This window comes from Myotis myotis, unplaced genomic scaffold (genome assembly GCF_014108235.1).
Source record: "Myotis myotis isolate mMyoMyo1 unplaced genomic scaffold, mMyoMyo1.p scaffold_m19_p_83, whole genome shotgun sequence".
NCBI lineage: Eukaryota > Metazoa > Chordata > Mammalia > Chiroptera > Vespertilionidae > Myotis > Myotis myotis.
This window is the reverse complement of record NW_023416394.1, coordinates 11,853-83,941: the sequence shown is the minus strand read 5'-3', so window position 1 is coordinate 83,941 and position 72,089 is coordinate 11,853. Positions and strand designations below refer to the sequence as shown.

Here is a 72,089-nt window from a genome sequence, read left to right as displayed (position 1 = left end):
GATAAACCCACAGCCAACATCATACTCAATGGAAAAAACTAACACCATTTCCCCTAAGAACAGGAACAAGACAGGGATGCCCGCTCTCACCACTTCTGTTCAACATAGTACTGGAATTATTAGCCATTGCAATTAGACAAGAAGAAGAAATAAAAGGCATCCAAATTGGAAAAGAGGAAGTAAAACTGTCCTTATTTGCAGACAACATGATATTATACATACAAAACCCTAAAGACTTCATCAAAAAATGACTAGACTTAATACATGAATTTGGCAATTAGCAGGATACAAAATTAACGCCAATAAATCTATGGCATTTCTATACACCAATAGTAAACTTTCAGAAAGAGAGACTAAAAAAACTATTCCCTTTACCATTGCACCAAATTAATTAAGCTACCTAGGAATAAACTTAACTAAAGAGGTAAACGACCTCTACTCAGAAAACTACAGGACGTTGAAAAAAGAGATAGAGGAAGACATAAACAGATGGAAGAATATACCGTGTTCATAAATTGATAGTATCAACATCCTTAAAATGTCCATACTACCCAAAGCAATCTATAAATTCAACGCACTTCCCATTAAAGTACCAATGGCATACTTCACAGATCTAGAATGAACTCTCCAAAAATTCATCTGGAATAAAAAAAGACCCCGAATAGCTGCAGCAATGTTGAGAAAGAACAAAGTAGGTGGTATTGCAATACCAGATATCCAGCTGTATTACCAAGCCACTGTTCTCAAAACTGCCTGGTACTGGCACAAGAACAGACATATAGATCAATGGAATAGAATAGAGAGCCCAGAAATCGGCCTGAACCAATATGCTCAATTAATATTTGACAAAGGAGGCAAGAACATACTATGGAGTCAAGATAGTCTCTTCAATAAAAGGTGTTGGGAAAATTGGTCAGATACATGCAAGAAAATGAAATTAGACCACCAACTTACACCATACACAAAAATAAACTCAAAATGGATAAAGGACTTAAATGTACGATGAGAAACCATAAAAATTCTAGAGGAAGCCAAAGGCAACAAAATCTCAGACATATCCCGAAGCAATTTCTTCACTGATACAGGTCCTAGGGCACTTGAAACTAAAGAGAAAATGAACAAATGGAACTACATCAAAATAAAAAGCTTCTGCACAGCAAAAGAAACCATCAACAAAACAACAAGAAAGCCCACTGTGTGGGAAAACATATTTGCCAATGTCATCCTATCTAATAAAAGAGAAACATGGTAATTGGCGTATGACCACTACCCTTCCCATTGGCTAATCAGGGCGATTTCCAAATTTACTGCCGACTAAGATGGCAGTTAACCGCTAACAAATATGGCGGCTAATTTGCATACTGAAGGCAGGGTAGGACAGCGCAAGCCTCCATCCAGGCCCCTGTGTGCCATGGGGGGTGGGGGGCTGGGGCTAAGGCAAGCGGTGCTGATCACTACACAGGAGCCCTTCCCCGCCCACCGGAGACATGGGCCCACTCCCGTGTGCGATCTGCAGGCTGGCGGGGGCTAGGGCCAAGGCAAGTGGTGCCGATTACTTCGCCAGCCTACCAGAGACAGGGGGCCCACTCCCATGTGCAATCTGGGGGCGGGTGGGGGCTGGGGCCAAGGCAAGCAGTGCGGATCGCTTCCCCCGCCTGCCAGAGACACGGGGCCCATTCCTGTGTGCGACCCAGCGGTGGGCGGAGGATCTGCGGTGGCAGCATTGCTTGCCTTAGCATGAGCCTCGCCTGCCTTCCGGGAGCCATCCAGCCCAGGGCCAGGAAGGCAGGAGGCGACCCTGGAGCGCTGGAGCCACCTGGCTCTCCCAGCTGTCTGCACTTCATGAATCCCAATTTTCCTCGGAGTTGACGGCTGCAGGACCCAGAACAGGAGACAGGGCAGTGGGCCAAGCGTGGCTCTGGCTCAGGCTTGATGGAGGGCACCGGCGCCTGCGGAGGAGATCTCCCCAGGGGGCAGCGACTCCCCCTGCTGCAGGGGAGATCTCCTCTGTCCCAGTGCCCTCTGTCCAGCCCGAGCCGCACTCAGCCTGCTCCCCTGTCTCCTGCTCTGCATCCTGCAGCTGCTGCCTCTGGGGAAACTTGCGATTCATGAAGCGAGGGCAGTGGGGAGGAGAAGTGCCGGGAGCCGGTCCATGCTTGCTGTTTCAAGGGACCTGCCATATATGGCATACTGTTCTTAATATGTTTGCTCACCTTCTTGGCACTATGTGTTTTAACCAAGGTCTCTGAGAAAGGTTGTTTCCCCAGGTAGGGATTTTCCCCTGAAGTTAGGGAGGGAATAAAACCTCTTAACTAGTGCCAGGTGGGTAATTAATCACTTTAACTAGGAACAATCATGCTTAAGCTACATAATCTTTACTCCCTGGAATGGAGATAAGAAATGCCCTAACCTTTGTAATAGAGATTGATAGGATTGAATCAACTGGTATAAATACAGATGCAATAAGACAGCAAGAGACAGAACTTAGAATACGGAACCAAGAGAGACAGAACCAGGAGGCACAGAACCTACACAGAACGTTCTCTAGAGACAGAAGAACTTCGCTGGAGAACATGGCAAAAGTTCCTGGACAGAAACTGGCCTCCGAACCTAGAGACAGAACCTAGCGAGAGAACATGGCAAAAGATCCTGGACTGAACCTGACTACAGAAATTGGCAAGAGAACCTGACTAGAACCTGGTGACTGAACCTGGCTGGAGAACCTGGACAGAACCTGGCTGGAGAACCTAGCGAGGGAACATGGCTACAGAACCTGGCTGGAGAACCTGGAGAACCTAGCAAGACAACATGGACACAGAACCTGGCTGGAGATCCTAAGCAGAACTTCGCTGGAGATCCAGACCAGAACTTGGCTGGAGATCCTGGCTAGGCTGCTGATCAACTGAACACTGTCTCCGTGTCCTTCCTTCTTGGCCGACTCCGTCTACACCTTTGGGGACCCCTGGACCTGCTGGGGTTGGACCCCGGCAGAGAAGGCACCTAAGAAGTCCCCAGCCGCTGGCTCTGGGAGCTGGGAACTTTGTGCCGGGCGCTCCCTGCGGGGCCATGGCAGAGGGGAGCTGGGACTCTGGCCACCACTGCCGCCGCCCCCTAGCTGGCTACTGCTGCTGCTTTGGCTGCTGGAAGCTCCGCTGCTGCTTGGGGTCCAGGCGCAGGAGGCTGGCCAGGGGCCTGGGCCAGGTCAGCAGCCCCCGCCGCCACCTCAGCAGCAACAGAGCGGGCAGCAATACAATGGTGAGTGGGGCCTGAGCCCCGCCCGCCCGCCCGGATACTGGGCAGAGAGAGAGAGAGAGAGAGAGAGAGAGAGAGAGATGGAATTTGGCACCCCGCATCCCTCCCTGATCAACCACTGTGATTCAGGCCAGCGAGGGCTGCCTTCAGGCCGCAGCACCAGGTCCCTCATCCCCACCCCAGGCCCGAGAGCACAGTGCTGGGCAGAGGCACCCAGTGGTTCGGGAATGCAGCGCAGTGAGGGGCCGGCATGGGGGGGGCGGGGGGTTGTGTTTACACCACCAAGTTCCCCACTTCTGCCCTGGCCCACATCCCTCCTCCTTCCCCTCAGAGGCCCAGCTCCTGCCTACATGCTTGCTGGGCAGGCCCAACTGCACCGGAGGGTGAGCTATGGCAATCAGGATGGCCACTTCCTGGGATGGGATGTCCAGACCACAGGGATTCATGAGGGCAATGAGGCCCATGGGGCATGCACAGCCCTCCGGCAGTGGGGGTGGCCGGCCAAGCCGAGTCTGGCTACAGTGGGGCCAGTGGGAGCCCAAGGCTACCACAAGCCCCACAGGTCCTGGGCAGACAGTGGCTCAGTGGAGAGTGGTATCTCCATGCATGGTGCCCAGGGGCAGCTGTGAGCTGCTGCAACCCCACCCCACGCTTCAGGGATGGGGAGAAGGCTCACAGCCACCAGCACCCTAGGCTGCACCGCCTGTGCCTCAGTCTGCCAGGTTGGCAGGGTCCAGAAAAGGTGAGCTGTTCCCTTCCCCCAGTGGTAGAACAGGGAGGAGAGCACTGGGTGCAGGGAGGAGACCTCAGCTGGTATCCTCCTGGTGTGGGCCCTGGCAGGGGCCGGTGCAGAAGTACCAGGGCAAAGTTGCTTCGGTGTCTCGGTGAAGTTTGCAACTGACCCAAGGAGGAAACCCGAGAGGGGAAAGGCCGGGAGGCATGAATTGCCAGCACTGTAGCCACTTGAAAACAGCTCCACTTGGAATGTGAGGTGGTTGTATGTTCAGCTGAGAAGTGAGGGGGCTGAACTCCACCATCGCTGGGCTCCTGTCAGTCCAAGGCCCAAGCGTCCACCACAACAAGGGGAGAACAGAGCGAGGGGCCCGGGGGAAGGGAGGACAATTGAAGAAAACCATGTCTAGACTTTCCCCAGCCCTCTCCTTTCTGCTGCCTACAAGAGCCCCAGGCCCAGCCACAGTTCTGTGTCCACCTTTTAGTCCCCTATTCCCCAACCGCAGAGGAAAGAAATAAGGAAGGAGTCTGTGCTGCCTTCAGAAAGTATCTATATACCTGATTGGCCAGTTGCCTTCCACAGAGGGAGGCCAGACTTCTGCTTAGGCCCGCTCCTCACAGGGAAATCAGTAGGACATCCTGTGAGGGCTCCCAGACTATTAGAGGGGGCAGGCTGGGCTGAGGGATGCCCCCCGAGTTCACAAATTTTTGTGCACCGGGCCACTAGTATGTGATAAGGGCCTAATCTCAAAAAGTTATAGGGAACTCATAAAACTTAACAAAAGGAAGATAAACAATCCAATCAAAAAATGGGCAAAGGACCTAAATAGATACCTTTCAAAAGAGGACATTCAGTAAGCCAAGAGACATATGAAAACATGCTCAAAGTCACTAATCATCCGAGAAATGCAAAATAAAACAACAATGAGGTACCATCTCACACCTGTCAGACTGGCTATCATCAACAAATCAACAAACGACAAGTGCTGGAGAGGATGTGGAGAAAAAGGAGCATTCGTGCACTGCTGGTGGGAATGCAGACTGGTGCAGCCACTATGGAAGACAGTATGGAGCTTCCTCAAAAAACTAAAAGTGGAACTCCCATTTGACTCTGTGATCCCACTTCTAGGAATATATCCCAAGAAACTAGAAACACCAATCAGAAAGGATATATACACCCATATGTTCATAGCAGCACAATTCACCATAGCTAAGATCTAGAAACAGCCTAAGTGCCAATCAGCAGATGAATGGATTAGAAAACTGTGGTACATCTACACGATGGAATACTATGCTGCTGTAAAAATGAAGGAATTCTTTTTTTTATTCCTTTTTTTAATTTTTTTTAATTAAATCTTTATTGTTCAGATTATTACATTTGTTCCTCTCTTTTCCCCCCATAACTCCCCTCCTCCCAGTTCCCACCCCACCCTCTGCCCTCACTCCCCACCCACTGTCCTCATCCATAGGTGCACGATTTTTGTCCAGTCTCTTCCCGCATCTCCCACATCCTTTTCCCCCAAAAAAATAGTCAGTCCATTCCCTTTCTATGTCCCTGATTCTATTATAATCAACAGTTTATTCTGTTCATCAGATTATTTATTCACTTGATTCTTAGATTCACTTGTTGATAGATGCGTATTTCTTGTTCATAATTTGTATCTTTACCTTTTTCTTCTTCTTCCTCTTCTTAAAGGATACCTTTCAGCATTTCATATAATACTGGTTTGGTGGTGATGAACTCCTTTAGCTGTTCCTTATCTGTGAAGCTCTTTATCTGACCTTCAATTCTGAATGATAGCTTTGCTGGATAAAGTAATCTTGGTTGTAGGTTCTTAGTATTCATCACTTTTACTTGCCACTCCTTTCTGGCCTGCATAGTTTCTGTTGAGAAATCAGCTGACAGTCGTATGGGAACTCCCTTGTAGGTAACTGACTTTCATTCTCTTGCTGCTTTTAAGATTCTCTCTTTCTCTTTTACTCTTGGCATTTTAATGATGATGTGTCTTGGTGTGGTCCTCTTTGGATTCCTTTTGTTTGGGGTTCTCTGTGCTTCCTGGACTTGTAAGTCTATTTCTTTCACCAGGTAGGAGAAGTTTTCTGTCATTATTTCTTCAAATAGGTTTTCAATATCTTGTTCTCTCTCTTGTTCTGGCACCCCTATAATTTGGATGTTGGTACGCTTGAAGCTGTCCCAGAGGCTCCTTACACTATCTTCATATTTTCGGATTCTTTTTTCATTTTGCTTTTCTGATTGGGTGTTTTTTGCTTCTTTGCATTTCACATCTTTGACTGGATTCTTGCGCTCCTCTGGTCTGCTGTTGGGAGTCTGTATAATATCCTTTATTTCAGTCAGGGTATGCTTAATTTCTAGTTGGTTCTTTTTCACATCGAGGGTCTCATTAGATTTCTTGAGGATCTCACTATATTTATCAGCGGTCTCACCAGTCTTTTTGAGGGCCTTACTAAGTTTATTGGCGGCTTCTAGACAGTTCTTGAGAGATCTTAAAAGTGTGGTTTTGAACTCTATATCCTCCATTTCTGTCATTTGTGTCCTGTTTCTTTGTGTGCGGTCTTGTTGTAGTTAAGCCTTGATTGTTGTAGGTAACACCGGGGGGGATTTGACCTCCAGGCCAACTGGCTGTGAGAATCAGCTGTGTCTTCAGTGGGAGAACTTCTGTCCTCTAGGGAGGTGCTAATCTAGCCTTTGCCTAGGGCTATCCCACAAATGCCTCTGTGCAAGGCTTGGGCAGGGCGGGTCCCAGCGGATCAAAAGGGTGGGCGGAGCGAGCAGTTATGGCTGCTCTCAGTCCCATCCCTAGAGGCTCTGCCTCTCAGAGTCCCAGCAACTGCTGCAAACCTCGGAGAGAAAGCTGCCCTCGAGCTCCGACTGATGCCAGACAGTCCTGCTTCTCCCGTTGAGTCTGGGTCCCCAGAGACTCACCTGGAACTGGAGCTCAGAGCCTGAGACTCCCTCTGGATTGAAACCAACAACCGTACCCTCAGCCGCCATCCTGCTCCGCACACACCTCCGCGCCTTTGTATTTTCCGCACTGTGCCTCCTCTGAGTCTCGGTATGCTTTTCTCTTTCCTTCTAGTTGTAGAATTTCCCCTCAGCCAGCCTTCCTGTGGTTCTGTGTGATGTCTGTTCCATCTTTTAGTTGTATTTTTGAAGTGGTTGTGCGAGGCCGCAATCTCCGGTGTTTACCTATGCTGCCATCTTGGTTTCTCCTAAAAATAAAGGAACTCTTGCCTTTTGCAACAGCATGGATGGAACTGGAGAGCATTATGCTAAGTGAAATAAGCCAGTCAGAGAAAGATAAATACATGATCTGACTCATTTGTGGAATACAGAGAACAATGTATACTGATGAACAGGGACAGATCCAAAGACCAAGAAACAGTGATCAGACTATGAATCCCTAGAAGGAAAGTAGGGTAGGGATGGTGTAAGGACTTGTATGCATGCATAGAAGCCAAACCAATGGACATGGACAACAGGGGGATGAGAGCATGAATGTGTGTGTGGGGGTGGTGGGGAATGGGGGCTAATGGGGGAATGAGGATACATTTTTAATACGTTAACTAATAAAGAATTTAAAAAGAAAGAAAGAAAGAAAGAAAGAAAGAAAGAAAGAAAGAAAGAAAGAAAGAAGGAAGGAAGGAAGGAAGGAAGGAAGAAAGAAAGAAAGGAAGGAAGGAAGGAAGGAAGGAAGGAAGGAAGGAAGGAAGGAAGAAAATTAGGAAGAAAGGCAATAAAGTATCTAAGTCTACAATTTAAAGAATTAGTAATAGAGCAACAAGAAAATCCCAGAGTGAGCAGAAGGGAGGAAATAATAAAGATCATAGTGGAAATAAATGACATAGTTACCAATAAAACAATACAAAAGATCAATGAAACCAACAGCTGGTTCTTTGTAAGGATAAACAAGATTGATGAACCACTAGACAGACTCACCAAGAAGCAAAGAGAGGACCCAAAAAAAGAAAATCAGAAATGAAAGAGGTGAAGTAACAATCGACCCCACAGACATACAAAGAATTGAAAAATATATACTATGAACAACTCCACTCCAACAAACTGGACAACCGTGATGAAATGGACATATTCCTAGAAAAATACAAACTTCCAAAACTCAATCAGGAAGAATAAAATAATCTGAATTGGCCAGACTGCTTCACAGGGAACTTTTAACAAGCATTCAGAGAAGAACTAAAACCTATCCTCCTCAGACTATTCCAAAAAATTCAAGAGGAAGGCACATTTCCAAGCTCTTTCTCTGAAGCCAGCATTACCCTAATTCCAAAACAAGATAAAGACACTACAAAGAAAGAGAATTATAGGAAAATATCTCTGATGAACATAGATGCTGAAATCCTCAACAAAATTGTAGCAAATCAGATCCAGCGTTACATTAGAAAGATCATACACCATGACCAAATGGGATTTATTCCAGGAATGCAAGGCTGGTACAATATCCACAAATCAATAAGCATCATACATCACATAAACAAATTGAGAGGCAAAAAAATCAGTCATATTAATTGATTCAGAAAAAGCATTTGACAAAATCCAACTTCCTTTCTTGATTAAAAACCCTCAGCAAAGTAGGACTAGAGCAGTGATGGCGATCCTTTTGAGCTCGGCGTATCAGCATTTTGAAAAACCTTAACTTAACTCTGGTGCTGTGTCACATATAGAAATTTTTTGATATTTCCACCATAGTAAAACAAAGACTTATATTTTTGATATTTATTTTATATATTTAAATGCCATTTAACAAAGAAAAATCAACTTTAAAAAATGAGTTCTTGTGTCACCTCTGACACGCGTGTCATAGGTTCTCCATCACTAGACTAGAGGGATCATACCTCAACATAATAAAAGCCTTATATGACAAACCTACAGCCAACATCATACCCAATGGGAGAAAACTAAAACCATTTTCCCTAAGAACAGGAAGAGGACAGGGATGCCCACTCTCACCACTCCTGTTTGACATAGTACTGGAAGTGCTAGCCATAGCGATAAGACAAGAAGAAATAAAAGGCATCCAAATTGGAAAAGAAGAAGTAAAACTATCATTATTTGCAGATGACATGATATTGTACATAGGAAACCCTAAAGACTCCATCAGAAAAACTATTAGACTTAATAAAGGAATTTAGCATGTAACAGGATACAAAATTAACACCCAGAAATCTATGGGTTTTTTTTTCACACCAACTAGAGGCCCAGTTTATGAAATCCATGCACGGGGAAGGGTTGAGTCCCTCAGCTTGGTTTGCACCCTCTCGCAATTGGGGACGCTGGCTCCTAACCACTCGCCTGCCTGTCTGATTGCCCCTAGCTACTATTCTTTCCTACCTCATTGCCCCTAACCACTTGCCTGCCTTCCTGATCACCCCTAACCCTTCTGCCTGCCTGCCTGATCACCCCTAACCCCTCTGCCTCAGCCCCCATCGCTGTGGATTCATCAGGAAGGATTCTGGAATGACGTCCAGAAGGTCATTCAGCTGTCTGATTTAATTAGCATGTTATGCTTTTATTATTATAGAGTAGGGGCCCAGTGCAGGAATTCATGCACCCTGAAAGGATCTGTGGGCCGAAAGGCTGTGGTGGACACAGGTGCGAGTCTAGGCCCATCCTCCATGCCCCCACTTGACCCCTCCTGCTGCAGCCCCTGATCCCCTGTCAGCCGGCAGTCCCACTCCCACCGCCGCTGCCACTTCCACATGCTGACAGCACGAGCCCTGCTCACACCCACTGACAGTGCAGAGTGATTTGGGCCAGGGGCGCTGGCAGCAGATGCAAGCAGCGGCTCCAGCACCAGCAGCACGGGCAAGTGGGGCTATCACCGACAGCAAGTGCAAGAGGCGGCTTCCAGCCCTGATCACCCCTCAGGAGCAGGGGGAGGTAGAGAAGCCCTGAGGGGCGATCGGGGATGGCAGGTGGCGCTCGCACCCACTGATAGAACCGAGCGATCGGTGCAAGAGGTGGCGCTGGCAGCAGGTGTGAGCAGGGATGGCACCAGCAGCAGGTGTGAATGCCTGGCAGGACTGCAGTGTGTGGGAGCAAAGAATTTTCAGTAACTACCAGAGGCTCGCCCCGATGACAGCGATTGGTGCCCCACCTTGGTCTGGTGCCCCCGCCACCTGCTCCACCATCCCATCATGGTTGATGCCCACCATGTTCCATGCTCTGCCATCTGCTGCCGATGCCCCCTGGTGGTCAGTGCACATCATAGCAACCAGTTGTTCTACCAATTGGTCTATTTGCATATTAGGGTTTTATACATATAGATAATGAACTTATAGAAAAAGAAATTTTAAAAATCATGCCATTTACCATTGCACAATAAATATTAAGATACCTAGGAATAAACTTAACTAAGGAGTTAAAAGACCTGTACTCAGAAAACTACAGGACATTGAAAACAAGAGATAGAAGAAGACATAAACAAATCTAAGAATATTCCGGGTTCATAGATTAATAGAATAAACATCATTAAAATGTCGATACTACCCAAAGCAACCTATAGATTCAATGCAATCCCAATTAAAATACCAACGGGATATTTCACAGACCTAGAACAAACACTCCAAAAATTCATACGAAATTTTTAAAAGACCCCAAATAGCCACAGTAATCCTGAGAAAGAAGAACAAAGTAGGAGGGATCTCAATACCAGATATCAAGCTGTATTACAAAGCCACTGTCCTGAAAACTGCCTGGTTCTGGCACAAGAACAGGCATATAGACCAATGGAATGGAACAGAGAACCCAGACATCAACCAAAGCATTTGACAAAGGAGGCAAGAGCATACAATGGAGTTGAAACAGTCTCTTGAATAAATGGTGTTGGGAAAATTGGACAGACACATGCATAAAAAATGAAACTAGACCACCAACACAAAAATATACCATGCACAAAAATAAAATCAAAATGGATACAGGACTTAAACATAAGATGGGAAACCATAAAAATCTTAGAGGAAACTATGGGTAGGCAAATATCAGACATATTTCATAGCAATATCTTTACCAATACAGCTCCCAGTACAATGGAAATAAAGGAGAAAATAAACAAATGGGGTACATCAAAATAAAATGCTTCTGCACAGCAAAAGAAACCATCAACAAAACAAGTAAGCCCACTACATGGGATAACATATTTGTCAATGTTATCTCTGATAAGGGTTTATCTCCAATATTTACAGGCAACTCATAGAACTTAACAAAAGGAAGATAATCCAATCAGGAAATGGACAAAAGACCTACAGTAAATAGGACCTAAAGAGGACATACAGAAGGCTGAGAAACATGAAAACATGCTCTAAGTCCCTAATCATCAGAGAGATCCATATCAAAATGACAATGAGGCACCATCTCACACCTTTGAATAGCTAAAATAAAAAAATCAACAAATGACAAGTGCTGGTGAGGATGCAGAGAAAAAGGAACCCTAGTGCATTCCTGGTGGGAATGCAGACTGGTGCAGCCACTGTGGAAAACAGTATGGAGTTTCCTGAAAAAATTAAAAATGGAAATCCCATTTGACCCAGGTATCCCACTTCTAGGAATATATCCCAAGAAATCAGAAACACCTATCAGAAAGGATATATGCACCCCTATGTTCATATCAGCACAATTTACAATATCTAAGATTTGGAAACAGCCTAAGTGCCCATCAGCAGACGAGTAGATAAAAAAACCATGGTACATCTACACAAGGCAATACTGTGCTGCTGAAAAAAAGAAGGAACTCTTACCATTTGCAACAGTATGGATGGACCTGGAGAGCATTATGCTAAGCAAAATAAGCCAGTCAGAGAAAGATAAATACCATATGATCTCACTCATTTGTGGAATATAATGAACACCATAAACTGATGAACAAAAATAGATACAGAGACAGAAACTCATCGAACTAACTGTCAAACCTCAGAGGGAAAGCAGGGGAGGCATGTGGGAAGAGATCAAGCAAAAAATTTGTATGCATGCATATAAGCATGAGCAATGGACACAGACACTAGGGAGTGAGGGCATGTGCTGGGGGTGGTGGGAGTGGCCGGGGAGAAGTCAATGGGGGAAAGGGGACATATGTAATACTTTAATCAATAAAGAATATTAAAAAAGAGAAAAACCAAGATGGCAGCATAGGTTAACACCGGAAATTGCCGCCTCCCACAACAACTTCAAAAATACAGCTAAAAGACAAAACAGACATCATCCAGTACCACAGGAAGGCTAGCTGAGTGGAAATTCCACAACTAGAAGGAAAGAGATAAGCACTGAGACTCAGAGGAGTTGCGGAAGGAAAGTGTAGAGGTACAGAGGCGCACGCGGCAAGGGCTGGCAACTGAGGACACAGCTGTCTTTTTGAGAGTCTCAAGCCCCTAACTGCTCTGAACTCCAGTTCAGGGAAGTCTCTGGAGACCCAGACTCATATGGGAAGAAACTGGACTGTCTTGCAGCGGGCAGGACTCAGAACTTGAGGGCAGCCTTCTCTCAGCAGTGCTTGCATCGATTACCATGGGACACTGAGTCACGTGGCCTCTTAGGGCAGGGCTGAGGATCAGCCATAGCTGTTTGATCCGCCCTATTTATCCCCTGAGACCCCACCCTACCCAAGCTGCAGAATCTAAAAATTACCTAACAAACTGCAGCTGGGCCAGACAGACCCAGAACTTCCAAGGGAAGGCATAGACCCCACAGCAGCTTGCATTGCTTCACAGCTGGGCCTCATCTGGGCACCTCCAAACCCCAAACAAGGAAGGGGAATCTGCAGATCTCTTTGTAGCTCCTCTGGGCAGCCTCAGGCAGAGGCTAAATTAGCACCTCCTTAGATCCAAAAGCCAGATTACAACTCCTCAGATCCATAAGGGACACACTCAGGGGGCAGATTCAGTGAGCACCAAAGCCCCACTGAAGCAAGTCTTGCCCTATAAGGGTGTCTCCAGCAAAAAAGTTCTCCCACCATAACCACAGCTGATTCTCACAGCCAATTGGCTTGGAGGTCAATTCCTTCCAATGATACCTACAACAATCAAGGCTTAACTACAACAAGACTGTGCACAAAGCCCACAAAGGGGTGCACCAAGAGTGTCCAGCTCAGGTAATTAGGGAGGCTGAGCCACTGGGCCCTATAGGACACCTAGCACAGAAAGCCACTCTATCAACACAGGGAAGCATCAAAAATGTGGAGAAAAAGAAACAGGACACAAATGACAGAAATGGAGGAAAGCAAAATACTGGATATAGAGTTCAAAACCACACTTTTAACGTTTTTCAAGAACTTTCTAGAAATCGCTGATAAATTTAGTAAGACCCTCAAAAAGTCTGGTGAGACCGCTGATAAATGTAGTGAGACCCTCAAGAAATCTAGTGAGACCCTTGAGGTTATGAAAAGGACCAACTAGAAATTAAGCATACCCTGACTGAAATAAAGGATATTATGCAGAGTTCCAACAGCAGACTAGAGGATCACAAGAATCAAGTCAAAGATTTGAAATGCAAAGAAGCAAAAAACACCCAACCGGAAAAGCAAAATGAAAAAAGAATCCAAAAATACAAAGATAGCATAAGGAGCCTCTGGGACAGCTTCAAGCCTACCAACATCCGAATTATAGGGATGCCAGAAGATGAGAGAGAGCAAGATATTGAAAACCTATTTTAAGAAATAATGACAGAAAACTTCCCCTACCTGGTGAAAGAAATAGACTTACAAGTCCAGGAAGTGCAGAGAACCCCAAACAAAAGGAATCCAAAGAGGACCACACCAAGACACATCATAATTAAAATGCCAAGAGCAAAAGACAAAGAGAGAATCTTAAAAACAGCAAGAGAAAAACACTCAGTTACCTACAAGAGAGTACCCATGCGACTGTCAGCTGATTTCTCAACAGAAACTTTGCAGGCCAGAAGGGAGTGGCAAGAAATATTCAAAGTGATGAATGCCAAGAACCTAAAACCAAGATTGCTTTACCCAGCAAAGCTATCATTCAGAATTGAAGGTCAGATAAAGAGCTTCACAGATAAGGAAAAGCTAAAGGAGTTCATTGCCGGGGTCCAACCCTAGCGGGTCCAGGGGTTCCCAAAGGCGTAGATGGAGTCGGCGAAGAAGGATGGACACGGAGACAGTGTTCAGTTGATCAGCAGCTTAGCCAGGATCTCCAGCCAGGATCTCTAGCCAAGTTCTGGTCTGGATCTCCAGCGAAGTTCTGGTTTGGATCTCCAGCCAGGTTCTGTGTCCATGTTGTCTTGCTAGGTTCTCCAGGTTCTCCAGCCAGGTTCTGTAGCCATGTTCCCTCCCTAGGTTCTCCAGCCAGGTTCTGTCCAGGTTCTCCAGCCAGGTTCAGTTACCAGGTTCTAGTCAGGTTCTCTTGCCAATTTCTGTAGTCAGGTTCAGTCCAGGATCTTTTGCCATGTTCTCTCCCTAGGTTCTGTCTCTAGGTTCTGAGGCCAGTTTCTGTCCAGGATCTTTTGCCATGTTCTCTCCAGCGAAGTTCTTCTGTCTCTAGAGAATGTTCTGTGTAGGTTCTGTGCCTAGGTTCTGTCTCTCTTGGTTCTGTCTTCCTACATCTGTATTTATACCAGTTGATTCCAATCCTATCAATCTCTATTTCAAAGGTTAGGGCGTTTCTTATCTCCATTCCAGGGAGTAAAGATTATGTAGCTTAAGCATGATTGTTCATAGTTAAAGTGATTAATTACCCACCTGGCACTTAATTAAGAGGTTTTATTCCCTCCCTAACTTCAGGGGAAAATCCCTACCTGGGGAAACAACCTTTCTCAGAGAGGAGACCTTGGCTAAAACACATAGTGCCAAGGTGAGCAAACATATTAAGAACAGTATGCCATATATGCCAGGTCCTTTGAAACAGCAAGGATGGACCGGCTCCCGGCAGTTCATCACCACCAAACCAGTATTATATGAAACTAGAGGTCCAGTGCACAAAAATTTGTGCACTGGTGGTTGGGGGGTGTCCCTCAACCCCACTTGTGCCCTCTCACAGTCTGGGACCCCTCGTGAGATAACCACCTGCTGGCTTAGGCCCACTCTCCTGGTGGCAGATGGCAGGCCTGATCCCTAGGTGCCTGCCCCACCTCCACAGGTCGTGCACAGGGCAGGGCCTGATTGGGGAGTTGGGGTGCTGCCCCTGGTCACGCACAGGGTAGGGCCAATCAGGGGGTTGTGGTGCCATCCCGGGTCACGCACTCAGCAGGGCCGATCGGGGGGTTGGGGCTCTGCCCCGGTTGCACACAGGGCTGGGCCGATCCTGGGGTTGGGGTGCCGCCCCTGGTGGTGCACAGGGCAGGGCCAATCTTGGAGTTGAGACGCCACCCCAGGTCGCCCACGGGATGCCCAGGCAGGCCAGCAGATTGCTGCTGCCCCACCCAACCACCTGGGGTTGGGTCGCACACCTGGAGTCCCGCCGCCTCAGGTTGCAGATAGCAAGACCAGATGGCAGCAGGGCAGGCGGGATGGCGCTGTCCCGCCTTGCCTGCAGTATGCAAATTAGCTGCCATCTTTGTTGGTGGTTAATTTGCATATCGTGCTAGATTAGCCAATGGGAGGCATAGCAAAGGTACAGTCAATTACCATGTTTGTCTATTATTAGATAGGATGCTGAAAGGTATCCTTTAAGAAAAGGAAGAAGAAGAAAAATGTAAAGATACAAATTATGAACAACAAATACACATCTATCAACAAGAGAATCTAAAAATCAAGTGAATAGATAATCTGATGAACAGAATATACTGGTGATTATAATAGAATCAGGGGCATAGAGAGGGAGTGGACTGACTATTCTTGGGGGAGAAAAGGGTGTGGGCGATGCAGAAAGAGACTGGACAAAAATTGTGCACCAATGGATGAGGACAGTGGGGGCGGGTGAGGGTAGAGGGTGGGGTGGGAACTGGGTGGAGGGGAGCTATGGGGGGAAAAAAGAGGAACAACTGTAATAATCTGAACAATAAAGATTTAATTAAAAATAAATAAATTATTTTTTAAAAAAGAATATTTAAAAAAGAAAGAAAGAAAAATAAGGGTGATGTGAACACAAGCACCACGATACCACAACAGTTGACCTGGTAACTTGGATGGCTACTGAGTGACTAATGTGTCCAGAGCATAGACAGCATGGACACACTGGACAGTCAGGTGGGCCAGAGGGTTTGAAATTTTATCCCGCTCCTTAGAACGGTATGCAATTTTAAATTATGAGTTATTTATTTCTGCATTTTTTTCACTTACTATTTTCAGACCATGGTGGACCACTGGTAACTGAAAGTACAAAAGCGAAACCTCAGATGGGCAGGACTACTGTACAGTCTAAGTCCGGTGTCAATGAAATTGACCGCTCTCAAGTTCCGAAAGCATCAAATCCTGGTGTTCTAGACCTTTCATCACGTGTAATGAATTCCCTTGTCACTTATGCAGTACTAGAGTCTCGGTGCCGTGCACTGGTGGGGTCCCTCGGCCTGGCCTGCTGGGATAGGGCCCAAACTGGTAGTCTATCACTGCCTGCCACTCCTGTTCATCCTAGCTCCTCCGCGCCTACCGCTTGGTACGCTTGCTGCAGCTCATCTGGCACCCATCAGTAAGCTGAGTGGCGCTCCCACTGTGGGAGTGCAGTGACCACCAGGGGGCAGCTCCTCCTGGTGGTCAGGGCACATCATAGTGACCAGTCGACCAGTCGAACAGTCACTTAGGCTTTTATATCTATACTAATAAAAGGGTAATATGCTAATTAGACCAGGTCAACTGGCCATCTTCCTGATGTCCGACTTCCTTCCGGACAAAGCCATGGTGGTGGGGGCTGAGGCAGAGGCTGTTGGGGGTGAGATCAGGCTGGAAGGGGAGGGCAGTTGGAGGCGAGATCAGGCCGGCAGGGGAGGGCAGTTGGAGGTGACCAGGATGGCAGGGGAGGGCTATTGGGGGCATTAGGCAGGCAGACAGGTGAGTGATTAGGAGCCAGTGGTCCTGGATTGTGAGAGGGATGTCTGACTGCCGGTTTAGGCCCGATCCCTCAGGGACATCCCCGGAAGGGTCCCAGATTAGAGAGGGTGCAAGCCAGGCTGAATTTTGTGCACTGGGCCTCTAGTATATAGATACTTAGATCCATGTACCATCCTGAGGTACATAGTGTATACCCTAGTGACTTCAGAAAAATTGTCAAATCATTTTTGGCTTAATTCTTACATAGGACCACTGTTGATAAACACCATTTGGTTGTGCTATATAATGTCTAGTAGAGACATATACAACTTTATTGTTGAAAATATATTTTTTATTGCTTAAAGTATTACAAAGGGTATTACATATGTGTCCTTTCCCCCCCCCCCACCCTTGACAGTCCCCTAGCCTCCCCTATCCCCCAGTGTCTTATGTCCATTGGTTATGCTTATATGCATGCATACAAGTCCTTTGGTTGATCTCTTACACCCCTCCCTCCTGCCCCCCAACCCTCCCCGGCCTTCCTGCTGCAGTTTGACAATCTGTTTGAGGCAGCTCTGCCTCTGTAACTATTATTGTTCAAAAGTTTATAATGGTCTCTATTATCCATGAATGAGTGAGATCAAGTGGTATTTTTACTTCATTGACTGGCTTATTTCACTTAGCATAATGCTCTCCAGTTCCATCCATGCTGTTGCAAATGGTAAGAGTTCCTTCTTTTTTACAACAGCATAGTATTCCATCGTGAAAATGTACCACAGTTTTCTAATCCATTCATCTACTGATGGGCACTTAGGCTGTTTCCAGATCTTAGCTATGGTGAATTGTGCTGCTATGAACATAGGGGTGCATATATCCTTTCTGATTAGTGTTTCTGGTTTCTTAGGATATATTCCTAGAAGTGGGATCACAGGGTCAAATGGGAGTTCCATTTTCAGTTTTTTGAGGAAACTCCATACTGTCTTCCATAGTGGCTACACGAGTCTGAATTCCCACCAGGAGTGCACAAGTGTTCCTATTTCTCCACATCCTCTCCAGCACTTGTCGTTTGTTGATTTGTTGATGATAGCCAGTCTGACAGGTGTGAGATGGTACCTCATTGTTGTTTTGATTTGCATCTCTCGGATGATTAGTGACTTTGAGCATGTTTTCATATGTCTCTTGGCTTTCTGAATGTCCTCTTTTGAAAGGTGTCTATCTAGGTCCTTTGCCCATTTTTTGAATGGATTGTTGAACTTCCTTTTGTTAAGTTGTATGAGTTCCCTATAAATTTTGGAGATTAGGCCCTTATCAGATATGACATTGGCAAATATGTTTTCCCACACAGTGGGTTTTCTCGTTGTTTTGTTGATGGTTTCTTTTGCTGTGCAGAAGCTTTTTCTTTTGATGTAGTCCCATTTGTTCATTTTCTCTTTCGTTTCAAGTGCCCTAGGAGCTGTATCAGTGAAGAAATTGCTTCGGCATATGTCAGAGATATTGTTGCCTTTGGATTCTTCTAGAATTTTTATGGTTTCCTGTCGTACATTTAAGTCCTTTATCCATTTTGAGTTTATTTTTGTGTATGGTGTAAGTTGGTGGTCTAGTTTCATTTTCTTGCATATATCTGTCCAATTTTCCCAACACCATTTATTGAAGAGACTATCTTGGCTCCATTGTATATTCTTGCCTCCTTTGTCAAATATTAATTGAGCATATTGGTTTGGGCCGATTTCTGGGTTCTCTATTCTATTCCATTGATCTATATGCCTGTTCTTGTGCCAGTACCAGGCAGTTTTGAGCACATTGGCTTTGTAACACAGCTTGATATCTGGTATTGAGATCCCACCTACTTTGTTCTTTCTCAGGATCACTGCAGCTATTCGGGGTCTTTTTTTATTCCAGATTAATTTTTGGAGAGTTCGTTCTAAATCTCTGAAGTATGCCGTTGGTATTTTAATGGGAAGTGCGTTGAATTTATAGATTGCTTTGGGTAGTATGGACATTTTAATGATGTTGATCCTACCAATCCATGAACGCGGTATGTTCTTCCATCTGTTTATGTCTTCCTCTATATCTTTTTTCAACGTTCTGTAGTTTTCTGAGTAGAGGTCTTTTACCTCTTTAGTTAAGTTTATTCCTAGGTAGCTTAATTTTTTTGGTGCGATGGTAAATGGGATTGTTTTTATAATCTCTCTTTCTGAAAGTTTACTATTGGTGTATAGAAATGCCTCAGATTTCTTGGGGTTAATTTTGTATCCTGCTACATTGCCAAATTCATGTATTAAGTCTAGTAGCTTTTTGATGGAGTCTCGAGGGTTTTGTATGTATAATATCATTTCGTCTGCAAATAAGGACAGTTTTACTTCCTCTTTTCCAATTTGGATGCCTTTTATTTCTTCTTCTTGCCGAATTGCAATGGCTAACACTTCCAGTACTATGTTGAATAGGAGTGGTGAGAGGGGGCATCCCAGTCTTTTTCCTGTTCTTAGGGGAAATGGTGTTAGTTTTTGTCCATTGAGTGTGATGTTGGCTGTGAGCCTGTCATATATGGCTTTTATTATGTTGAGGTATGATCCTTCTACTCCTGCCTTGCTGAGAGTTTTTATCAAAAATGGGTGTTGAATTTTGTCAAATGCTTTTTCTGCATCAATTGATATGACCATGTGGTTTTTTTCTTTCAATTTGTTTATGTGATGTATCACGTTTATTGATTTGCGGATATTGTACCATCCTTGCATCCCTGGGATAAATCCTACTTGGTCATGGTGTATGATCTTTCTGATGTACTGCTGGATCCGATTTGCTAAGATTTTGTTGAGGATTTTGGCATCTATGTTCATGAGGGATATTGGCCTGTAATTCTCTTTCATTGTGTTGTCTTTACCTGGTTTTGGTATTAGGGTGATGCTGGCTTCATAGAGTGAGCTTGGAAGTGTTCCTTCCTCTTGAATTTTTTGTAGTAGTCTGTGGAGGATAGGTTTTAGTTCTTCCTTGAATGTTTGGTAAAACTCCCCTGTGAAGCCGTCTGGTCCTGGGCTTTTGTTTGCTGGAAGATTTTTGATGACAGCTTCAATTTCTTCCATAGTTATTGGCCTGTTGAGATTTTTAGATTCTTCCTGATTGAGTTTTGGAATGTTGTATTTTTCTAGGAATTTTTCCATTTCCTCCAGGTTGTCTAGTTTGTTGGAGTAGAGCTGTCCATAGTATTTTTTAACAAGCATTTGTATTTCTGTGGGGTCTGTTGTTATTTCGCCTCTATCGTTTCTGATTTTGTTTATTTGGGTCCTCTCTCTTTGCTTCTTGGTGAGTCTGGCTAGAGGTTTGTCAATCTTGTTTATCCTTTCAAAGAACCAGCTCTTGGTTTCATTGATTTTCTGTATTGTTTTTTTGGTCTCTGTGTCATTTATTTCTGCTCTAATTTTTATTATCTCCTTCCTTCTGCTCACTCTGGGGTTTTCTTGTTGCTCTGTTTCTTGTTCTTTGAGATGTACAGTTAGATGATTTACTACCATTTTTTCTTGTGTTTTGAGATAGGCTTGTAGAGCTATAAACTTCCCTCTCAGGACTGCTTTCATTGTGTCCCATAGGCTTTGGATTGTTGTGTTTTCATTGTCATTAGTTTCCAGGATGTTTTTAATTTCTTCTTTGATCTCATTGTTAACCCAATCAGTATTTAATAATATGCTATTCAGCTTCCAGGTGTTTGAGTATTTGGGGTTGTTTTTTTTGTAGTTTATTTCTAATATTATGCCATCGTGGTCTGCGAAGATGCTTTTTATGATTGCAATCTTCTTGAATTTGGGGATACTTTGCTTGTGACCCAATATATGGTCTGTTTGTGAATATGTCATATGAGCACTTGAGTAGAATGTATATTCCATGGCTTTGGGGTGAAGTGTTCTGAAGATGTCTATTAAGTCCATCTGATCTAGTGAGTCATTTAGGATTGCTGTATCTTTGCTGATTGTTTGTCTAGAGGACTTATCCAGTGCTGTCAGTGGTGTATTAAAGTCCCCTACTATGATTGTATTGTTGTCGATCTCTCCTTTGATATCTTCCAGGAGTTTTTTATGAATTTGGGTGCTCCTGCATTGGGTGCATAGATATTTACCAGGGTTATATCTTCTTGTTGTATTGATCCCTTTAGTATTATGAAGTGGCCTTCCTTATCTCTTGCTATGGCCTTCACTTTCAGGTCTATTTTGTCCGATATAAGTATTGCTACGCCAGCTTTCTTTTCCTTTCCATTTGCCTGAAAGATATTTTTCCATCCATTCACTTTCAGTCTGTGTGAGTCCCTTCTACTGAGGTGGGTCTCTTGTAGACAGCAGATGTACGGGTCATTTTTTTTTATCCATTCAGCTACTTGATGTCTTTTGGTTGGAGGATTTATTCCGTTTACATTTAAAGTTATTATTGAAAGGTACTTGTTTGTAGCCATTTTTGTGTGTGTGTGGCTGTTTTCTTTCTGAGCTTTTTATTTCTTCTTTTTACACCAGTCCCTTTAGCATTCCTTGCATTGCTGGCTTGGTGGTGATAAACTCCCTTAGCCTTTTTTTTGTCTGTGAAGCTTCTTATTTCCCCTTCAATTTTGAATGATAGCCTTGCTGGATAGAGTATTGTTGGATTCAGTCCTTTGCTTTGCATCACTTTGTAAATTTGCATCCATTCTTTTCTGGCCTGATGTGTTTCTGTTGAGAAATCATTTGACAATCTAATGGGAGATCCCTTGTATGTAACTTTCCGTCTCTCTTTTGCAGCCTGTAGGATTCTCATTTTGTCCTGAACATTTGCCATGGTAATTATGATGTGTCTTGGTGTGGGTCTTTTCGGGTTCACCTTATTTGGGACTCTCTGTGCTTGTGTGACTTTTTTCTTCCCCGCCTCAGGGAAGTTTTCTGATATTATTTCTTCGAGTAGGTTTTCTAATCTTTGTTCATCTTTCTGTTGTTCTGGCACCCCTATTATTCGTATGTTGTTTCGTTTTATGTTGTCCCAAAGCTCCCTTAGGCTCTCCTCTTGTCTTTTAATTTTTTTCTCCAATTGCAGTACATTTTGGGTGTGTTTTGATTCCTTGTCTTCTAATTCACTAATTCGGTCCTCTGCTCCTCCTAGTCTACTGTTGATACTTTCAATGGTGTTTTTTATTGCAGCTATATCACTCTTCATTTCTTCTTGGGTCTTACTTAAGTTGTTGATTTTTTCACCTGTTTCTTCTAGCTTCTTCCATATGTTATTGATTTTTTCATCTGTTTCTTCTTACTTCTTGCATAGGTAGTTGACTTTTTCATCTGTTTCTTCTAGCTTCTTGCAGATGTTGTTGATTTTTTCTTCCATCCGGTTTATGCACTCTAGGACCCTTATTCTGAATTCTTTTTCTGTCGTGTTGCATGCCTCTGTATTACTTACCTGCTTTTCTGTAGAGTCCTCCTTCTCTTTCCTTTGGTGGTGTCTTTGTCTACCCATGTTTGATCTCACTGACATATCTAGATGTTGAGTCATTCAGTGGCTGCTCCCTGGGTGGCAGTGGCTCCTTGGGCTGTGGTTGCTCTTCAGGCGGTTGTGGTAGCAGCTGCTCCTCAGTTAGCAGCAGCTCCTCTGGTGGGTCCTGTTCACAGCTTTGGTGGCTCTTCTGGCTTGTGGGGGGAGGCTTCACGTACAGCTGCTGTTCCTCAGCAGAGGGTGTGGTGCTCAGGAGGCTGCTGTTGCTTGGGTCTGCTGCCTTGATTTAAAGGCACAAAATACAACACAACAAGGCACCACGTACCAGGCACTAAACACAAATATATTCACGATATTAATAACCCCAAATAAAGGTGACCACCCGAATTAAGAGAATTAGGGGACAAGGAAGAAGGAAGATAAAAAGATAAAAGAGAAAAAAGAAAAGAAAAGAAAAGTAGGGAAGTAGAAAAAAAAGTAGTGCAAAAAAGAAATTGGGAAAAAGGAGGGGCAAAGAAAAGAGAAAAAAAGAGAGAGAGAGGAAAAAAAAAGAGCGAAAAGAGAGAATGAAGTAGAAGAGGGGAAGAGGCTATGTATATGAGGACAAAACTCTTATAGAACCGCCACTAATCCCAACAAACTCCAGCAACAGCTCCCTGGAGATGAATGCAAACTAGAAACAACCAATAATATCCAGAGAGGCAAGGGAAAACAGAAGCACAAAAATAACCGGAGGAGGGGGGTGGAGGCAGGGGAAAAACCAGCAGAAAAAAAAAAGAAAAAGCAAAACAGCCTCACAACCAGTCCTCAAAACACACACACACACACACACACACACACACACACACACAAAATAAATAAATAAACAACAACAAAAAAAACCAATATACTCAACAATCAAGCAAACAGCAACAAAACAATAGAAAGATAAAAGAAGAAAAAAAATTGGACAGTGAAGAAAGATAAGGGATATGTGTATAAGGATTTATAGCAGTGGATTAGAAATAGGATATATAAGTAGGGTGAAATTTTGACAGGAGGTAAACAGAAGGAATAGGGAAAATCTAAAGCAGGAATAGGGTAAGAGAAACAGGACAACAAAGGGGGAAAGTGAGGGAGAGGGTTTTAGCATAGAGGTAAAATTGAGGTAGGGAAAATTGATGCTAAAGGAATGATGAAAATAGAATGGAGAACACTAATACCAAAATAAAATAAAGAGAAAATAAAATGGCACTTTAAAAAAAAATGGTAAAATGGTAGCAGTAATAATACTGGTTAAAAATAAAAATGTAGTAATTAAAAGGGTAAAATCAGGTGATGGAAAAAAAAGAAAAAAATGGTTTCTTAGTTAAAAGGTGAAAAAAGAAAAAAGAAGAAAAAAAAAATTGCAGTAGTGAAGGTCCTTCGGTTCTTCTACTGGTCAGTCTGTCTCGCCTTAGTCCTGTCAGGTATTCAGGAGAATGTTGAATTTCCCTGCGATACACTGTTCCTCCGTGTTGTAAACCACAGTCCTGATTTTAAAGCAGGCCGTATTTGTTTCCCAGACTGCCTTAATTTGTATTTAGCTAAGAGTCAGTTTGTGGCTCAGTCTCTGGGTGGCAGTGCTTTTGGGTTGGCCTCTGAGGCTATATGGCCTCTCTGTCCAGTAGCTTGGGTTTATCGTCTCTATTGCACTTAAAACTGGTGTGGGGAAGTCCACTGCCCAGAGCTGGTTCCTTAATAGTTACCTGCTCTGTGTTGTTGCTGGGATTGAAAATCCCTCTATAGGCCAGACCCTGTTAACTCCCAGGGACTGATCAGATTATTTTAATCCTTGATCTCGTTCAGGGTGGAATCTGGGTGTGGCTGTGCTCCTTGCCTGGGGGTTAGGTGGAGGAGACCCACCCTCCGGAGAGAATGGCTGCCTGGATCCTGGGCCCAGGGGTGTCTCAGCACTCAATTTGCTGCCTCCTCTCCCGCCCCCCCTCTCTCCTCAGTCTCTCCCCAGATTCCACTCGTCCGCACCTTCTCCCTCTCTTCAGCACAGGTGAGTGTCTGTATCCGAAATGTCTTATGAACAGGATTCAGTGAAAACAAACAAACAAACGCCAGCCGCGGAAATGGGGAAGGCTTAGTTTCTGTAAGCTCTTGTCTTCCCGGCACTGCATGGTCTGGACAGCTCTTCAGGCTGCCCCCTTTAGGCTCAGTCCTCCGTGATCACAGAACCCAGGTCTCAAATCCCCTGGCGCCAGGAATCCCACAGATCTCCTTTCCCCAGTCAGGGGCTGTGCCTGTCCCAATGGAGGCGGCTGTCTGCCACGTGGTCTCCCTCCGACTCTCTGGGCTCAGAGGTCTGGCAAACTTTCCTGCCCAAATCCCTGGGTTTTTTTGTTTTACCTTTCCAGGGGAGTTCTGCCCTTCCTGGCTGCAAACCGTCTCACCAGCTGAGTAATTTTGCCAATTCGGGGTGGGTGTTATTAGTTTCAGCTGCTCACTCCATTTGCTCCAGGACACGACCTGGGATGCGTCTGCCTATATCGCTGCCATCTTCCGTCTCCTGTCACCAATGAATTTCATGTATAAATACGGATGTAACCCTGCCATTCTCCGGAGCATTATCTCGATTCCTTGAGGTTCTGCTTCCTGGCATATGTCGACAGTTTGGCTCAAATAAACTCACAAAAATTCTTTACAGGTTTCAATGGTTTTTTACGTTAACAGCTGCCTCCTGCACACCCCCCACTGGTGATTGAGCCTGCAACCTGTGTATGTGCCTACAACTTTATTGTTATGGGTTGAATGTTTGTTCCCCTCCCCATTCATCCATTGGTATTTGGAGATGGGATTTTGGGAGGTACTTAGGTTTGGTTGAGGTCATAGGGGTAGAGCCCCCACGATGGTGTTGGTGCTTTTATAAGGGAAGGAAAAGCCCAGAGCATGTGTGAATATTCTTGTTCTCACTCTCTGTCAGGTGAATAGAAAGGTCAGCAGCTGAATTCTCCCCGAGTTTGTGGTGGAAGCTCCCAATGTTCCTATGTTCTGACTTCAAATGTCTACAACATCACTTCTGCTGCTTCTATTGGCCAAGCAAGTCACTAAGACAACTCAGATTCAAGGAGAGGGAACTATACTCTACTTTTCAATGGAAGAGCAAAAAATTTGTAACCATCTTTTACCTAATGAAAGCCCCTTTCGTGCAAATAATTTGACTTTTTTAAGTTTAAATTTCATATTTATTATATTGCTTTTTACTAGGAATGTATAATGTTTTTTCAAAATATGCTAGTATCCTATCTAATAATAGATAAACATGGTAATTGACTGTACCTTCACTATGCCTCCCATTGTCTAATCAGCACAATATGTAAATTAACTGCCAACAAAGATGGTGGCTAATTTGCATACTGCAGGCAGGGCGGGACAGTGCAGCCACCAGTGCCAGCCACCATCCTGAGCCACAGGCTGGCCCCAGAAGCTGCCCAGAAGCTGGTGATAGGGGAGAGATGGGGGTCCCCTGCCCAGGCCTGACACCTCTGGTGGAGGCGTCAGGCCTGGGCAAGGAAACAATCTGGCGATTGGAGGGTGATGGGAGTTGATGCCTCTGGCAAGGGCTAGAGGCATGAGGCCTGAGGGGGGCCCTAAGCCAGCGATTGGTGTGAACTACAGAGGAAACACCTTTTCTGACCGCTCATTGGTTAAGCTCCCTGTATGCCACTGGTAATATTCTTAGTAACTTGGGTAATAAGAATCCAAAAAGGTGATCTAGGGTTTTTCAGCATACTCCTGGCAAAAAAAAAACGAAGATCCGCTGCTGGAGGGCTAAAAAATGTCATATCCTGCCCTAGCCAGTTTGGCTCAGTGGATAATGCCTTGGCCTGCTGATGGCAGGGTCTGAGTTCAATTCTGACCAAGGGCATGTACCTAGGTTGCAGTCTTCTCCCTGGCTGGAGCCCAGGTCAGAGCTCATGCAGGAGGCAACCAATCAAAGTGTTCCTCTCACTTTGATGTTTCTCTCTGTCTTTCCCTTTCTCTTCCACATTCTCTAAAAATCAATGGAAACATATCCTCAGGTGAGGATAAAAAAATAATAAAGAAATTATTATTATGTGAATGTCACATCTTGAAAATGCCTAAAGAAAGTTGTCATTTTTTCATAGTGCAGGGACTGGAGTCCGTGTTGATGAAAAAACCTTGCTGGCTGTGGTGACTGGCAGTGGCTGCAGCAGTGGAGTGATGGGGCTGGTGCCTTCCCCTGATCGGCCCAGTCACCTCCCACAAAGGGAGGCCAGACTTCGGCTTAGGCCCTATCCCCAAGGGGAGCAGGGAGTGGACCTAAGCCGTCACTAGGACATCTCCTGAGGGCTCCCAGTATGTGAGAGGGGGCAGGCTGGGCTGAGGGACACCCCCTCCCCCACCCGGCCCAGTGCACAAATTTCGTGCACCAGGCCCCTAGTATTCATTATAAAAAATGAATGAACAGGTGAATTTTATGTTGTTTACAAAAAGAATTGGAAAGACTGTGGAGATGATTCTGATGAAGTCATATGTAATTTTGATTATTTCTCTGAAATGATGAACAGAATGGGTGGTGATGAGGATGTAGTTTTACCAGAAGTAGATGGAGCAGATGGTGATTCACAAGACAGTGATGATGAAAAAAAAAATGCAAGATCTGGAGTAAGGAATGTTGTCATCACTGAATTTTGAGACCAAAAAATAACTTCCCTGCAAGATTTCAAAATTGAGGAAATCATGAGTTTATATAATCCAAATGGAGATGCTGCATTTGCCTCCTTAAACCCATTTTTCAACCTCTTTTTTGTTAATGCTTCATTTTATGGGGCAATTTTAAGTCAAATAAGTCAATAACATTATGCATGAACATTTCACAGACTTCCATGACACTGTTGAGGTCCTGGCAATTGATACAGCACTTGTGATAAATAAAAAACATTTCACTTCAGTCTTTTTTTACTTCATAACATAGGAAGTTCTTGTTAACAGAAAAATAATTTAAGTTTTAGATTTTGGAACATGCTTCAAATTGGCTGAAACAAATTAGTCGATACCTTATATTGCTAACTTGCATTCTGGTATGTTCTTCAGGATTGTTCCACTAAAGTTTTTTTTTAATTGCTTCATATTATTATACTAATATATAAGTGACCCCTTGTCAGTCTTCCAAATGTATCCTAGCTAAAACTAGTGAATACCCTAACTTGTATGGTTTTAAAGACCTGTACATTGGGTATTCTTTGGCCCTTAAACTTTTGCATTTTTTAGCATGGAGGATGAGGAAAGGCTGTACATTGTTGCTCAAGAGTCTGTATACTTATACCCAATTTGTATTTGTACTGTCAGTATGGCAAATGAGTAAAAATGTTAATATACTATTGGATATTTTTAATTTCTGTTTTTAAAATTCTGTTTGTGCCAGGGCTGAAAACTTCAAATTATGTTCATGGTAGTGGGGATTTTTTTTAAATGTCTACATTCTTTTTAATAAGCTGTTGGAAAACTTCTTGGCTGTCCTTTTAAGTGCCTGGTTTACTGTAATTTCATGTCTTACCATTTACTATAATAGAGTTATTTTTATTTGACGAAGAATTTGGGAATATTTGTCTAGGGGAAAAAGAGGCTTGCTGTGATGTCATAGGAAACCTTTTTAAAGTGGATCTGTAATGGTAAGTTGCAGGGGCACTTTGCATCAGTTGAAAAAGAAAGTGTTGTAATACAATCATAGTAGGGGACTTTAATACACCACTGACAGCACTGGATAAGTCCTCTAGACAAACAATCAGCAAAGATACAGCAATCCTAAATGACTCACTAGATCAGATGGACTTAATAAACATCTTCAGAACACTTCACCCCAAAGCCATGGAATATACATTCTACTCAAGTGCTCATAACACATATTCAAAAATAGACCATATATTGGGTCACAAGCAAAGTATCCCCAAATTCAAGAAGATTGCAATCATAAAAAGCATCTTCGCAGACCACGATGGCATAATATTAGAAATAAACTACAATAAAAACAGCCCAAAATACTCAAACACCTGGAAGCTGAATAGCATGCTATTAAATATTGATTGGGTTACCAATGAAATCAAAGAAGAAATTCAAAACATCCTGGAAACTAATGACAATGAAAACACAACAATCCAAAGCCTATGGGACACAATGAAAGCAGTCCTGAGAGGGAAGTTTATAGCTCTACAAGCCTATCTCAAAACACAAGAAAAAATGGTAGTAAATCATCTAACTGTACATCTCAAAGAACAAGAAACAGAGCAACAAGAAAACCCCAGAGTGAGCAGAAGGAAGGAGATAATAAAAATTAGAGCAGAAATAAATGACACAGAGACCAAAAAAACAATACAGAAAATCAATGAAACCAAGAGCTGGTTCTTTGAAAGGATAAACAAGATTGACAAACCTCTAGCCAGACTCACCAAGAAGCAAAGAGAGAGGACCCAAATAAACAAAATCAGAAACGATAGAGGCGAAATAACAACAGACCCCACAGAAATACAAATGCTTGTTAAAAAATACTATGGACAGCTCTACTCCAACAAACTAGACAACCTGGAGGAAATGGAAAAATTCCTAGAAAAATACAACATTCCAAAACTCAATCAGGAAGAATCTAAAAATCTCAACAGGCCAATAACTATGGAAGAAATTGAAGCTGTCATCAAAAATCTTCCAGCAAACAAAAGCCCAGGACCAGACGGCTTCACAGGGGAGTTTTACCAAACATTCAAGGAAGAACTAAAACCTATCCTCCACAGACTACTACAAAAAATTCAAGAGGAAGGAACACTTCCAAGCTCACTCTATGAAGCCAGCATCACCCTAATACCAAAACCAGGTAAAGACAACACAATGAAAGAGAATTACAGGCCAATATCCCTCATGAACATAGATGCCAAAATCCTCAACAAAATCTTAGCAAATCGGATCCAGCAGTACATCAGAAAGATCATACACCATGACCAAGTAGGATTTATCCCAGGGATGCAAGGATGGTACAATATCCGCAAATCAATAAACGTGATACATCACATAAACAAATTGAAAGAAAAAAACCACATGGTCATATCAATTGATGCAGAAAAAGCATTTGACAAAATTCAACACCCATTTTTGATAAAAACTCTCAGGAAGGTGGGAGTAGAAGGATCATTCCTCAACATAATAAAAGCCATATATGACAGGCTCACAGCCAACATCACACTCAATGGACAAAAACTAACACCATTTCCCCTAAGAACAGGAACAAGACTGGGATGCCCCCTCTCACCACTCCTGTTCAACATAGTACTGGAAGTGTTAGCCATTGCAATTCGGCAAGAAGAAGAAATAAAAGGCATCCAAATTGGAAAAGAGGAAGTAAAACTGTCCTTATTTGCAGACGAAATGATATTATACATACAAAACCCTCGAGACTCCATCAAAAAGCTACTAGACTTAATACATGAATTTGGCAATGTAGCAGGATACAAAATTAACCCCAAGAAATCTGAGGCATTTCTATACACCAATAGTGAACTTTCAGAAAGAGAGATTATAAAAACAATCCCGTTTACCATCACACCAAAAAAATTAAGCTACCTAGGAATAAACTTAACTAAAGAGGTAAAAGACCTCTACTCAGAAAACTACAGAACGTTGAAAAAAGATATAGAGGAAGACATAAACAGATGGAAGAACATACCGCGTTCATGGATTGGTAGGATCAACATCATTAAAATGTCCATACTACCCAAAGCAATCTATAAATTCAACGCACTTCCCATTAAAATACCAACGGCATACTTCAGAGATTTAGAACGAACTCTCCAAAAATTAATCTGGAATAAAAAAAGACCCCGAATAGCTGCAGCAATCCTGAAAAAGAACAAAGTAGGTGGGATCTCAATACCAGATATCAAGCTGTGTTACAAAGCCAATGTGCTCAAAACTGCCTGGTACTGGCACAAGAATAGGCATATAGATCAATGGAATAGAATAGAGAGCCCAGAAATCGGCCCAAACCAATATGCTCAATTAATATTTGACAAAGGAGGCAAGAATATACAATGGAGCCAAGATAGTCTCTTCAATAAATGGTGTTGGGAAAATTGGACAGATATATGCAAGAAAATGAAACTAGACCACCAACTTACACCATACACAAAAATAAACTCAAAATGGATAAAGGACTTAAATGTACGACAGGAAACCATAAAAATTCTAGAAGAATCCAAAGGCAACAATATCTCTGACATATGCCGAAGCAATTTCTTCACTGATACAGCTCCTAGGGCACTTGAAACGAAAGAGAAAATGAACAAATGGGACTACATCAAAAGAAAAAGCTTCTGCACAGCAAAAGAAACCATCAACAAAACAACGAGAAAACCCACTGTGTGGGAAAACATATTTGCCAATGTCATATCTGATAAGGGCCTAATCTCCAAAATTTATAGGGAACTCATACAACTTAACAAAAGGAAGTTCAACAATCCAATCAAAAAATGGGCAAAGGACCTAAATAGACACCTTTCAAAAGAGGACTTTCAGAAAGCCAAGAGACATATGAAAACATGCTCAAAGTCACTAATCATCCAAGAGATGCAAATCAAAACAACAATGAGGTACCATCTCACACCTGTCAGACTGGCTATCATCAACAAATCAACAAACGACAAGTGCTGGAGAGGATGTGGAGAAAAAGGAACACTTGTGCACTGCTGGTGGGAATGCAGACTGGTGCAGCCACTATGGAAGACAGTATGGAGTTTCCTTAAAAAACTGAAAATGGAACTCCCATTTGACCCTGTGATCCCACTTCTAGGAATATATCCCAAGAAACCAGAAACACCAATCAGAAAGGATATATGCACCCCTATGTTCATAGCAGCACAATTCACCATAGCTAAGATCTGGAAACAGCCTAAGTGCCCATCAGTAGATGAATGGATTAGAAAACTACACGATGGAATACTATGCTGTTGTAAAAAGGAAGGAACTCTTACCATTTGCAAGGTCATGGATGGAACTGGAGAGCATTATGCTAAGTGAAATAAGCCAGTCAATGAAGGAAAGATACCACATGATCTCACTCATTCATGGATAATAGAGACCATTATAAACTTTTGAACAATAATAGATACAGAGGCAGAGCTGCCTCAAACAGATTGTCAAACTGCAGCAGGAAGGCCGGGGAGGGTTGGGGGGCAGGAGGTAGGGGGGTAAGAGATCAACTAAAGGACTTGTATGCATGCATATAAGGATAACCAATGGACATAAGACACTGGGGGATAGGGGAGGCTAGGGGACTCTCTAGGGCAGGGGGATAAAATGGACACATATGTAATACCCTTTGTAATATTTTAAGCAATAAAAAAAAAAATAACCATGAAAAAAAAAAAGAAAAAGAAAGTGTTTTGATTTTGATTATAATAAAACTAAATGTGTTATCCACTTCTAAAAAATAAAATAAAATCTCCTGAGACTTAATTTGTGTTCTAATAGGTCTATCCTGGAAAATGTCCCATGTGCATTTAAGAAGAATGTGTATGCTGCTGTTGGGTCAAGTGTTTTGTGTATGTCTGCTAGATCAAGGTGGTATATTGTATTAAATCCTCTACTTCTTTATCTTCTGTCTGGTTTTTGATCCATTATTGTGAGTGGGGTGTTGAAATTTCCAAGTATTATTGTAGAATGATCTTTTTATCCCTGCAGTTCTGTCAGTTTTTGCTTCGTATATCTAGATAGACAATAGATGATAGATAGATAGATAGATAGATAGATAGATAGATAGATAGATAGATAGATAGATAGATAGATAGATAGATAGATAGATAGATAGATAGACAGATAGATAGATGATAGATATAGATGTAGATATAGATACATATTTTATTGATATCAGAGAGAAAGGGAGAGGGATAGAGAGATAGAAACATCAATGATGAGAGAGAATCATTGATTGGCTGCCTCCTGCATGCCCCACACTGGGAATTAAGCCCTCAGCCCGGGTATGTGTACCATAACCTCCTGGTTCATAGGTCAATGCTCAACCACTTAACCATGCTGGCTGGGCTGCTTCATATATTTTGATGGGCTGTCAATAAATATTTATAATTGTTATATCGTCTTGCCATGTTGGAGCTTTTATTGATATATAGTGTACTTTTTACCTCTTTTTTATTTAGTCTATTTTGTTGAATATTAGCATAGTTACCCTGGCATTCTTTTGGTTACTTACTATTTGCATGGAATCTCTTTTTCTATCTTTTCACTTTTAACCTATTTGTGTAAAGCGAGTCTCTTGTAAATAGAATCAAGTTCAATCATGTTTTTAACCATTATGCCAATCTTTGTCTTTTAATTAGAGTTCAATCTATTTACATTTAAAGTAATCACTGAAAAGGATGAATTTCTGTCATTTTGATATTTGTTTTCTATATGCTTTATAGCATTTTTGTGCCCCATGTCTAGACTTATTGTCTTCTTTTGTGTTTTATTGATTTTTTGTATTGAAATGTTTAAATTCCTTTCAGATTTCCCTTTGTATATATTCCATAGCTATTTCCTTTGTGGTTACCATAGAGATTACATTTAAAACCCTAGTTATAACACTCTGATTTGAATTTATACCAGCTTAACTTCAATAACATACAAAAACTCTGCTCCTTTATAATTCTGTCACTGAATTACATCTTTATACAATGTGTGCCCCCAAACATAAACTAATAATTCTTTAAATGCATTAGTTTCTTAATGTAGAAAACAAGATTTGGAGTTATAAATAAAAGTTACAATACTAGCTTTTCTACTAACAATTTTTCCTTATCTATACTAATAAAAGCCTAGCTGGTCCTTATGCCCTTGCAAGTGATGTCATCACAAGATGGCTGCCACAAGATGGCTGGCAGGGGAGGGCAGTTGGGGGCCATTGGGCCAGCAGGGAAGGGCAGTTGGGGGTGATTGGGCTGGCCCGGAGGAATTGGGGGCAATCAGGCCAGCAGGGGAGCAGTTAGGCATCAATTAGGCTGGCAGGGAAGCAATTAGGGGGAGATCAGGCTGGCAGGCAGAAGTGGTTAAGGACAATCAGGCAGGTAGGCAGGCAGGCAAGCGGTTAGGAGCCAGCAGTCCTGGATTGTGAGAGGGATGTCCAACTGCTGATTTAGGCCTGATCTGGCCTAAACCGGCAGTCAGACCTCCCCCGAGGGGTCCCAGATTGGAGAGGGTGCAGGCTGGGCTGAGGGACACCCCAGCCCCATGCACGAATTTCATGCACTGGGCCACTAGTCTATATATATAACAGCCTAACTGACTGTTACAATGGAACTACTGGAATGACCAGTCACTATGACAAGCACTGACCACCAGTGGGCAGACGCTCAATGCAGGAGCTTCCCCCAGCCCCCAAGCCCCGATCACCGATGGGGCCTGCTGGCCAACTCCCAGTCCCTACCCTACCAGCAGGCCCCTATCACCTGATCAGGGCTGGGCCCCTGGACTGCAACAGGGATCCAGGGGTGGATAGTGGCAGATGTGGCCTCTTTCTCAGGGGGGTCAAGGGCCAGCTACATCTTCAGGGCTAGTGGCCAACCTCTCAGGTCCCTCACCCTGTCCATACCCTGGTTGCAGGCCCCAATTGGAAGTTGGCCCCTCCCCCTAATCGGGGCCAGGCCCTGGGCTGGGATGGAAAACCAGGGGTTTGTGGTGGTGGACACGGGTGGCAAGGGAAGGAGGAGGGGGGGAAATGGGGAGGCAGGGAGGTGGGAAACCATGAGGTGGCGGTGTGTGGGCGGTAAGGGAGGGAGGAGATGGGGAGGCATGGAGGCAGGGAACCGTGGGGTAGTGGCAGGACGTGGTGAGGGAAGGAGGAGGCAGGGAGGCAAGGAAACAGATAGCCCTGATTGCTGGACAGGCCTAGAGACCCCCACTGTGCACAAATTTCATGCACCAGGCCTCTAGTCCTATATAATAAAACCCTAATATGCAAATTGTCCCCTTGACCAGGAGTTCGACCGGGAGTTCAACCGGAAGTTTGAAGAGGGGGCAGGGCCAACAGGCCAACCACCTGCAGCCCCTCCCCATGGCCCGCCTGCCCCTGATCAGCCTCCCCAACCACAATCAGGGGCAGGCAGGCCAGCCAACCACCTATGGCCCTTAACCCCAGCTGGCCCGACCTGATTGGGATGAGCCAGCCAGAACCCACCCATGCACAAATTTGTGCACCAGGCCTTTGGTTTAAATATATTAGTCTCTTAAAACATGTAGAAAATTCACTTACAACTTTTACAGTAATACTAGCTTTTATAATTGCCTATGTCCTTAACCATTATTGTGTTCTGTATTTATATAGCTTCGCATTGCTGTCAAGTGTCCTTTAAGGTCTCCCTGAGCATTTATTTATTTATTTTCTTTTTATTTTATTTAGTTCTTTTTTCCCCTGAGCATTTCTTACAGAGTAGGTATAGTAGTAATGAACTCCCTCAACTTTTGTTATCTGGGAATGTCTTAATTTCTCCTTCACTTTAAAAGGACAGTTTTTGCTGAATATAGAATTCTGGGTTAATGATTTTTTTTCTTTTAGCACTTTGGATATATCATCCCACTGACTTTTTGTCTCCAAAGTTTCTGATAAGATGTCTACTGATAAGATTCTTATTGCAGCAAATTATCACCCTTATGATGGTTCGCATCTTATTGTTGCTTTTAATTTTGTCTTTTTTGAAAGTTTTATTATAATGTGTCTTGGTTTCAGTCTTTTTTAGTTCATCTTACTTGAAGTTAGTTGAACTTCTTGGATGTTTATATTCATATCACTTCTCAAATTTAGAAAGTTTTTAGTCATTACTTTTTCACATATTCTCTTTTTTCTTTCTTTTCTTCTTTCTCTTTTTTTGAGTCTCTCTCTCTCTCTCTCTCTCTCTCTCTCTCTCTCTCTCTCTCTCTCTTCTCCTTCTGGCACTCCCACAATGCATATGTAGGTCTGCTTATTGGTGTCCCTTAGGTTCTGTTCACTTATTAGAGATATTTTTATTGATTTCAGACTGGAAGGGAGAGGTGTAGAGAGATAGAAATATCTATGATGTGAGAGAATCATTGATTGGTTGCCTCCTTTATGCCCCACCCTGGGGATCGAGGCCACAACCTGGGCATATGCCCTGACCAGGAGTCAAACTGGTTCATAGGTTGACACTCAATCACTGAACCACTCTAGCCAAGCTCACTTCAGTCATTTTTATTTCTGTTTCTCTGACTTGATAATTTCCATTGTCCTATCTTCATGTTGACTGATTCTTTGGCTGCTCAAATCTGCATTTAAATTCTTCTAGTGAATTTTTTATTGAAGTTATTGTACTTTTCAGCATTTTTTCTTAGGTTTTCTCTGTATTGACATTTCCATTATGTTCATACTTTTTTTTTTTAATTTCACTACATCTATTTAGTTCTTTGAGCTTAAGACAGTTATTTTAAAGTCTTTTTCTATTATATCTGCAATCAGGTCTTTTCATAGATAGTTTCTGTTGATTTGATTTTTTCCCCTTATAGTAGTTGATTCTTTCCTATTTCTTCATATGCCTTGGGTTTTGTTGTGTTGTTTGTGGGTTTGTTTGTTTTTAAACATTGGACATTTGAACCTAGTAATTTTATTTATTGATTCTTTACAGAGAAGAAGGGAGAGGGAGAGTTAGAAACATCGATGAGAGAGAGAAACATCAATCAGTTGTCTCCTGCACACCCCCTACTGGGGATGTGCCCACAACTAAGGTACATGCCCTTGACCAGAATTGAACCTGGGACCCTTCAGTCCACAGGCCGACGCTCTACCCATTGAGCCAAACCAGTTAGGGCTGGACCTAGTAATTTGATAACACTGGAAATGAGACTCTCTTTCCGCCCTGGTTTGCTGTGTTATTGTTTTAGTGTTTTATTTGTTTGTTTAATTTTCATAGGCTGTCTCTATGTCAAGGGTCAGCCTGATGTGTAAACTTAGTCTTCTCAGGTCTTTCATGAGCCTGTCCCTGGCATGCATGGTCACTTTCTAATTTTCCCTGTATACTAGTATGCAGTTATTTTTTAATGGGCTACTGTTTAGCACCTCGTCCCCGAAACAGGGTGGTGGCAGGAAACAAAGGGCATCAGCCTTTTAAAGCCCCTGGAAGAAATTTCAACCAGAGAGGAACAGGCTTGCAACTATGGAGGAGGTATATTGTCTAATGGTTGTCCATCTCTTCATCTACACCTGTGATCAGACACAATAGCTGGCAATGAGAGCACAGATATCTAATATTTGGAAGACATAGTCCTTTATACCTATCCTGGCTCCTACAAACTGTGTATAAGCTGCTCTGGGAACATATACACAGCTACCTACTCCTGGATTGGGAATGGGGGATGGGTAGCTGCTACTGTGCTAAGAGCTGAAATTGATCAAAATTAACTACAGTTTACCATCCAAGTCTTCCTCTGGAGGTTGCGAGCTTTCTATAGACTCCAGAGTTCCAACATAGTTACATCAGACAATTGTCGAGGTAGGGAAACAGATTCCTGGTGCTTCTGCTCTGCTATCTTTCTAGAATCCTCCCCTAGTATGCTTTCTTTTCCTGATATAGAAAGTAACAGGAAAAACAAACCAGAAAATATTGAAGCTGACTGTCTATAAGAGTATGTTGAGCAAAATGGGATAGATGGAATATGGGAGGGAATGATATTTCTTTGAGTATACTTTTTGTGTGCTGTTGACTTTTGAAAGCATGATAACATTATACATATTTGAGCAAAAATAAATTAAGAATTGGAAGCAGGGAATTTTATAACTGAAAGTGACAGAAATGAAACTAATTGTATTTCAAATGAATAACATAACCCTAAAGAATGGAAGGATGAACTAATCCAAGTACCTTATGTACACAGTATTTGACAAATATGCTCAATCTTGGGCAGGGTTGGAGGTGTATATGCGGGGGGGGGGGGCGGTTGCAAACAAATCCTGAGCTCTTTTTAATAAATTTGTATGTTATAGTGGTATGGGCAAAGTGATTCTGAAACTATTTTAAATGTATCATAGACTTGAGTAAAGAAGAAAATGTGTTTATGGTATTGGGAGACAGGGTACTCACTATGGAAGAAAGGACATACAAATATGAAATCGGGGCAGGCAACAATGACCCCTATGGGGATAGATTGAAATTAGAGATTCTGGTATGAACACATGATCTCTAAAATATGTATATGTATGCATATAAGTGTGTTCATGTGTATACACATATGTATGTGTGTGAATATATTTTTCCTAGCTGTGACTGCGGAAAGGGCCACAGAGCAAAGTCAGTCCAGTAGCAATGAGCACACTTAGTGCCTTCTGGAGCTATCATAACAAATTATCACAAACTGGGGGGCTTAAAACAACAGAAATTTATTCGTTCACAGTTCAAGATGCCAAAAGTCCAAAATCATGGTGTTAGCATGGGTTGGTTCTTTTGGAGGCTCTATCTGAGAGAGAATCTTTCCCATGCTTCTCCACTAGCTTCTAGTGGTTGCTGGCAATCTTTAGTGTTCCTTGGCTTGTAGCTGCATCATTACAATCTCCTTTATGTCTCCCTGTTCTAAACATTTGAGTTCTCAGGCTCAGTTCTCAGATCCAAACCATCTAGGAGTTTCTGTGTGCTGTCAGAGTCATTTCCCAATCTCAATCTAGTGTCTTTATTCACTCACCTTAGTTGGTGCATGTGATAGTCTCCTAGGAACTGTAAGATCCTTCTCCCTTGAGGTCTTACTCAAAGTCAGCTCCCTATTACCTATTTCCTGATTCAAAGCAGTTGGTACAGTAGGGAAAGTCTCATATATTACTCAGAGCTCACATTCTGGAAGAAGGTAAGGGGCTGGAAACGATTTCTCACATCCTGGAGAGGTCTGAAGTATAACCATCCTTTCAAAATTTAGAAATCTAGAGCCCAGTTTGGAGAAGGTACTGGTTGAAGGTCATTCATCTACTGGCAATGTCTGAGCTAATGGTAGATGTCTTTGTGCTCTCCTTAAGTGGTGATTTAACATATTTGTGTCAAGGACTTCCTCAAGAACCTCATGAAAGCTGCAGACTTTTTCCCAGAGGGGGTTAAGGGTACTTATCATAATTCTTTTTCATCTAACTTCAGAAGCTACATGGTTCCTTGAAGCACATCCATACCTCAGATTGCAAAATTCTATCAGAAAAACCCAAAATATGGAGAATCAGTCTTCAACAAATTAATGGTGGGGAAAAACGGGGGAGAGGGGAATATAAATGTTTAATATGTCTTAGGAAGTATAACAATCAAGATGTAGACCTTGTTTGAATTCTGATTCAAACTAAGTGTAAAAGGACATTTGGGGTGAAAACCAGGAAAATGTGCATAGAGTATTGGATGATATTAAGGAATTATTTTGTTAGATGTAAAAGCCATCATGTAAGAAAATTTTATTTTTTTAGAGTATCAGAATATTTAGGGTTGAAAGATGATGTCTGCGATCTTTAAAAATATTTCAACAAAGGAAAATATGAAGCAATTTTTGTACGATGTTTATAATTAAGTCTAGGTGATGTGATCTGGGAGTTCATTATAATACTCTTGAATTTCTGTGATTGACATTTTTCATAATAAAAAGAAAATACAAACAAGTCCTGCTCACTGCCATTCTGACAAAGATGAGGATTTCTAGGCTGTCACAGCCAGTACTCAGGTTTTGAGGTACTCTAAAGAGCCTTTCATAGACTTCCTCACTCTAGAACCACAACAGACTGTTTCGTCACTGTGGGGTTTTTGTTTTTTTATAATCCTCATCCAAGCATATATTTTCCATTGATTTTTAGAGAGAGTGGGAGGAAGGAGAGAGAGAGAGAGACATCGATGTGAGAGGCACACATCAATTGATTGCTTCCCACATGTGCCCTGACCTGGACTGGGGATCGAACGTGCAACCCAGGTGCATGCCCTTGGCGGGAATTGAATCCATGACCCTTTGGTGAGAGGATTGGCACTCTAACTACTTAGCCATACCAGTCAGGGTTCACTAATTTAATTTAATTTTTTACAAAGGACCCACTGCAAAATGAAGTAGATAGGTATTGCTATTCCCTTTCCTGGTCTTTCAGTGAATTTGTCCATCTGATCTATGTTGTCAAATTTGTGGACATAGAGTTGTTCCTCATAGTCCCACGTTTGTAATTTGTGCACTATTCTCTTTTTGACATAGACAAATAAACAGAGGCCAAAAAGGAGAAGTAATTCAGGTTGAGAATACAAAGCCAGCTGGATCATGCTTGCTTTTGCTGCCTTGTCCAGTTGTTAGGTCACTCATTCCTTATAAGGCTCTCTGCCCCATGCCCACAGCTCTCATATACTCCATGTGGCCTAATATGTAGTCTGGCATGGAAGAGCCCAACAATATACCTAGGGCTGTCATTACCCTTGGCCTCCAAGGTGAACCCAACTTCTCAGAATGTTCTCTTTCACCACAAAATCAAACTCAGGTGGAAGAAGTAAAGTAACAAGAGAGGTGAAATGGAGGTAGCAAATGGCACAGGTGGGCTACTTGTTAGAAGCTGGAAGACTCAGCTTAACTGGAAAGAGGCAGTTCTAAAATCTCCATGGTGGAGAGAGATGATTAGGAAAGGAACATGATTACTGACAGTGACAACTTCCTCACTTTACTATACCTTTCCCCTAACTCTTGTCTCCTTAATTGATAGAAGAATCATAAGTCCCTAGGCAATAGGGCAAGGAGAGGGAGCTATTTGAACTTTCACTTAATCTTCCAAATTCCAACATCTTCCCCAAATCCTATGTCCAGGTATTGAAAAAGGAAATGAAAGACATAGGCTTCCCTCCTTTTCTTTCTGCTTTAACCTCAAATGGCCTTTTCCTTTGTACCATCCAGTAATGAAGTATTAGCTAGAACTTGTTGAAGCTCTTTCCTTTACTCTGAGGGTCTCCTCAACATCCAACACTCCTGCTGTTTTGGTCTCAAGTCATCAGCATGCTATGATCAGGGAAATAGAACCTGCCTCCACCGCATAACCCCCAAAACTAAGGGGGAAAATGCTGGGTTTTCTGACTCAAAATCCATTTTTTTCTATTATATCAATGCCTCGTATTAATGTGAAATATACATTCATTTTTGTGCCAAGGTGCTTTCCTTCCTATATAGGCTTTAGGAGAGGATGATGGGATACAAGAAGGAAGAGGACAAGAACAGATGTTTCTGTCTGAAGGCCTCCAGAGGGTGAGCACCACTTGATTCTGGTTTTTCAATATATTTATTTATATATATATTAATTATTATTGATTTGAGAGAGAGATGGAGAGGGAAAGATAAAACATTGATAAGCTTCCTCCTGCATGCCCCCTACTGGGGATAGAGCTTGAAATCTGGGCATGTGCCCTGACTAAAAATCAAACTGTTGACCTTTCAGTGCATGGGACAATGCCCAACTAACTGACCCACTGTCCAGGGCTTCTGGTAAGTTTTCTCAACTCTGGAGTATGTATGTATCTGGTGTCCATGGCTACATTTCTGGAGAATCAACATTTGAATAAAAGGGACATATCACAGAGCTTGTTGGATATGGGAACTTCATCTTTATTCCACATATAGAAGCTGGCTTCTGGAGCTGGGTAGGGAAAGGGCTTTGGCCTGGCCCTACCTCTGTATGGGCCCTAGGAATAAAGGTCTAGATCTGGTGGCAAGACCTTTCTCCAGGTGGGAATGAAAAGTCCTGATGTCCAGTCAGTCCCAAATTATGGGGTAGGAGCCACAGTGTGGGGCAATTCCTTGGTGAGGTGAATATCAGCTTGGGGCAGGCTCTTCCAGGCAAGTTCTAAGATGCCATAATGGGCAATGCCCATTGGAAGCATAGTATGCACATTGTTCTGCCCTGAGAGAGACACCACCTCCTGGAACTCTAGAGGACCTCTAGGGATGTGAGAACGACCACAAAATAGGTGGTAGAACAATCGCTCCCCAGGAACCAGCTCTATGGCCTTTAGGGACTCTTTGTAGATGATCTTATGGGATTGGGGTTCCTCTTTCTGTAGCAGCTCCTGTAGCAATCTCTGGATTCCAGGGGACTTAAATTGGTACAGGTCCATGAGGTGGTAGAATTTTTCTGTCCAAGCAGCACTGTCTCCTGCGTATTGCTCCTGCAACATCCGTAAAACATGGTAGAGTGCCACAAATGTCTCCCATAGAGGCACTTCTTCCTGTTTTTTAGAGCTGGGCTGTGTCATCTTCTCCATCTTGGGCAATCTGGGAAACCTGCTTTTATCCTTAAAAGCCCAGAAGTCCTTCTGAAACATCAGTGCTAGCATTTGTTTTTCTACAGAGGCATGGGCACCTGTGACAATGTCTCTTGTAGCAGGATAAACGTGTTGCTTCTCCATATCCTTAAGGGCACTGACTATCTGCTCTGCCCGTGCACTCCTGTAAGGTTCTCCTAGAAGTTGCCAATTTATAGCCTTTGGGTCTGGAATCCTTTTGTTAGCTAATGAGGAAAAAGCCAAAGGTTTTAGATGGCTTTCCTTTTCCTTTCTTTTTATAGGAGGGATCACTTTCAAGTACTTAGGACCCATGAGCTTCGTACTGGGTTTTGAGATACATGTGCTTTGTGATTCCAGAACCTGCCTGTGACGGTAAATGATAGCTTCAAGTTTGGCTAGATGCATCCACTCTAAGGTTCCCTTTGAGATAAGATCTTTGACAAGCTGACACAATCTGTGGAAACTATCTCTGGAAAGCTGTTTTCCTGACTCTGTCTGTTCTAGGACATCGTGGATCCATTCTATATCTGAGAGGCTTACATCTGCAAATACTTCCTCAGCTGGGATTTGGGGCACAGGTAATTGTACCTTAGTTTGTCCCATCAGAGTTGGATGATGCTTCGAAAGCCACTGCCACCTATCCCCTAGTGGTTTGCCTTGGAGTTTCTGTTCTTTTTTGCTCTTCCTCAATATGTGGGATAAATATGGGGTCTTGAAATATGGCTCTTGGGACTCCAAAACTGTATCCAAAACTTGTGGAGGAATGGGCTGATATTTCTTCAATAGCTCACGTTGCTTTTCCATAAACTTTGTCTCTGGGAATATCCTGGGTGTCTCAAGTACTGTGGCCTTATCTTTCCAGGGTATTTGTTTCTTAGACTCTGGCACTGGTATAGTCTTTTCCCTCCCCAGAGCTATTGAAATCAGTTTCTTGGAAGGGATCTTTGGAATTTCCAGGTTTATATCCCTGTCTTTGCCCTCAGTTCTTTTTCTAACAGAAGGGACTGTTTCTTTTCTTTCTAGATCCTTTCCTCTTTTTTCTTGTAACTTAAATAATATTTCTTTTTTAAAGATTTCTTTTTCCTTGTCTACTTCTTCCATTGAACTTTGCGCTGCTCTCTGCGCTTTCTCACTCAAACTTTCTAGCTCTTCCTTAATCATGCTTTTATCCTTCTCCAACACTTCCTTCTCCTCCTCTGCTGCCACTGCTGCCGTCTTCTTCTTTTTCTTTGTCTTTTTCTCCTTTTCCTCCTCCTCTTCCTCCACCTCCTCCTCTTCTTCCTCCTCTTTCACCTTCTTCTTTTTCTTTGTTTTCTTCTTTTCCTCCTCCTCTTCCTCCACCTTTTTTTTGTCCTTCATCTTCTTTTCCTCCACCTCCTCTTCTTCTTCCTCCTCCTCCTCTTCTTCCTCCTCCTCCTCTTCTTCTTCCTCCTCCTCTTCCACTTCTTCTTCCCCCATCCTTTCATTATCCTCTTCCTCCTCCTCCTCCTCTTCCTCCTTTTCCTCTTCCTCCTCCTCTTCCTCTTCCTCCTCCTCCTCCTCCTCCTCCTTCTCTTCCTCCTCCTCCTCCACTTCAGACAAACTCTCTCGCTCCACTTGATCTAACAGGCTTTCCATTTTTCCAGAAAAGCTCTCTTCACTTTCTACTTCATCCCCCTGACTGGGAAATTCTTCTTGGGGCATTTTAACTCTCTTTAGTGGTTTTTTTTTACTTCGCTTTTGTTTAAGAAATGACATTTCTTCTTCTTCCTCTGTTATTCCTGCCTCCTCTTCTCCCTTCATGATTTGTCTCCGTTGCCTGGATAGTCTGTTTTCCTCCTCAGTTATTTTTTTCTCTTTCTTTATCATTCTTCTTATTTCTTTGGCCAGTTTTCTCTGTTTCCTAGCCAGTTTCTCCTCATCTTGGGTCATTTCTGATTGTTTCTCAGAAATATCCAACTTCCTGGCATCAAGTTCTTTTTGTTCTTTATTCAATATTCTTTCCTGATCCAAGAATGACCTTGCTATCTGTGTCATCTGTGTTTCTTCCTGGGTTACTATCCTTTCTTTTTTGATAAGGTTTTGAAGTACCTTTATGATTGTTTTGCTCATTTTTGATAGTTTCTTGAAAATGTTCCCTTTAGTCAACTTTGTTATTTCTTTGGTTAGCTTCCTTTCTTCCTGGGCATAAACTCTCTCTCCTCTGGCAAGTTCTAATTTTTCTTTGGCAATGTTACTTTGTTTTGTGGCCAATATCCTATCTTCATATGCCAGTATCTTCTCCACTAGTGACAATTTCCTTTTAAGTAGTTCTAGTTCATTCTTATTCAGTTTCCTCTGTGTTAAGGTTTCTTGAATCTCTCCCTTTGAGAGAGTTTCCTTTTCTTCAACCAGTCTCACCTTCTCCTGGGCCAGTTTCTTCATTGTCATGCCAAATTTCTTTTCTTTCTTAGTAATATCAGCTTCTCTATTGAGCAGGTTCAGTTTTTGAAGTACTTCCTTCTTCTCGATAGTGAATTTCATTTTGTCCTGGGCTAGCTTCTGCTGTTTCTCAGCCAGGTTTTCCTCTACTTGGGCCAGTTTTTCCTCTACATTGGCCAGTTTCTCCTTCTTCTGGACAATTTCCTCCTTTTCCTTCACCAGCGTCTCCTCTACCTGAAACAATTTTTTTTGGTACGTGTCCAGTTTCTCCTTTACTTGCACTAATTCATTTTTGTTCTGGGAAAGGTTTTCTTTAAGCCGGTGCCAGTTCTCTTTCCTATGAATCAATTTTACCTTCTCCTGACCCAGCTTCTTCTTCTCCTGATCCAGAGTCGTCGTCTTCTTGGCTAGTATTTTCTTCTTGTTTGCAAGTTCCACTTTGTTCTGGATCAAAATTTTCCTTTCCTGGGCCATTTTTTCCTTATTCTCCATCAATTGCTCCCTTTTCCGGGCAAGCCTTTCTTCTTCCTCAGGCATAAATTCTTTGTCCTCAGCCAGTTTATTCTCTTCCTGGATCACCAGCTCTTCTTCCTGGATCAGTTTTTCATCTTCCATAGCCAGTTGATCCTCTTTCCAGGCCAGTGTCTTCTCCTTCTGAGCCAGTCTCTCCTCTTCATTAGCTAATTCCTCCTCTTCCTGATTTAGTTGCTCTTCTTTCCAAGCCATTTCCTCCTCTTCCCATGTCATCTCCTCCAATTCCTGGGTTAGCTCCTTTTCCTGCCATGCCAGATCTTGCTCCTTTTGGATCACTTCCTCCATTTTCGGGACTAATATAGTTTTAACCTCAACTAGCTTCCCTCCTTTCTTTGCTATTTTCTCTTCTTTGCCAGCCAGTTTCTCCAATTTTCTGGCCAGTTTCGTCCTATTCTGGGCCAATTTCTCTGCTCCCTGGCTTAGCCACACTGCTCTTTGGGCCAATTTTTCCTCTTTCTTGACTAGCTTCCTCTCTGCCTGGGCCATTTTCCTATCTCTCTGAATCAGTTTCCCATGATCTCTGGCAAGTTTCCTCTCTTCCTGAGCTAGCTTTCCCTCTTGTTTTGCCAGCCTCTCTTCTTCTTGTGCCAGCTTCCTCTCTTCTTGGGCTCGTTTTCTTTCAGCTTGGGTTCGTTTCTTCTCAACCTGGGCCTGTTTATATGCTTTCTGGATCTGTCTCTGCTCTTCTGTCAACAGCTCTTCTTCTCCTTCTCCTTCTTCTTCTTCTTCTTCTTCTTCTTCTTCTTCTTCTTCTTCTTCTTCTTCTTCTTCTTCTTCTTCTTCTTCTTCTTCTCCTTCTCCTTCTCCTCCTTCTCCTTCTCTTTCTTCTCCTTCTCCTTCTCCTTCTCCTTTTAATGTTTCTTTTTCCTGAGACAATTCTTCTATCTCCAGGCTCAATTCCTCTTCATCCTTGAACTTTTGCTCCCTGGACATGTCTGTCATAGTTTCCCAGACATGTGCCCCCTCATCCCATCCCAGCTTCCTCTTTTCCCCAGCCAGCTTTTCCTCATCTAGAGGTAGCTTCTCTTTGTCCTCTTGTAGTTTCTCCTCTTCCTCAAGAGTCTCTCTTTCCCAAGTCTTCTTCCATTCATTCCAGGATACCTTTGTCTCACCATGAGCCTGTTTCCACTGATCCCAGGATTCCTTCCATTCCTGCAAAGACAGCTGCTTCTTATCCATAACTGGTCTTACTTCTTGCTCAACCACTTTCTCCTCTAGTTTGGCCATTTCTCCCACTTCCAGACTCACATCCCACTCTCTTGTGGTCATTTTCTTCTCTTTTTTATCCACTTTTATTTCCTTCTGGACTACTTTCCTCTTTTGCACAGAGGGCTTCTTAGATGGTTTCTTATCTTCTTGCTTCAGCATTAGTTTCCCCTTGATTAGGTCACCCGGTTCTAAAAAAATAACTTTCTTTTTCTTCCCCTTTTTGGAAATCACCTGGATTTCCTGTAATTCCTGTATATCTCCTGCTTCCTTTTGTACTTGACCCTGCCCCTCTGGTATTTCTTTACTGTCCCTGCTCACCATGTCCTCTCTAATTGCTGCTTCATGAATAAAAATTGGTTTCTCCTCTGGCCAAGCTACATCCCAGTCAAGGTTCTCAAGCAGAACTTCACTTTCTTTCTTCACCAGGGGACAGATCTTCTGAAAGAGCTCCCAGCTGGGGCGCTTATCTGCCAGCACCTTCTGAGCCATGGTTACTAACTCAGTGTTTAGAGATTCCAACATTGTTGTTTGGGAACCAGATATCCTCAGGGTCATAAGACGACATAGATCATCTCGCCAGGATGAGCCATCTCCAGGGGTAGCCCTGCGGCCAGGAGTTCCAAAGGCACCCCGCCCTATGTCTTGCACCTTCTTCACAACTGGTTCTTCCTTTACATCAGGCAGAGGTTCCTCAATTATAACTTCAGCTTGCTTTGTCTTTTTTTTATGCCTCTTTATGTGTTTCTGAGCTGTTTTCTTTCCTATTTTGTCTTGTATTTTCCTTAGCATTTTCAGGGTCATTGCAACATCCTTTGAGATATCTTTCTCTGAAGGCTGTTGTTCAGCATCTTTAGAAATTGGAGAACTCAAATAGATGGCTGTATCCTCCATCTCAATTGGTGCAACTTTACTCTGATCAATTTCACCTTCTAAGGGACTTGGCTCTGTGCCAGTCTCTTTCAACTTCTTCTGGGCTGCAGAGAAAATCAGGAGATATAGATAAGAAAGCATGGGAGGCTTAAATAAAATATTTTTCCAATATCTAGTATGAGCTAGGAGGACTGCTATAAAAGAAAGAGCAATAGAGGGGGCTGAGGCCAGTGTTCCCACCCAAGCCTTGGAGTCTTCCTGAGTTTGGGTAGATTCTTTCTAGGAAGGTTCTCTGTGAAAAGATCTTTCCACTTATTTCAACTCCTATCTGATATCTCTTGACCCACTTTAGCCCTAAACTACCTTGCTCTTGGGACTCTGAGGCATGAAGTGGATCACCCCATACATACCATGCTTTCTTCCCCCTGCCCGGCCCCGTCTGTGGCCTTTGCTGGGCTTGATGACAACTTCAGGTTCGTCTGGAATTATATCAGATTCATCAGGAACGGCTATTGTTTTAGAAATCCTTGAGACATCTAAAGAAAAAAAAGGCTTTTCATCTCCATGTGACAAGGTCAGGTTTTCATTTAATCGCTGCTCCACTTGAGTATGAAGAATTTGGAGATCTGTGACCCGCATCCCCAGCAGACTGTCCAGGCTTTCTTCACCAATCATTTCCTGCCTATGAAAGTTAAAAGAGAAGGAGCATGCTGAATTAGGGGCAAGAGAAAATGAAAAAGAACTAAAGTGCAACAAGCAGGGGAGTTGGCAAAGTGGACAACAGGGATGGTGTATGTAAAGGTAAAGGATGGTCAAGAAGAAAGGAAATGTCTAGGAAGATAAATGGCAATTAATGGAGTGATCTGTATGGAGGCTGCAGGAATAAAAGAAGAAATGGAAAAATGACTGAGGAGTCAGGGGGTTGTCAAAATAGTCTAGGAATGAGAAAAGATTGTGAACAAGGAAAAAGAACAGGAAAAGCCAAGAAACAGGGATGAAGAGATAGTGAGAGAATGAAAGGGGAAAACTGGGAAGGGAGAGAAGAAAATTAGAAGCTAGTAAAGAATTAAGGAAGGCACAAAGAACTTACTGCATCCCCTGGAAAGTATCTCGACTCTGGATCAAGTTTAAGAGTGAAGTCTTAGAGTGGATTCCAGTGTCAGCCATGAGGTTCAGTGCCTTATTCCTCACTCTTTGGTCCTTGTCCATTAACCCTTGGGCCAGAGCCATGGCAAAGAGATGAGTGATAATTCCTAGACGATTCAGCCCTTCCCAGGCTAGCTCTCGGATCAGTGGATTAGAATTGGTTGTATCATCCAGCAGACGATGGGCTGTTTCAGAGCGCAGGGGTGCAGACACTTGGTAAGAAGCAAAGATTTGCCCTAGTGCACTAACACAGTGTTGGTACTTCAATGGAGGAGGAGCATAAATCATAATGTTGAGGATTGTCTCAATCAAGCTATTAATAGCTACTTCATTCATCTTTTTTCCCAGCCAACTACGGTTTGTTGTGTCTGTAAGGACACTATAAGTTATGTCCTTGGACATTCTCCTTTTTATGAAGTCTTCATCTTCCTTTTCCTGTGGTTCTGTTACATCATGTGTAGGTTTTACCTTACTGTGCCAGAAGAATTGTTGAGACTTGTCCCATTCCAACTTCCGTATGGGTGAATGCAGGTTGCACTGTAGGTATATTGGGCTGCCCTCTGGCCAAAGACGGGCACGAATCACTGAGTTAGGGATATAGCAATCAGGAGCAAAGGGCCATTTCCGCCCATGACCAAAGTAGCATTTCAGTATCTGATAAGGGTTGAGTCCATCCCAGGCAGTCAACTGTAGTTGGGGAGGAACCACATAATGGGGATCAGATTTGCTCAAGGGTATAACAGTGTCTTCCCTTTTCAAGGAACCAGGTCTTGAGGTAGACAGTAATACGGAGCTTCCTTGCTCATCGTCTTCTATGACATGTGGCACAGTATGGTCAAAGGCAATGGCCCGCTTATTGACAAGTTTCTCCAAACCCACTAATACTTGTTGCCCTTGTCCAAGGTAGATATACTTGGGCACAAATATGGTCTCAAAGGAGAAGAAGAAGCTTGGTATGAAAGGCTTAGGGATTTCTAGCACGTCATCTGTGATGCTCATAAAGGAAAGGCGAACCAACAGGGTTGGAGGAAGTAGTTTTAAACAGGATACCAGATAAAGACTCTGGTTGAAAGTCACAAGCAGGTCACCCCGATCATTTGCAAAGCAGAGTGGACCAAAATGCAATGTTGAGTCCAGCATGGCTACAAGTCCACCGTGAAAGTTCCATATTCGAACAGAGCCATCAATACTACCTGTGACAAAAAGACTCAAGGTCAGGCATACATCAAAGGAAGTAATTGCATACTGATGCAGAGGCAACGTCTCTATAAACTTTGCATGTGTCTCAGAGGGCAGAAAATCATGGAATTTCCAGAGACGCAAACAGTTAGTTTCTGTGATGGCACCCACAGACTTTGGCAAGAGTATCAGGTGTTTTAGGTGACAGCTGCTGAGAATGCTAGCTAGAGGACGCAGATGTACTCTAGTCCCATTAAGCACAGCTTCTGATAGGCGTATGTAGTCATCCATTCCATAAGAACAAAGCAAAGAGTTTTCTCGGCCACCTAAAAGCCCTCCAGGCAGTGTAGAGAGGGCCAATACAGCCCCAAAGTGCATGAATTTCTCTATTCTGGCACAGCTGTGCTGGGAAAGGACTCTTATCATACCACTCTGGTATCCAGAAAACATTAGTCCTTCTAGGCCCCGACCCAGGTGGAAATGCCCATAAGCCATGCATTGTACTGAGTCCTGAGAATTTGGTGAGGTGCATAAAAGATACTTGGCTGGGCAAGGGCAGCGGGTTGTGTCAAAGACCAGCACCTCTGAGCCCCCTGTTGCTACAAAGAGTTCCTCTTTATCAGAGTCATAGGCCCAATCCACAGCCTGGTCCAGGATTGAGAAGGGCCAGGTGAGAACCAGAAGCTCCCCTGTTACTGGGGACACAAAGCGTAACAAGCCATCCTCCGTAGTACATAGGATCCGGAACCAGTTATTACCACAGCAGACCCGACGAACCTGCTCTGGAGCAGAGCCACAAACATTGAAGAGGCTATAGAAACAGGGCAGACGGCGCAAGGAGAAAGCATGGGCAGTTTGGCAGAAGAAAGTAATGTTATCAATAAATTGGAGTCGATACAATTCCTCGCCAAGTTCTAGTTGCCGCAGCAGGTTCCCAGAAGTAAGGCTCCACTCCTTCATGAAACCCTCCTTACCAGCTGTTAGCAGGGTGTGGGCTTCTGGCCGGCTGCAGATACATATTACTGATGAAGAATGGGCCTTGAAACTGTGGAAAGAGTAGCTCTGACTGAGGCTCCATACCTGGATGTACCCAGTCCTATTTCCAGCATAGAGAAAGCCCAGATCAAAACAGGTGAAGCAGCAGGTGATAGATGAGCCACTAGTGGTAGAAGTGAACCTCTTCACTTCTCCTAGCTGGCTCAGGCCCTGGCGCTCAAGGACCCTCACCACAGTCTCACACAGGGCTAGGAGGTTGCCACTGGGGCCATTCAATATGATGTCCTGGACAAGTTCATCACCAGGCATGGAAACTATGTGGGCGACTTGGAGGCCCCTGCCACTTTGCTCAATGGTCCAGGTGACCACTGCCCCCAGGATACCTGACAGAAGCATCTTCATTTCTGGGTCATAGCAGAGGCAGTTGATGTTAAAGCGGCAAGGCACTATACCCAGGGGTTTGAATGACCGAAAGTGGTCCCCAAAGAGCCGCAGAAGCAAGTCACCACAGTAGGCCACAAGGATATGAAAGGAGCCTGTGTGTACCATACACTGGATGGGCGGCAATCGTTCAGTCATGGAGAATGTTCTCTTCTCGACCATGTCCTCAGTTTTGCTCTTCATCCATACTACAGCCTAGAATAGAATAGATGGAAACTGCCTAGAAATGATAGTAGAAGAGGAAAGGGGAAAATATTCAGCTGTTTTCCCCTATTCTCATACCAAGGAGGAATTAGAAGATTCTAAAATAATTTTACCCCTTGATTATGGTGATTGTAGAAGCAGGAAGCATAAGATTCTTTCCTTAACCTTGGCCTACTTTAGGGAAACCATAAAATCTATTTAATGTGAAGACTGTAATTTGAGAAAGTATGAGGGAGAATTCCTGGTGCCAGGTCACTTTTTTAAAAAAAAAAATAAGAGTTTGTTTAAGCCATAATGAGGACATATGTCTGGGAGCAAAATCTCACATGTTCTCTAGGTCACTGGGTGAGGGCTTATATGGGCAAGGCCCCTGTAGAATGGGCTAAAAAGAAGAAAGAGTAGGCAGTTTTACCTGTATTTCTTTTGTGCTTGTCACCCATGAGAGGGAGGCAAAGAAGTCGGCATCACTGAAGTAATAGCATATAAATGGCATATTCTGAGGATGACGAGACTCTTTGAATAGTATCTCAGACCGGTCACTCAGCACAACTACATCATTCTTTGAATCATCTAAATTTTCCTGGGGAGAGTCATGGCATAAAGTAAGAGAACAGGACACAAATGTACTAAATATATTCTCACTTAAGCTACAATTGAAGTAGTTCCAAAAGTCATGCCGCACCCTCAAGGACCACTCATGTTAAGCCCACACACGCACAACGTATCACTTATGGACACCTACTCTTAGCAAGCACATAACAAAACCCCCAACATGAGAGAACCAAACCTCTTTAGGGCCTCTGTGGGCAAATTTTATAGTGTGAGCATAGGGGAAACTGATGTTCTTCTCAATATGAAATTAACTATACCTCTCCTCTAACATTCTCCCTTCTGTCTAAAACAGTGGTTCTCAACCTTCCTGATGCCGCGACCCTTTTATACAGTTCCTCATGTTGTGGTGACCCCCAATGTCATTGTTACAAATTGAACATAATTAAACCATAGTGATTAATCACAAAAACAATATGTAATTATATATGTGTTTTCTGATGGTCTTAGGCGACCCACAGGTTGAGAACCACTGGTCTAAAAGGCACATATGCCATAAAAGACACATTTAACAGTTTAATTAGGAAAGAGCACTGCCATATACCCACATACAATGCAACAGTGTCCCAAAAGTCAGTGCAGCTTTAAGTTATTAAGGCTTAGAAGTACACTAAGTAAGATTTCTAGGACACCCTACCTGGCCTTTAAATTTGACAGGATGATGTATATAAAAAATGTATTATCCCATAGTGATAGAATATGTGCTATTCAACATGAAATTGGGATCCTTATACACAGAGTTAACTTTAGCAAAACTGAGGTTGGCAAATGTTTTCTCTAGTGCCTTCTCCTTTCTCTTTTATTTATTATTTTGTTGTTGTTAATCCTCACCTGAGGCAGTGAGGGAGGGGGAGAGACAGAAAGAAACATTGATATGAGAGAGACACATCGATTGGTTATCTCCCACACATGTCCTGAACTGAATTGAACTGCAAGGTATGTGCCCTTTACCAGAATCGAATCCGAGACCCTTCAGTCCGTGGGTAGGTACCCCAACCACTGAGCCAAAACAGCTAGGCCTCCTTTCTTTTTTGGAAAAATCTCTTTTCTCAGAGGGCTGGTTCCTCTGACAAATCTCCAAAGTGTTCACCTTCCACTATCAAAATGTCCTTGCAAGACCTGGCTGGTGTGTCTCAGTTGTTAGAGTTTCATCCCATGCACTGAGGGGTTGGATTCTGGGCCCTGTTCTGTATATGTGCAGGAGGCAACCAATCCATGTCTCTCTCTCACATCAAGGTTTCTCTTTCTTTCTCTCTCTCTTCCTCCCTCCCTCGCTGCCTCCCTTCCACTCTTTCTAAAGAGTCAATGGAAAATGGGTGAGGATTAACAGCAACAACAACAAAAAATGTTTTGCAAACCCTGGCCAGGTGGCTCAATGTTGGTTGGAGCATTGTCCTGTACAACAAAAGGTTACAGGCCGATTTCTGGTCAGAGCACATACTAGGTTGCAGGTTTGAGCCCCAGCTGGGGTGCATACACAAGGCAACCAATTGATATTCCTCTCTCTCATCGCCTCTCTCTCTCTCTCTCTCTCTCTCTCTCTCTCTCTCTCTCCCTCACTCCCTCTCAGATGAGGAATTAAAAAAGGGTCTTTCCAACAGGTTCCTAGACTCATTTAGAAATTGATGGTCCACTTCTTCCTAAGGTGACAATTGCCTTTATGGTCTCCTCTGCCTGCTTCCATGGATCTATGCTCCTCAGAAGTGCTCATAACTATTAAGATAGACAGAGGCAAATAACGTTTATGTCCTACATATACATTACCTTGCTTTTAGGTATGTCACTTATGAGGTATTTAAAATCCTTCCACAGGGGAATGAGTCTGGGGGAAGACATCACCTTGATTATCCCTGGTCCTGCTCAAGACCATTCCTTAAAAACCTGTGGAAATCCAAAACATGACAGCTTAGCCACTATACTTTTTGAGGAGCTAGGAATCAGAAGGCAAGATCCATGAACTCATGTTTATTACACACTTTTTACAGGAACTATATGTAGGACATACTTTCTCATTTAATCCTCACTCAAGCCCAGTAAGGTAGGCATTATTTCATTTTATAGACGAGAAAACTGAGGTTTGGAGAGAGTATATCAAAGAGTTGAGGATTGAATCTTAATGATCATAACCCAGCGGGACTTATGGGTGAGGGAAGCAGAGAGGGGCTAGAAAGGAATACTGTCCTAGGCAAATAATAATTCTTTGCTGCTGGTGGTGTGGTAAGAGAGCATTTTTCATGGACTAGGAGTTCCAAAGTTCCAAAGGGCAGAGGGTATGTCTCAAAATGCAGATCCCAGGTCCTGCTCTGGACCTACTGAAACACAACCTTGGAGATGGGATTCAAGGACCTTCACCTGTAACAAGCTCCCTAGATGAGTCTATGGACATTCAAGTCTGACTACTGAGATAGGAAATTGAGATGTTGGGTGCTTAGGACTAAGGGTTAGCCCACATAGCACAGCTGGAGAAAGGATCCAGACATTTTTCCCAGGCTGTTGGAATCAAGTAGCTCCCTTACATGTGAATCAACTGTTCGTCATCCTCTTCTGCACTCCCTTATCTTTGGCTTTCATGAGAACAAACCTGTACTTTTCCCAAATGGATTGTGAATAAATCCTACATTTAACAAGCCCCCTCTGCCAGGGAGTCTCTCATTACTGTCCTGACAATAGGCCTGTTTTCTTCATTTGTAAAATGAAAATGCTAGTGTTGCCTATTTCACAGGACTGTTGCAAAGATCAAATAATTCTTGTGAATACTTTTTAAAGTATACTCTGAAGCAACAAACAATTATTATGATTGCTGTTTTTAGGCTGGTTTGGTTTCAGACAAATATTTCCTTCCAACCCATAATTTGTACTTTCCTCTTGCTCTGGAAACCTGAAGTAAGTTTATAGTTTAGCCAGAAGAGGGCAATGGAGGCCATCCTTGAGCCTGCCAGATGAATAAAATATGAACTTTCAGTTTAAAGAAGTGGTTCCCCAGAACCAAGATGGTGCCATAGGTAAACACGAGTATGCGGCACCTCCTACAACCACATCAAAATTACAACTAAAATACAGAACAACTATCGTTCAGAACTGCCTGAAAGCTGACTGAATGGAAGTCCTACAACTAGAGGAGTACAGAAGAAAGCACATTAAAACTGGTAGGGGTGCAGGTGCAAAACAGGCTGATCTGACACCCATATGTGCTTCTTTTTAATCAGGAGGGAGATCATCTCTGCAGAGGCCATGTATGAGAAGCAAGAGGTCCCAACCTTACACCAGACTCCCAGCCCTGGGTTCCTGAGCTGGGAAGAGAAGTTCCCTAACTTCGGGCTGAAAACACTAGCGGGGATTGTGGCTGAGTACATTGGAGATTGTTGGAGACCTGGGTGTTCCTTTTAAAGGGCTGGTGCATGAACTTACTAGGACTCAATCCCTCTGAGCTCCAGGACTAGGGGGCTTTGGGGGACCCAGGGACATATGGGGAGGAACTGGATTGTCTGACATCAGGGCAGGAACTTGGGGGCAGCTTTCTCCCAGATAGGGGTCCTCCTAGGGATCATTGTTCCTGTACTGTCACAGAGCTTACTGGCAGCATATCTGAGTTTCCCTCAGCCTTGCTCACACTGTTTACTCCACTCTGGTGATTCCCTGAGACCCCGCCCCATCCAATTTGCAGCCCCACCCAAGATGTTAGCAGCAGCTTTTCCAGAGAGTAGTGTGCCAGAAGAGACATAAAGGGAGAGAGGGACAGAGAACATTTTTGAAAAAATAATGGCAGAAACTTCACTAACCTGGTAAAGGAAAAAGTCACACAAGTTCAGGAGAACAAAGAACTCCATGCAAGAAGAACCCAAATAGACCCACACAGAAAAACATCATAATTAAAATGTCAAAAATTAAAGAGAAAGAGATAATCTTAAAGGCAGCAAAAGAAAAGCAAACTGTTACCTACAAAGGAACTCCCATAAGGCTGACACATGATTTTTCATCAGAAACAATACAGGCCACATTACCATATTGAACAAGGCTATCATTCAAAAATAGATGGTCAAATAAAGACCTTCCCAGACCAAAAAAAAAAAGGATAAAAAAGTACATCACCACCAAGCTAGCATTACAAGAAATGCTAAAGGGATTTCTGTAATGAGAAGAAGAAATAGAGAGAGAAACCTAGCCATACAGAATTAAAATGGCAATAAATAAATTCCTATCAATAATAACCTTTTTTTGTAAATGGATTAAATGCTCCCATAAAAAGACGCAGGGTAGCAGAATGGATACAAAAACCTGACCCAACTATATGCTGTCTATAAGAAACCCACCTCACAACAAACGGCACACACAGGATAGAAAAACAAATCCATGCAAATGGAAAAGGAAAAAAAGCTGGAGTAGCAATACTCATATCCAACAAAATAGACTTCAAAATGAAAACTATCACAAGAGACAACAAAGGTCACTGCATAATACTACAGGGATCAATCCAACAAGAGGATATAACCCTGGTAAACATATATGCACCCAACATAGGAGCACCTAAATACAAAAAACAACTTCTAGAGGACTTTTAAGGGAGAGATCAACACCCCACTAATTTCACTGGATAGATCTTCCAGACAAAAACTTAACAAGGAAATAGAGACTCTAAAGGACACACTGAATCAGATGGATTTAATTGACATTTATAGACTACTAGAGGCCCGGTGCACAAAAATTTGTGCACTCTGGGGGAAGGGGGGGCCCCTCAGCCTGGCCTGTGCCCTCTCGCAGTCTGGGACCCCTCAGGAGATAACGCCCTGCTGGCTTAGGCCTGCTCCCAGGTGGCAGAGGGCAGGCCCAATCCCTAGGTGCAGTCCCTGGTCAGGCTCAGAGCAGGGCCTATTGGGGAGTTGGGGCGCCGCCCCCTGTCATGCACAGAGCAGGGCCGATTGGGGGGTTGGGGCACTGCCCCCTGTCACACTCAAGGCAGGGTCGAGGGGGAGGTTGGGGCGCCACCCCGTCACACACAGAGCAGGGCCAATCAGGGGGTTGGGGCGCTGCCCCCTGTCACGCACAGAGCAGGGCCCATCAGGGGGTTGAGGAGCTCCCCTGTCACTCAGAGAGTAGGGCCGATAGGGGAGTTGGGGCACCACCCCCTGTCATACACAGAGCAGGGCCGATCAGGGAGTTGGGATGCCACCACTCTCACACTCAGGGCAGGGCCGATGGGGAGGTTATGGCTCTACCCTGTCACACACAGAGCAGGGCCAATCAGGGGTTTGGGGCACCGCGCCCTGTCACACACAGAGCTGCAGGGCGATCAGAGGTTGGGGAGCTCCCCCATATCAGGCACAGAGCAGGGCTGATCAGGAGGTTGGGGCGCCTTCCCCTGTCACGAACAGAGCAGGGCGGATAGGGAGGTTGTGGCCCCACCCCCTGTCACACACAGAGCCGCAGGGCGATCAGGGGGTTTGGGCACTGCCCCCTGTCACGCTGATCCCGGTGCCGGGAGGCCTCTTGGCTCCGCTGATCCCGGTGCTGGGAGGCATATTACCCTTTTACTATATAGGATAGAGGCCTGGTGCATGGGTGGGGCTGCCTGGTTTGCCCTGAAGGGTGTTCTGGATCAGGGTGGGGGTCGCCACTGGGGTGCCTGGCCAGCCTGGGTGAGGGGATGATGGCTGTTTGCAGCTGGTCACACACCATTCAGGATGGGGGTCCCCACTGGGGTGCTTGGCCAGCTTTGGTGAGGGGATGATGGCTGTTTACAGCTGGTCACATACCCTTCAGGGTTGGGGTCCCCACTGGGGTGCCTGGCCAGTCTGGGTGAGGTGCTGAGGGCTGTTTTCAGGCTGGCGGGTGACAGAAGCTCCCAACCGCTCCTTTTTTTCTTTTTTCTTTTTTAATTCTGGGCCAGCTTTAGCTCTGAGGCTCCAGCTCTTAGGCCTCTGCTGCTGAAAGTAGGTAATCGAAACAATGTATAACTCCAGCTCTGACTCCAGCTCTGAGATCGCAGCTCGCTGAAAGCTGGTTTCTGGGGTTTTTTTTAGCTTCTATATTTGTTAAAATGTTTCAAACTGCAGGCTCAGAGGCCGGCAAGGCAGGCGGGAAATGTTGGAATTCTCCGTCACTGAAGCAAGCAAGCCTCATGTTAGTTTCAAGCTGCCTGGCTGCCGGCCGCCATCTTGGCTGACAGTTAATTTGCATATCTCCCTGATTAGCCAATGGGAAGGGTAGTGGTCGTACTCCAATTACCATGTTTCTCTTTTATTAGATTAGATTTCACCCCAAAGCTGCAGAACATACATTCTTCTCAAGTGCACATGGATCATTCACAAAGATAGACCACATGTTAAGACACAAAACAAGTCTCTACAAGTTCAAAAAGACTGAAATCATATCAAGCATCATTTTCAAATCATGGAATTAAGTTAAAAATTAACTACAGTACAAACACCCAAAAACATTTAAACACATAGAGGCTAAATAGCATGTTATTAAACAATGAATGAGCCACCAACAAGATCAAGATAGACATAAAAAAAACTTCCTGAAAACAAATGAATATGAACACACAACAACCCCAAATCTCTGGGACACAGCAAAAGCAGTCCTCAGAGGGAAGTTCATAACACTACAGGTCTATGTCAACAAATAAGAAAAACAAATAATAAACTATTTCATCCTACAACTTAAAGAACTAGAAAGAGAACAATAAGAAAAGCCCAGAGTAAGTATAAGGAAGGAAATAATAAAAATTAGAGTAGTAATAAATGGCATAGAGACTAAATAAACAATGCAAAAAAATCAATTAAACCAAGAGCTAGTTTTTTCAAAGGATAAACAAAATTGATGAACCATTAGCCAGATTAATCAAAAAACAGAGAGAGAGGACCCAAATTAAAAAAAATAAATCAGAAATGAAGGAGAGAAGTAACCACTAACACCACAGAAATACAAAGAATTTGAAAAAATTGCTATGAATAACTATATGCCAACAAGCTGGAAAATGTGGATGAAATGGACAAATTCCTAGAAAAATACAATCTCCCAAAACTGAATCAGGAAGAATCAGAAATCCTGAATAGGATGATAACTACTGATGAATTTGAAGCAGTAAAAAAAAAAAAACTCCCAGCAAACAAAAGCTGGGGTCTGGATGGTTTCACAGGGGAGTTTTACAAAACGTTCAAAGAAGGACTGTCACCTATCCTCCTGAAACGATTCAAAAAAAATCCAAGAGAAAGGAACACTTCCAAGCTCTTTTTTATGAAGCCAGCATTATCCTAATTCCAAATCCAGATAAAGATACTACAAAGGCCAAAACCGGTTTGGCTCAGTGGATAGAGCGTCAGCCTGCGGACTGAAAGGTCCCAGGTTCGATTCCGGTCAAGGGCATGTACCTTGGTTGCGGGCACATCCCTAGTAGGAGATGTGCAGGAGGCAGCTGATCGATGTTTCTCTCTCATCGATGTTTCTAACTCTCTATCTCTCTCCCTTTCTCTCTGTAAAAAATCAATAAAATATATTTAAAAAAAAGAGATACTACAAAGAAAGAAAATTACAGGGCAATATCCTTGATGAACATAGATGCTAAAATCCTCAACAAAATATTAGCAAATCGGATCCAGCAATATATTAAAAAGATCATACATAACGACCAAGTGGGATTTAGTCCAGGTATGCAGGCTGGTACAATATTTGCAAACCAATAAATATGACACACCAAATAAACAAACTGGAAGACAAAAATCACATGATCATATCAATAGACGCAGAAAAAGCATTCATCAAAATCCAACACCCATTTTTTAAAAAATGTTTTTTAAAAATATATTTTTAAAAATATATATTTCAGAGAGAGGAAGGGAGAGGGAGAGAGATAGAAACACCAATGATAGAAAATCATTGAATGGATGCCTCCTGCATGCCCCTTACTGGGATCGAGCCCACAACCTGGACATGTGCCCTTCAGTCTGCAGGCCAACTCTCCATCCACTGAGCCAAACCAGCCAGGGCTCCAACACCCATTTTTTAAAAAATATATTGTATTGATTTTTTACAGAGAGGAAGGGAGAGGGGTAGAGAGTTAGAAATATCGATGAGAGAGAAACATCGAGCAGTTGCCTCCTGCACACCCCCTACTGAGGATGTGCCCGCAACCAAGGTACATGCCCTTGACCAGAATTGAACCTGGGACCCTTAAGTCTGCAGGCTGACGCTCTATCCACTGAGACAAACTGGTTAGGGCCCAACACCCATTTTTGATAAAAACTCTCAGCAAAGTGGGAATACAGGGAGCATATCTCAACATAATAAAGGCCATATATGACAAACCTACAGTGAACATCATACTCAATAGGAAAAAACTAAAACCATTTCCCCTAAGAACAGAAACAAGACAACGATGTCTGCTTTCACTACTCTTATTCAACATAATACTGGAATTCCTAGCCACAGTGATCAGACAAGAAGAAATAAAAAGCGTCCAAATTGGAAAGGAGGAAGTAAAACTCGCAGATGACATGATGTTATCCATAGAAAACCCTAAAGACTCCACACACAAAAAAAATACTAGATTTAATAAATGAGTTTGGCAAAGTTGTAGGATATAAAATCAACACCTAAAAGTCAATGGCTTTTTTTATACACCGATAATGACCTCACAAAAAAACAAGACTAAACTAAACAAACAACCCCTTTACCACTGCAACAAAAAAATTAAGATACTTAGGAATAAACTTAACGAAGGTGGCAAAGAAATGTCCTCGGAAAACTATACAGTGTTTAAAAAAGAGATAGAAGAAAATATAAACAAATGGGAGAATATACCATGATCATAGACTGGTAGAATCAACATCATTAAAATGTCCATACTACCCAAGGCTATCTACAGATTCAATGCAATCACTATGAAAATACCAACAGCATATTTCATAGATCTAGAACAAATACTCCAAAAATTTATATGTAACCAAAGAAGACCCCAAATAGCTGAAGCAATCTTGAGAAAGAACAAAGTTGGAGGAATCACAATACCAGATTTCAAGTTATACTACAAAGCCACCATAATCAAAACAGCACAAGAACGGGCATTTAGACCAATGGAACTGAACAGAGAACCCAGAAATCGACCCAAGCCATTATGCTCAATTAATATTTGACAAAGGAGGCAAGAGCATACAATGGAGTCAAGAGAGTCTTTTCAATAGTAAATGGTGTTGGGAATATTGGACTGATACATGCAAAAAATAATAATAAAGCTAGACCACCAACTTATACCATATACAAGAATAAATTCAAAATGGATAAAAGACAAACATAAGTCAGGAAACCATAAAAATCCTAAAAGAAACCATATACAGCAAAATCTCAGACATCTCTCATAGCAATATGTTTATGGATACATCTAGGGCAAAGGAAACTAAGGAGAAAATAAACAAATGAGACTACATCAAAATAAAAAACTTCTGCATAGCAAAATAAACCATCAACAAAATCAAAAGGGTACCCACTGTATGGTAAAACATATTTGGCAATGATACATCTGATAAAGGGTTAATATCCAAAATATGTAACAAACTCATACAACCTAACAGAAAGAAGACAAACGATCCAATTAAAAAATAGGCAAAGGACCTAAATAGACACTTCTCCAAAGTGGACATACATATGGCCAAGAGACATATGAAAAAATGTTCAAAGTCACTGGTCATCACAGAGATGCAAATTAAAATGACAATGAGGTATCACCTCATATCTGTCAGAATGGCTACCATTAACAAATTAACAAATGACAAGTGCTGGCGAAAATGTGGAGAACAGGGAACCCTAGTACACTGCTGGTGGGAATGCAGACTGATGCAGCCATTATGGAAAACAGTATGGAATTTTCTCAAAAAATTAAATATGGAACTGCCATTTTACCCAGGTATCCCACTTCTAGGCATATATCCTAAGAAACCTGAAGTGCCAATCAGATAGAATGTATACAACCCTATGTTCATAGAAGCACAATTAACAATAACTAAGATCTGGAAACAGCTCAAGTACCCATCAGCAGATGAGTAGATAAAAAACCTGATATACATTTATACCATGGAATACAATGCATTAGTAAAAAATAAGAATCTCTTACCCTTTGAGACTACATGGAGGGATCTGGAGAGTGTCATGTTAAGTGAAGTAAGTCAGTCAGAGAAAGACAAGTGTCACATAATTTATTCATATTTAGAATCTAAGTAACAAAATAAACTGATGAATGGAGTGGATCCAAAGACATAGAAGCATAGAACACAGTATGGAATCTTGTAAGGTGGGGGATGGTGGGTGGGAGGGAGGTAATCAACCAAAAACCTTGTATGCATACTAGGTGTACCAGCTAATAATTTGGATTTTGTAATCAAAGAAAATACAATAATTTCAAGAGAAACATCAAAAGTACTTTATTCAAAGTAATGTCCATCCCTAGCTACACATTTCCCCCATCTTTCAGGTGATTTGTGGATACCGTCCGAATAGAACTTTTCTTGTTTTGAGGCAAACCATTCAGAGACCCAATTTTCCACTTCTTCACACGTTTTGAAGTGCTGCTCAGAAAGTGATTGTGCCATCAATCGGAACAAGTGGTCATCTGAAGGAGCAAGGTCTGGTGAATACAGCAGGTGGCTTAATACTTCCCAGGCAAGATCTTTTAACGTGTTTTTAACTGGTTTTGAAGTGTGTGATGGTGCATTATCATGAAGCAAAATTACTTTGATGTGTCCTCTGGCACATTCTGGTCATTTCACGATCAAAGCGTGGTTCAAATTGATTATTTGTTGTCGGTAGCGATCAGCATTAATGGTTTCACCTGGTTTTAGAAGCTCATAATACACCACACCTTCCCAATCCCACCAAAAGCAGGGCATTGTCTTCTTTCTGAAGCGATTTGGCCTTGCAGTCGATGTTGATGGTTGACCTGGATCAACCCATGATTTTGTGCATTTGGGATTCTCAAAATAAATCCACTTTTCATCGCCAGTCACAATTTGATGCAAAAAAGACTTTCTTTCATGCCGTTGAAGCAACAGCTCACTGATGACTTTTCGGTTTTCTATTTGTCTTTTGTTCAGATGATGTGGCACCCATTTTCCTTCCTTTAAAATCTTTCCCATTGCTTGTAAATGATCAGAAATTGTTTGCTGAGCAACGTTTAATCTTTCTGCAAGTTGTTTTGAGTTTGACACTCATCTTCATCCAATAATGCTTATAATTGTTGGTCTTCAAACGTTTTCAGTTGACCTGGACATTCTTTGTCTTTCACATCGAAATCATCACTTTTAAAGCATTTAACACTAGAAAAACTGAAATTTAGTATGTACCTATATTGCCCAAAAACAGTCAAAATGACTGCATTGTGAAAGAATAATATCAGAGCACTCTTCACTTATGTTCCTTAGCTTTTCCAATAACTCACTTCTATTCGACATTTCTTTCATGAATTTAGGGCACAAAAGAAATAAAATAAACAACTTATTAGAACAAGTATCACTGCATAAAGATTCGAATAACAAGTACTAGTTTAGCTTATTGAGCAACTGCAACTTATCAAGTATCGACAATTTATCATGTACTTGTATGTTATCATGTGACGGTAATCGAAAAAAAATGAAAACTGTTATTTCAATACAGAGCCGAACTGGTCATATAAGAAATTTACTCAATTCAATAAAAAGAGTCATAATCCCCCCCCCCAAGCAGTCAAAATGACTGCTTTGGGGCAATATAGGTATAATATATATATATATATATATATATATATATATATATATATATACCGGAAATGAAGGAGGGGGAGGTAACTACAATTATTAATAAACGCATTTATATGTTGTACAGAAAGTCACAAAATTCTAAGACATTGTGTCCTTATATACATAATTGTTTTTCTAATTGAAATTAAAAAGCAGTCAAAATGACTTCCTTGGGCAATCTAGTGTTAAACCAGCGTTCACAAGTATCTTGACATGGAGCATGTTCACCATAAGCTTCCCAAAGTATTCAGCAGCACTTTTCTTCAAAATACAGTAATGAATTAAAACTTCCCACAAATGCTCTTTTTTGGGCACAAAATTTGACATTTTTAAGCATAAAAATATCTATGATGTTAACACCTTCAGCAAATTTGACATATGAAGTTTTGAAGTTTGCTGTCAATACAATAAAATAGCATACATATCAAATCGCATATATATCAACATATGTGTAACTCCATCTATTGAAAAAAGTCTGCATTATTAACCGGTACACCTAGTATTTCACCTATGAAGTCACCTGTAAGACCAGAGTAACATTCCCAAGCCCTAGGGACAGACTTAGGCTTCTTACCAGTAATGTCATTCAAAAAAGTATAATAAATAACCCAAGATTGTCCTCTAGCTTTACAGCCCCTCTGACCTTACAGTCAACTCATTAGGCCATTCTAATACTAGCTGGGTTCTCTGCACCCATCCCTAAATATGAGAGCCACCTACAAAACCGTGGGATCCATGCCAGGCCCTACCTCAGAGAATGGAGCACACATCACCCTTCTTGTTATAAGTACTCATAGCACTTTGTTAGTTACCTTCCTAAAACTGAGCCACTAGCATAATTTAATGTTTTAAGATTGAGAAAATTAAAAGTTTCAGAAAGTGTCAAAAAATAATATAAACCAGAATTTCCCATTGTAATTAATTTTATGTCTATTTTTTGATGTCTGCCTTCCCTGCTGAACTATAAGTTCTTTGGCGTAAGAACTGTATACCTTCACATTTCTACAACAGAGCATATGGAGCCATTGAATGACTCAAAAGGAGCCCAAGGTGGGCAATGGTGTCATGGAATGCAGTGCCCCCTAGGCCTAGCTCTGTATTACAAAGGCAGGGCTCATAGGATGGTGGCCTTCCAACATACCAATTACTGACAATATGTTGGAGGGGACTGTAGCTAAGTAAAAGGATGTAGTGGCAGTGTCACAAACCTGGTTTGTCTCCATAGTCAGCAGGACATCCCATGTCTTAGTCCCAAATACTGACACCCAAGTTGGCTGGAAGGCTTGAATTCTCCCATTAGATCATCTTTGGGTTATCGAGATAATAAGAAGTCAAGACCATTGAGGTTAGGGTATCTGGAGCTCACTCTGGACTTGCTTTTAAGGACAGGTAATGGGATTAGGGAATTACATATGGGGGTTTTAGGAGAGAAGTGTCCTTTGAGGTGGTCTGAGGAAGCTGGTATATGGGATGGGAGAGTGTGGCAAAAATAGAATAGGCTTGGGGTTTGAAGGCCTTCTTTTTCACTAACCACTAAAGAATGTGTTCCCAAAGGGTCCCAACCACTTGCTTTTGGGAGGCTGGTTAAAAGAAGTTGGACCCAGAGGAGATATTAGGAGCAATGGACTGCAAATTTGTGGTTAATGATGACTCTCTCAGCAGCTCTGAGCCCTCAAGGAGCCAGTGGGGTAAATTTGAGCTGTGGGACCTGGCCTACAGGGCCAGCCACTAACGTGCAGGATATGAAGCAAATCCCACTGGCTCCTGAAAGGTCGTCCAAAGCAGCAGCAAGTGCAGGGTTACAGTAGAACAGAATGGAAAAAGATATGGCAGAAGGACAGCACTCAGTTTGGGGGAGAATGGAAAGAGACAGAGGGGATGCTGATGTCTGACAGCCAGTGCCCAGTTCCCATTAGTGGTTTTGTGGGTCAGAGAGCTTTCTTAGCATCAGCTAGCAGGACCTCTTCTTCCCTCTTATATAGAGAAGAATCCTTAACTATAGATTGGATCTTAGTCTTGAATCTGTGTAGCCTTGTGAACACTGTTCCTCTCTGAATTCGCATTCCTTACATTTACAGTGGAGATGATGATGTCTGCCTCTCAGAATTTTTTCAAAAACTAATGCAATTGATATGAAAGCTTTTTGGTGGGCTCTAACCCATTCTACATATGAGATGATGATGATACATTTTGCCTGCTGCTGCCCCCAAACTCCAGCCATGAAGTCTCTGGCAACACAAGATCTATGCTTAGTCATACTGGACTGAAACTAGAATAGCTATCCAAGCCAGTAGTTTGCAGACTTTACTGTGCAATAAAATCAGCTGGAAAACTTGTTAAAACTCAGATTTGTGAGCCCTATCCCTCAGTTTCCAATTCAGTAGGTCTGAGATGTGGTTCAATAATTTGCATTTCTAACAAGTTCCCAAGTGATGCTGATGCTGATGCTGATGCTGTTGGCCTAGGGATCACACTTTGGGGAACCACTTCTTCATTTTTAAAACCTTTATTGTTGAGAGTATTACAGATGTCCCTCTTTTTCCCCCCATTACACCCCTCCCTCCACCTAATTTCCTCCCTGCCCCAGCCCCAAATATTCACCACCCTACTATCTATGTCCATAGGTAAGCTCTTTGATTAACCTATTCCCACTGCACCTACCCCTTCCTTCTGAGGTTTGTCAGTCTGTTCCATGTTTCCATGCTTCTGATTCTATTTTATTCAACAGTTTATTTTGTTCATTAGATTTCTTTTTCGTTTATTTAGATTTTTAGATTCAATTGTTGATAGATATGTATTTTGCCATTTTATTGTTCATATTTTTTATCATTTCTTCTCCCACTCCCCCTCCCTCCCTCCCTCCTCCTCCTCCTCCTCTTCCTCTTCCTCTTTTTTCCCCGATTTCCCCCCCATAGCTCTCCTCCACCCGGTTCCCACCTCATCCTCTGCCCTTACCCCCCCGCCCTTCCTCATCCATAGGTGTACGATTTTTGTCCAGTCTCTTTCCGCAACCCCCACACCCCCTGCCCCACCGAGAATAGTCAGTCCATTCCCTTTCTATGCCCCTGATTCTATTATATTCAGCAGTTTATTCTGTCCATTAGATTATTTATTCACTTGATTTTTAGATTCACTTGTTGATAGATGTGTATTTGTTGTTCATAATTTGAATCTTTACCTTTTTCTTCTTCTTCCTCTTCTTAAAGGACACCTTTCAGCATTTCATATAATACTGGTTTGGTGGTGATGAACTCCTTTAGCCTTTTCTTATCAGTGAAGCTCTTTATCTGACCTTCAATTCTGAATGATAGCTTTGCTGGGTAAAGTAATCTTGGTTGTAGGTTCTTGCTATTCATCACTATGAATATTTCTTGCCACTCCCTTCTGGCCTGCATAGTTTCTGTTGAGAAATCAGCTGACAGTCGTATGGGTACTCCCTTGTAGGTAACTGAGTTTCTTTCTCTTGCTGCTTTTAAGATTCTTTGTCTTTTGCTTTTGGCATTTTAATGATGATGTGTCTTGGTGTGGTCCTCTTTGGATTCTTTTGTTTGGGGTTCTCTGCACTTCCTGGACTTGTAAGTCTATTTCTTTCACCACGGAGGGGAAGTTTTCTGTCATTATTTCTCCAAATAGGTTTTCAATATCTTTCTCTCTCTCTTAATCTGGCATCCCTATAATTCGGATGTTGGTATGCTTGAAGTTGTCCCAGAGGGTCCTTACACTACCTTCATATTTTTGGATTCTTTTTTCTTTTTGTTTTTCCAATTGGGTGTTTTTTGTTTCATCATATTTCAAATCTTTGACTTGATTCTTGCGATCCTCTAGTCTGCTGTTGGAACTCTGTATAATATTCTTATTTATTTATTTATTTATTTAAATTGTTCTATTCCTTAAAGTATTACAAAGAGTATTACATATGTTTCCTTCCCCCCCCCCCTTTGCCAATCCCCTGGCCTCCCCTACCCCCCAGTGTCTTATGTCCATTGGTTATGCTTATATGAATGCATACAAGTCCTTCGGTTGATCTCTTACCTTCCACTCCTGTCCCCCAACCCTCCGTGGCCTTCCCGCTGTAGTTTGACACTCTGTTCGATTCTGCTCTGCCTCTGTATCTATTTTTTTTTATTGCTTAAAGTATTACAAAGGGTATTACATATGTGTCCTTTCCCCCCCCCCCCACCCTTGACAACCCCCTGGTCTCCCCTAACCCCAATGTCTTATGTCCATTGGTTATGCTTATATGCATGCATACAGTCCTTTGGTTGACCTCTTACCCCCCTCCATCCTGCCCCCCAACCCTCCCTAGCCTTCCTGCAGCAGTTTCACAATCAGTTTGAGGCAGCTCTTCCTCTGTATCTGTTATTGTTCACAAGTTTATAATGGTCTCTATTATCCATGAATGAGTGAGATCATGTGGTATTTTTCCTTCATTGACTGGCTTATTTCACTTAGCATAATGCTCTCCAGTTCCATCCATGCTATTGTAAATGACAAGAATTCCTTCTTTTTTACAACAGCATAGTATTCCATCGTGTAGATGTACCACAGTTTTCTAATCCATTCATCTACTGATGGGCACTTAGGCTGTTTCCAGATCTTAGCTATGGTGAATTGTGCTGCTATGAACATAGGGGTGCATATATCCTTTCTGATTGGTTTTTCTGTTTTCTTGGGATATATTCCTAGAAGTGAGATTACATGGTCAAATGGGAGTTCCATTTTTAGTTTTTTGAGGAAACTCCATACTGTCTTCCATAGTGGCTGCACCAGTCTGCATTCCCACCAGCAGTGCACAAGTGTTCCTTTTTCTCCACATCCTCTCCAGCACTTGTCATTTGTTGCTTTGTTGATGATAGCCATTCTGACTGGTGTGAGATGGTGCCTGATTGTTGTTTTGATTTGCATCTCTCGGATGATTAGTGACTTTGAGCAAGTTTTCATATGTCTCTTGGCTTTCTGAATGTCCTCTTTTAAAAGGTGTCTATTTAGGTCCTTTGCCCATTTTTTGATTGGATTGTTTATCTTCCTTTTGTTAAGTTGTATGAGTTCCCTATAAATGTTGGAGATTAAACCCTTATCGGTGATAACATTGGCAAATATGTTCTCCCATGCAGTGGGCTTTCTTGTTGTTTTGTTGATGGTTTCCTTTGCTGTGCAGAAGCATTTTATTTTGATGTAGTCCCATTTGTTTATTTTCTCTTTAGTTTCCATTGCCCTAGGAGCTGTATCAGTGAAGAAATTGCTTCGGCATATGTCTGAGATTTTGTTGCCTTTGGATTCTTCTAGTATTTTTATGGTTTCCTGTCTTACATTTAAGTCCTTTATCCATTTTGAGTTAACTTTTGTGTATGGTGTAAGTTGGTGGTCTAGTTTCATTTTTTTTGCATGTATCTGTCCAATTTTCCCAGCACCATTTATTGAAGAGACTGTCTTGACTCCACTGTATGTTCTTGCCTCCTTTGACAAATATTAATTGAGCATATTGGTTAGGGTTGATTTCTGGGCTCTCTTTTCTATTCCATTGATCTATATGTCTGTTCTTGTGCCAGTACCAGGCAGTTTTGAGAACAGTGGCTTTGTAATACAGCTTGATATCTGGTATTGAGATCCCACCTACTTTGTTCTTTCTCAGGATCGCTGCAGCTCTTCGGGGTCTTTTTTTATTCCAGATGAATTTTTGGAGAGTTTGATCTAGGTCTGTGAAATATGCCGTTGGTATTTTAATGGGAAGTGCGTTGAATTTATAGATTGCTTTGGGTAGTATGGACATATTGATGATGTTGATTCTACCTATCCAAGAACATGGTATGTTCTTCCATCTGTTTATGTCTTCCTCTATCTCTTTTCTCAAAGTCCTTTAGTTTTCTGAGCAGAGGTCTTTTACCTCTTTAGTTAAGTTTATTCCTAGGTAGCTTAATTTTTTTGGTGCGATGGTAAATGGGATTGTTTTTTTAGTCTCTCTTTCTGTAAGTTCACTATTGGTGTATAGTAATGCCATAGATTTATAGGCGTTAATTTTGTATCCTGCTACATTGCCAAATTCATTTATTAAGTCTAATAGTTTATTGATGGAGTATTTAGTGTTTTTTATGTATAATATCATGTCATCTGCGAATAAGGACAGTTTTACTGCTTCTTTTCCAATTTGGATGCCTTTTATTTCTTCTTCTTGTCTAATTGCAATGGCTAATACTTCCAGTACTATATCGAACAGGAGTGGTGAGAGTGGGCATCCCTGTCTTGTTCCTGTTCTTAGGGGAATTGGTGTTAATTTTTGTCCATTGAGTATGATGTTGACTGTGGGTTTCTCATATATGCCTTTTATTATGTTGAGGTATGATCCTTCTATTCCCACCTTGCTGAGAGTTTTTATCAAAAATGGGTGTTGCATTTTGTGAAATGCTTTTTCTGCATCAATTGATATGACCATGTGGTTTTTTTCTTTCAATTTGTTTATGTGATGTATCACGTTTATTGATTTGCAGATATTGTACCATCCTTGCATCCCTGGGATAAATCCTACTTGGTCATGGTGTATGATCTTTCTGATGTACTGCTGGATCCGATTTGCTAAGATGTTGTTGAGGCTTTTGGCATCTATGTTCATGAGGGATATTGGCCTGTAATTCTCTTTCATTGTGTTGTCTTTACCTGGTTTTGGTATTAGGGTGATGCTGGCTTCATAGAGTGAGCTTGGAAGTGTTCCTTCCTCTTGAATTTTTTGTAGTAGTCTGAGGAGGATAGGTTTTAGTTCTTCCTTGAATGTTTGGTAAAACTCCCCTGTGAAGCCGTCTGGTCCTGGGCTTTTGTTTGCTGGAAGCTTTTTGATGACAGCTTCAATTTCTTCCATAGTTATTGGCCTGTTGAGATTTTTATTTTTTTTATTTTATTTTATTTTTTTATTGCTTAAAGTATTACAAAGGGTATTACATATGTGTCCATTTTATCCCCCCGCCCTAGACAGTCCCCTAGCCTCCCCTATCCCCCAATGTCTTATGTCCACTGGTTATTCTTCTATGCATGCATACAAGTCCTTTAGTTGATCTCTTACCCCCCTACCTCCTGCCCCGCAACCCTCCCCGGCCTTCCTGCTGCAGTTTGACAATCTGTTCGAGGCAGCTCTGCCTCTGTATCTATTATTGTTCAAAAGTTTATAATGGTCTCTATTATCCATGAATGAGTGAGATCATGTGGTATTTTTCCTTCATTGACTGGCTTATTTCACTTAGCATAATGCTCTCCAGTTCCATCCATGACGTTGCAAATGGTAAGAGTTCCTTCCTTTTTAGAGCAGCATAGTATTCCATCGTGTAGATGTACCACAGTTTTCTAATCCATTCATCTACTGATGGGCACTTAGGCTGTTTCCAGATCTTAGCTATGGTGAATTGTGCTGCTATGAACATAGGGGTGCATATATCCTTTCTGATTGGTGTTTCTGGTTTCTTGGGATATATTCCTAGAAGTGGGATCACAGGGTCAAATGGGAGTTCCATTTTCAGTTTTTTAAGGAAACTCCATACTGTCTTCCATAGTGGCTGCACCAGTCTGCATTCCCACCAGCAGTGCACAAGTGTTCCTTTTTCTCCACATCCTCTCCAGCACTTGTCGTTTGTTGATTTGTTGATGATAGCCAGTCTGACAGGTGTGAGATGGTACCTCATTGTTGTTTTGATTTGCATCTCTCGGATGATTAGTGACTTTGAGCATGTTTTCATATGTCTCTTGGCTTTCTGAATGTCCTCTTTTGAAAGGTGTCTATTTAGGTCCTTTGCCCATTTTTTGATTGGATTGTTTATCTTCCTTTTGTTAAGTTGTATGAGTTCCTATAAATTTTGGAGATTAGGCCCTTATCAGATATGACATTGGCAAATATGTTTTCCCACACAGTGGGTTTTCTCGTTGTTTTGTTCATGGTTTCTTTTGCTGTGCAGAAGCTTTTTATTTTGATGTAGTCCCATTTGTTCATTTTCTCTTTCGTTTCAAGTGCCCTAGGAGCTGTATCAGTGAAGAAATTGCTTCAGCATATGTCTGAGATTTTGTTGCCTTTGGATTCTTCTAGAATTTTTATGGTTTCCTGTCGTACATTTAAGTCCTTTATCCATTTTGAGTTTATTTTTGTGTATGGTGTAAGTTGGTGGTCTAGTTTCATTTTCTTGCATATATCTGTCCAATTTTCCCAGCACCATTTATTGAAGAGACTATCTTGGCTCCATGGTATGTTCTTGCCTCCTTTGTCAAATATTAATTGAGCATATTGGTTCGGGCCGATTTCTGGGCTCTCTATTCTATTCCATTGATCTATATGCCTATTCTTGTGCCAGTACCAGGCAGTTTTGAGAACAGTGGCTTTGTAATACATCTTGATATCTGGTATTGAGATCCCACCTACTTTGGTCTTTTTCAGGATTGCTGCAGCTATTCGAGGTCTTTTTTTATTCCAGATGAATTTTTGGAGAGTTCATTCTAGATCTCTGAAGTATGCCGTTGGTATTTTAATGGGAAGTGCGTTGAATTTATAGATTGCTTTGGGTAGTATGGACATTTTAATGATGTTGATTCTACCAATCCATGAACACGGTATGTTCTTCCATCTGTTTATGTCTTCCTCTATATCTTTTTTCAACGTCCTGTAGTTTTCTGAGTAGAGGTCTTTTACCTCTTTAGTTAAGTTTATTCCTAGGTAGCTTAATTTTTTTTGGTGCGATGGTAAACGGGATTGTTTTTATAATCTCTCTTTCTGAAAGTTCAATATTGGTGTATAGAAATGCCTCAGATTTCTTGGGGTTAATTTTGTATCCTGCTACATTGCCAAATTCATGTATTAAGTCCAGAAGCTTTTTGATGGAGTCTCTAGGGTTTTGTATGTATAATATCATGTCGTCTGCAAATAAGGACAGTTTTACTGCTTCTTTTTTTTTTTTTTTTATTGATTAAAGTATTACAAAGGGTGTTACATATGTGTCCATTTTATCCCCCCGCCCTAGACAGTCCCCTAGCCTCCCCTATCCCCCAATGTCTTATGTCCACTGGTTATGCTTCTATGCATGCATACAAGTCCTTTAGTTGATCTCTTACCCCCC

General features: G+C 42.4%; 1 protein-coding gene across 1 annotated transcript; it reads right to left on the bottom strand.

Moving 5' to 3' along the window:
- Positions 1–41,137: 41,137 nt before the first annotated feature.
- On the bottom strand, positions 41,138–53,080 carry WDR87 (WD repeat domain 87). The gene is made up of 9 exons (XM_036320917.1): positions 53,009–53,080; positions 51,048–51,215; positions 47,760–50,626; positions 47,080–47,351; positions 45,484–46,773; positions 43,229–45,381; positions 43,100–43,171; positions 43,031–43,066; positions 41,138–42,850 (listed from the first exon to the last, which is right to left on the bottom strand). Exons 1-9 carry the CDS (start codon positions 53,078–53,080, stop codon positions 41,138–41,140), a joined length of 8,643 nt encoding a protein of 2,880 aa, XP_036176810.1.
- Positions 53,081–72,089: the final 19,009 nt, after the last annotated feature.

Excerpts from the sequence above, each read along its gene's own strand:
- WDR87 (XM_036320917.1), bottom strand. The coding sequence starts at position 53,080 with ATGTCTTCCCCCAGACTCATTCCCCTGTGGAAGGATTTTAAATACCTC. Across the intron at positions 45,382-45,483 it reads CAAGGATGAAGAGGAATTGA|AAGAAGAAGAAGAAGAAGAA; the intron begins GCCTGGAGATAG and ends AAGGAGAAGGAG. Across the intron at positions 43,172-43,228 it reads AGCGAGAGAGTTTGTCTGAA|GAGGAGGAAGAGGAAAAGGA; the intron begins GTGGAGGAGGAG and ends GAAGAGGAAGAG.